This window comes from Amblyomma maculatum, chromosome 4 (genome assembly GCF_055883805.1).
Source record: "Amblyomma maculatum isolate TAMU_Amacu chromosome 4, ASM5588380v1, whole genome shotgun sequence".
Taxonomy (NCBI): domain Eukaryota; kingdom Metazoa; phylum Arthropoda; class Arachnida; order Ixodida; family Ixodidae; genus Amblyomma; species Amblyomma maculatum.
In genome coordinates, this window is record NC_139347.1 from 19,502,978 (window position 1) to 19,575,066 (window position 72,089).

The 72,089-nt window shown below is 44.8% G+C and overlaps 4 protein-coding genes across 4 annotated transcripts in view; 1 reads left to right on the plus strand and 3 right to left on the minus strand.

Annotated features, from left to right (window-relative positions):
- Positions 1–2,149: 2,149 nt before the first annotated feature.
- LOC146190382 (acid-sensing ion channel 3-like) lies at positions 2,150–55,999 on the minus strand. The gene is made up of 12 exons (XM_084600158.1): positions 55,902–55,999; positions 44,102–44,447; positions 39,794–39,948; positions 20,657–20,775; positions 19,040–19,200; positions 16,352–16,456; positions 13,673–13,781; positions 12,532–12,619; positions 7,594–7,639; positions 7,320–7,354; positions 6,526–6,598; positions 2,150–2,335 (listed from the first exon to the last, which is right to left on the minus strand). Exons 1-12 carry the CDS (start codon positions 55,997–55,999, stop codon positions 2,150–2,152), a joined length of 1,521 nt encoding a protein of 506 aa, XP_084456284.1.
- LOC146190383 (sulfotransferase 1C2-like) lies at positions 29,914–36,484 on the plus strand. The gene is made up of 3 exons (XM_084599793.1): positions 29,914–30,287; positions 33,985–34,306; positions 36,092–36,484. Exons 1-3 carry the CDS (start codon positions 29,959–29,961, stop codon positions 36,371–36,373), a joined length of 933 nt encoding a protein of 310 aa, XP_084455919.1. The 5' UTR covers positions 29,914–29,958; the 3' UTR covers positions 36,374–36,484.
- A 2,282-nt stretch (positions 56,000–58,281) lies between the features above and the next one.
- Positions 58,282–60,963, minus strand: LOC146190384 (uncharacterized). Its single transcript, XM_084600159.1, has one exon. The coding sequence runs from the start codon at positions 60,961–60,963 to the stop codon at positions 58,282–58,284; it is 2,682 nt and encodes an 893-aa protein (XP_084456285.1).
- A 9,186-nt stretch (positions 60,964–70,149) lies between these two features.
- Positions 70,150–72,089, minus strand: part of LOC146190385 (uncharacterized) — a 2,652-nt gene continuing 712 nt past the window's right edge. Inside the window, exon 1 of the mRNA XM_084600161.1 lies at positions 70,150–72,089. This exon is cut by the window's right edge and continues 712 nt beyond it. Coding sequence (XP_084456287.1) covers positions 70,150–72,089 — 1,940 coding nt within the window.

Consider the following 72,089-nt stretch of genomic DNA (forward strand, 5'->3'; position numbering starts at 1 on the left):
ATCACATATGCCTACAACACGGCCATCCAAGAGACGACGCGTTTTACACCATTTCGCCTAGTCTACGGACGTGACGTTCAGACGATGTTGGATGCCATGCTTCCGAGCTGCACAGATGATCATCCACTCACGCCAGACGCCGAGCAGTTTGCTCAGCGCGCTGAGGAAGCACGTCAACTTGCCCGCATTCACATTCAACAACAGCAGGGCACGGATGCACGCCGCTACAACCTCCGTCACCGACACGTCGCATACCATCCTGGAGAGAAAGTTTGGGTGTGGACCCCGGTGCGTCGGCCCGGCTTGTGTGATAAACTGATTTCTCGTTACTTCGGACCTTACGAAGTTCTGCGCCGAGTCACGGAAGTGACTTACGAAGTTCGTCCAGTGGGTACTGTGCAGCCCTCGCGTCGGTAACCACGCTCCGAGGTCGTGCACGTTGTCCGCATGAAGCCCTATTTCACGCGGTAGTGCGCTATGCGCTTGTTTCGTTGTCGCGTAGGGCACCTTACCCCGCCTCCGTTATCTATGCTGTCCATGTGCTGGTCTTTCGTTTCGCTTACATTGGCCATCGCTCGCGCTCCGTCCCTTATTTCGTTTTTTAAGAGGGGGAGTAATGCCACCTGGTGTCCCCATGTTCTCGCTGCGCCTGGAAGAAGAGGACACTGAAGTTGACTCTCGCGTGCTGTGTGCCGAACTTCGCCTGCTGGTACAGCTTCGTCCCGGCGTTTTAGTCAAGTCTAGCCCTGTTGTCCGTGACAATACACATCCGGCTCATCAACTGTTTGCTGCCAAATGCGGACAATGCGTAACTTAGTGGAAATCATTTAAACTTGTAATTTTGATAAATATATACAGAACCTCGATACATTTTGAGAGATCGTGACGATCACCAGGACCGACACTTTCTTACCGCTGCAAAATGTCACCTACAAAATGCTTCCCGCGTCCTCACCGGCTATATCCGAAGGCCATAGAAGATCTGTTGAAAGTAGCGAACGTTGGCAACTCCCGCATTTATTTTAGGTGTTGAACGCCACGTGTCGCGTGCTACAGCCGCGTTAAATAAACAACTATCTGCTTTTCCCCAGGCTTGGCCATAGATTGGCAAATAATGACGTTGTAACATAATTCAGTCGCTACATAAAACACTCCCTGTATACAGATGTCGTGTTCTATTACTAATTGTATTTTTATATATTTCCAGTACGCTTCTACACTGAAGCACAGCTGTGATGCTGAGCCGTTCTTTCCTGACGTTGAATTTCCACTTCATGTTTGGACAATGTTTTGCCATATGTCGCCTGCTGGTGCGCTCAATCTTTGACGCACTACATCTTTGCTGCGGTGTTTTGTAATTGCGGTGGTTTGCCGCACTGTGTATTTCCACTGCCAGAACTTACCGCTAGCGGCCAATGCGAGTGCGCAGATGGCGTCCTCGGACCAAGGTCAGGCGCATGGCAAGATATGCGCATGTGCCTTGGCGGCTGGCAGCCGCTGAAAGCGGTGACAGCAGGTATACACTACGTTAAATGTCTCTATTTTGTTGCTTCGTTTATTTACGCTGGCGCAATTAGACTTAGGCCTCAAGCACTTGGTCATCGTCATCATCAGCCTGACTATACCCACTGCAGGGCGAAGGCCTCTCCCATATTTCTCCAATTAACCCGGTTCTGTGCTAGCTGCATCCACTTGACCCCTGCGAACTTCTTAACCTCATCCGCCCACCTAACTTTCTGCCGCCCCCAGCTACGCTTTCCTTCCCTTGGAATCCAGTTTGTTACCATAAGCGACCATCGGTTGTCCTCTCTTCGCACTACATGTCCTGCCCATGCCCATTTCTTCTTCTTAATTTCCACTAGAATGTCGGTAACGTGAGTTATTTCTCTGGCCCACTCTGCACGTTTCCTATCTCTTGACGTTACCCCTACCATTTTTCGTTCCATACCCCTCTGAGTTGTCGTCAACTTAAGTAGAACCCTCTTGGTTAGCCTCCACGTCTCAGCCCCGTAGGTGAGTACAGGAATATAGTAAAACTCTCTAGATGTTGGCACATAGCACCACATAGCATAACTCCACGTGTTGAGAGCAAGAGAAGTAATCATGCTCACTGGGAGGCATTACCTCAACCGAGACACCAGCGTTTCATTTATTTCCAGTAAAAAGCATAACTGCTGGTCGCCGAGGACAACTGGTGGTGTCGTCGTTGGCGCCTTTCTCTGCAGTAGGACCACAGGGCTCGAGCGCACGCATCGAGCATGGAGAACAGCATTAAGAAGGAGACGCCCAGGCTCATGCCATTGATGCCGCAAAAACTGCTGTGCACGCGGTCCAGCTGCAGAAAAAAAATTCATGGGTGAACCTAAGTCTGCTTAGGCGCACTGTGAGCTCTGTCTTGGCAAGGCGTACACCGAAAACACGACAGCATTTTAGTTCTGCGTGCCCCGTCTTGCACAGTTGTTGTAGCCACGATTTGTTAACTGATTGAATGCTGCACTCGTTATAATGATCGAGGCCTGTGTTTGGTTACCTAGAGAGATGAATACGGCCCCTTCATTTTATGGTTTGTTGTTTTTCTCAAGCGAATATAAAAATATAAAGGTAGTAATGCCATGTACGCAGTAATTTTTATTTCTTGTTTATAGTAACCAACTGAATTTACTGCAAGCACTTGCTCATTTAAGAGAATTAGTCGCAATGTATTATTGCCACCACCGCAAAATTTTCTAGTTTTTGAAACTTTATTTATGCCCTGTTTTGTTTGCAAAAATATATGCACAACCCAAGATCGAACCTGCTTCACTGGGTTCAGCAGTCGTGCCGTAACCACTGAGCAATGGCGGCAGGGCCGTGCTTGAATTATGTGAATATGACACTTTAACGTTTTTCTGTACAGCCCAATACATTAAAGGGGAATGGACGACCCGCTTGTATCGACATTTAAATGATACGTCCACAACCGCAGACATCTTTCAGTAGCGGTCTCAAAATATTCATTTTTCGTCTGCTGCTGGCTTCTGATTGTGTCAATAACAAATTAACCAGTTTGCACGGTGCGAACACAAAACAATACACTTTCTCGTTTTCAGCAAGCCTGTTCTCAGCACAAGAACGGACGTTTAATTTTGATGGGCTCGGAAGAACACCCACTGCTTAAATTTAGTTCTGGACATAAAAAACACAGTGAATATGTTTCACATAGTTCTAGCGGACCCTTTGCTGATCCTTACATGTGGACCCCGGAGAGAATGGGCGGCATGTGACAAACAATCATAAAATATCAATGAAATATAGCAATATATTCGTCCTATTGTGGAAGCAGGGTTCCTATGGGATCGTAGAAACTCTGCATGTCCAGTGTACCACGACTTCGAGAAAGTTCTCTAATGAAGGCAGCTATTTGTCGTGGCTAACTATTTTATCTCGAACAAAGAAATAACTACAAACGTGCATCGCTATACAAGTTGCGCAAGAATTTGCTTCCTGAAGAATTTGCTTCCTATTCCCGTCCTGGAAAAGCGGTGTAAGTGAATTCGCAGACACCGCGCACGAAATTTGCAACACTAGAACACTGGATTTTTTAATGAAAACATTCAAAAATTGCATGAAATACTTTTCAAGGAAGAAGGAAAATCGGCCGTAGCTGTCTTCTCCTTCGGCGCTCGGCGCGTGAAAGAACGATATATATAGCCACTGCCAGCTGCACGGCTGCCCATTTTGAGAGCCCTGATAAGCGCTGGCCAGGCACTCTACCTTTCCAGTTACCCAAAAAGAAGCTTTTAGAGAAACGCTTTACTACACTATGTCTCCCAGGGTCATGTTTGACGAACGCTTGACTTTGACCACAGATACGGCGCTCGGTTCTTCGCACACCTGCCGAAATTGCTACGGAGGGGCGCAGCCACGCTCGCAATTGCCCGGCTCTGCCACTGTGATACCACGTGACCAAGAAGGAGTATCACCGTAGATTTATTTCACATTCAATGGCTCCTTCGCTGTAATACCACATGACTTATAGAGGGTATAATGACAGTTGCTTCGCAGGTAGTTTCTCCTCCAGTTTCGCCTCGGATGAGGTACGCGCGGGTAGGAGTGCGTTGACTTCTCGATGGCGTCGTCGGTCCATATTCGATCGTATAGGACGGCCTTTCACTTTGTTTATCCAGGTTTAGAAATGTTAAACTTCACACTTTTTATATTTATATTTTCGGTACTACCTTCGTGAAAGAACTAACGCCACACTACGCACCGCGACAGTGGGTAAATTCCAGTTTTTAGGTGTCAGTATCGTGACTTGCATCGCATAATTTCTACCATTTCTTTATTTTTTCCCCTCTTTTATTGGCTTGGCAGCTAAAATGAACGAGAATGTTCACAGTTAAGAAGATGAAAACAGTGCCATTCTAACGTGATGATGCTTCCTACCAGCAGCCTTGATACAGTCAACATGTACTACAACAAACACGTCTTGTGTTGTAAGTGGGAGCCTTTGATTAGGAAGCCCTTACTTCTGGTGGTTAGCGTTTTCGAGTTATAAATAGAAAAATGAACAAAAAGTTTTATGTTTAAATGATTCGGTTGGTTGGCGTCCCACTTGGACACTCCAAAAAAATAGGTATTACTTTCGATGATAAGAAACAATCTTCACATGATGAGCTACAGCTATTAGAGATTGGCACTGATTATGGACGGGGACTACGACCTCATTTGCCCCAATAGCGACTGTGCAGTAACGGCCACATTGGCACACACCCTTTGGGGATGTAGGGGAAGACCACCCCTTCGTACTTTACTGCCAGCTCCCTCCGAGGAGAGCTGGACCAACTTCTTACGCGCTCAGACAAGAAGACGCAGCTGGCGCTTGTCTCGTGGGCCCAGAGCGTCGCCCCCATTTGGGGGTACGCCAGGGCCACATGCCTTAATGATTACTCTTTTGGCATTAAAAGTTGTTTCCCTCTCTCTCTCTCTCTCTCTTCACTTGATGAGCTCAAGTTACTTTCCGTTCATTGTGATGCACTGAAGAATGCGATCGTTAACGAACTTCAAATCAGATATCATCTCTCGGGAAGTATTTTCAGCTGATATCCTTACAAGCTGCTTCCGGTATTCGAGGTTGGATGAAAGTGGCTACAAAACTGCATGGAGCCGGACTTCCTGCATACGCGCTGGCAATTTTCTAATGATTTGCTTTCGAACTGACAAGAAATAACGTGAGCACATCAATTTCAAAGCTATCAGCTGAACTCTCTTGTCTTGTCTTTTTTTTTTTTTTTTTTTTTTTGAGCATGGATTGATTCAGCGGTCCTAGTTCTATTAAATATCGACACTAACGTCAGACGATTCAGCACAGGATGATCAGGATGTCGTGCAGCATACAGACTGGCTACGACCTCCACGCCCAGTGGAGCGCTGACATAAGCAACACACTGTACACATTCTCGACAGTGGAGTACTGGAATTGAGCTGGCGCGGCCATCCCCACGATTCACAGGTTGGGGCGCGAAGTTTTAATCCTAGGTGGTGATTCTAGGAATTCAAGTGATTCGAAGCACTAGCATTACAATGACTTTGTCATGCGCGCACCTCCATCAAGCACCTCAAAGACTAACGTCAGCTTTTTGAGAAACTGGAGCGGACACTTGCGAACATAACAGCAAAGCTAACTGCCTGATGACATATAGCCACTACCGCACAAGCCCTTCTTGACACGCAGATAAAGGCTTTCTTTTCTGAATGCCTTTTGTTACAAGGAGCGGTTATAGGAAGGGTTACAAGCGCATGACACCTCATAGCAAACCTGGCTAGTAGCCATATCGTAAGCGGCGCGGACAAAGGAAAAACAAAACTACAATTGCACTTGTCAGCGCTCTGATAATTGACGTTCATGTAGCTGACGATCCTCTTCACTTCCCGTACGCCGAGCGACGAAGCAGGGCCGCGAACCAGGCTAAGCGCCCAGGCTTCCTCGCAAGGTAAAATTACAACAGATGGTCCGAATTGTCAGTCGAATCCATTACGACACGTCTCTAACAATGCTGCATTTGCTCCATATGTTTCTGACGCTCCTTGTGAGCTGAGTTTGCGTTTCTTCCGTAACAAAACGCCAGATTTACTCCGCTGCATTGCTTTGTCGAAAAAGTTTTTATTTGTTTTAAAAACTTACATGACATCGTATTCTTCGTGCCTACAAATCCGTCATAGTCAATAACCGCAAAAATGTATTACTTAATAAATTTTAGTTTATAAACTGCGAATTAACAAGTTCTTTACAATTACTGACGTCCGCTGCACTCAACCCGACAGTTTCCTTCTGAAAATATTTTCTTTCCTTCTTGAAAAGCATATATTTAGGAGTTTTCGAAAGTACTTGCTGCGAAGATCACATGCGCGTTTCACAAAACAGACTTTAAGAGCTGCACATCTTGAACTGGAGTCATAAAAGATCGGTGCTGATGATGTAATGGTGAAAGCCATCGTTTAGGCGAAGCAGAGAGACGGCGTTCGTTGCAGGGGAAAGAAACTCACGTCATACTTGGGTACCGAGGCTACGCTCTCGAAAGTGAGCGTCTTGAAGTACACCACCACTTGTGCCAACAAGCTATACAGGCAGCCAAAAAGAGAAAAAAAAAACGCGAATCATTAACAAATAAGCATACTATGTTCATGTATTCAGCGCTGCACGCAATACAAATAAGACTTCGCGAACAGCGCGAGGCAGAGTTAAAGTTCAGATATTTTTCAGCTCCTCAGCGCCTTATATAGTACTACGAATAAGGCATACGTACTTGCACGCAGAAGACGGGACACAGCGAAGAAACGCATATGACTTGTGCAGAACGCAAACTTCCAACCGTTTAAATTCGTAAAAGGCAGCTAAGTTTATACCAATGGGGCAAAAAAAGTTGCGCTCTGTACATATATTTTTCGTTGTGTACCGTATACTTCGTACAAGTACGTATGCTGTATTAGAAATGCATCAACTTACCCAAACCAAGGTGTTATTAGTTCTACGAACTATTAAAAAAGCATGCTTGCAGAAGCTAAAGTTTTCTGCTGCTGAACCCATTGCAGTAAATAATTTTTCTACATGTGCTCTCTTTTTTTTTTTTTTTTTTTTTTTTTGAGCCGGGGGAGTTTTGGATGAGTTGTCATTTCCTTCTCTTAATTAATCACACGTGCGATCTTGCCTCCCGAAAGTCGGTGTCCATTAGAAAATTAGATATCTTTTCAATACGTTTGTGCGTGCAAAGCCTGCTGATTTTCCAGTTCAGAATTTGAGTGAACAAACTCGACTCGGCATATTCTGAGACTTTACTCACCGTCTCTGTGGCCCTGTGTCGTTGTTGTGGATATTCTGGAGAGGGATAAAATTAGACAATGTAAGCTGGCCTCATGGCAAAACTGTCAGGGCAGCCAATTAATCGCGGATACTGATAGCGGTAGGCGCAGATCTAATAACTTGTAAGTGTTCGGCACGCTGCAGAGTTTAAACGATACACACAAAGCAATCAATCCGGCAGAGTACCGGAAAAATCAACACAGAAATAGTTTTGAATGCCGCAGTAGTCGGTCCATGAGTTCATCGACGCTTACCTCGGGCAAGGCGGAGAAGGACACCTCTTTCTGGTAGTCGATGTCCCTGCAAAGAAAGCGAAAAAAGAGTAACCGGTTGTGTCGCTGGGAAAATCGAAATCGTTTAGATATACACGAGTTTTTGTGTCAGCTCTATATGTAGAGGGGAACGTCGAAGAGCGACTCAGACTATGAGAAATGCATGGTGGAGGTCTCTGGAGAATTTTGACCTGCTGGGGTTCTTGAAGGTTGGTGAAATGTATTTCGCGTAGTCGACTTCTTGGGCTGCTTTACCACAACGTATTTGCAAATCAGGTTCAACCATAGTATTGCAACTTATTGCGAAAACTATTGCGACCTATTAATAATCAAAAAGGTGACACTTCATACCACAAGCTGACAATTGGCCTGATTGGTTTTACATACTTAACGCAACAAGGGCCGAAAAAGAAATCCACACATACAGACAGAGATAGAATTGCCATCTGATTATTGCTGCGTCCCCTTCATGGATCACTGCCTTGTCGTGGCGAAGGGGCTTGCGAAACTCGATGAAGTCGTGAGCTCTGCTGTGTAGGGCCACCCAAGATAGACAGGTCACGGCAGAGAGTTCTGACAAAATGTGATTCACTGGAGAAGGTAATGGCAACCCACGCCAGTATTTCCTGCCAAGAAAACCCTATGGCCAGTCACAATACCATTATCGATATGGCGCCGGAAGATGAGCCCCCCAGGTTGGAAGGCGTCCCACATGTTACTGGGGATGAACAAAGGGCGATTCCTAGTAGCTCCAGGACGAATGAAGCGGCTGGGCTAAAGCCAAAAGGACACTCAGTTGTGGATGTGTCCGGAAGCGACCGGAAAGTCCGATGTTGCAAGGAGATATATCACATAGCAACATGGAATGTAAGATCTATGACGCAAGGTAAACTGGATATCGTCAAGCGAGAAATGGACAGATTGAACATTGATATCTTAGGTATCAGCGAGCTCAAGTGGACCGGAATGGGAGAATTTAACTCCGGCGACCATTATGTCTTTTATTGTGGGCACGAATCCAAGAGAAGGAATGGGGTCGCTCTCATAGTAAACAGAAGAATGGGCAAAGCAGTGCTAGGGTACAACCCCAAAAACGACCGAATTATTTCACTTCGGATCCAAGGTCACCCTTTCAACATAACAGTTATCCAAGTCTATGCACCGACCACTGCTGCTGAAGAAGCTGACGTTGAGAGATTTTATGCGGACCTACAATGCCTTTTAGACCGCACCCCATCATCAGACGTCGTTTTTCTCATAGGAGACTGGAATGCTAAGGTCGGGAGTGAAGAAATATCCGGAATTACAGGCAAGTTCGGTCTTGGTGAGCCAAATGAAGCTGGGCAGAGGCTAGTAGAGTTCTGTCAAGAAAACATCCTGACCATAGCGATTACTCATTTTCAACAGCACAAGAGGCGCCTGTACACATGGATTTCACCGGACGGTCTGCACAGGAATCAGATCGATTATATTATTTGCCGGCAGAGATGGAGAAGCGCTATACAAGCAGTAAAAACAAGGCCTGGGGCCGATTGTGGCACCGATCATCAGCTTCTTGTTGCCAAAATTAAGCTTCGATTGAGGAAAATGCAGAAAACTAGAAGGCCTTTCAGGTATGATCTGGATCAGATTCCATTAGAATATGCTGTGGAAGTGAGGAATCGATTTCAAGAATTAGATCTAGAAGACAAAGAGCCCGAAGAGATGTGGACTGATGTTCGTGATATAATACAAGAAGTTGCTACTAAGGTAGTTCCAAAGCAAAAGAAATGCAAAAAAGCAAACTGGTTATCTGGAGAGGCTTTGCAAATAGCTGAGGAAAGGAGGATGGCAAAAGGTATGGGGGAAAGAGAAAGATGCAAGGTTCTCAATGCGGATTTTCAGAAAATAGCAAGGAGAGATAAGAATGCCTTCCTGAACATACAGTGTCAAGCAGTTGAGGACAACAGCCAATTAAGGAACACAAGAGCTCTGTATAAGACAACCAAAGATATCAAAGGAAGCTTCTGTGCTAAGCTGGGCGTGATAAAGGACAAACGAGGCAAGGACCTCACTGAAGCCTCAGAGATAAAGAAGAGGTGGCAGGAATACACAGAAGAACTGTACAAGAAGGACCCGGATGTGCAAACCCAACATAGGACGGTTGTGATTACTGATCTCAAGCCGGGCATCCTGAAGAGTGAAGTTGAATGGGCCTTAGCCAGCCTTGCTAAGAACAAAGCTAGCGGAATTGATGGTATTCCAGCTGAGTTGCTTCAAAACCTCAACCACGACGCTGTTAACACACTGCATGCATTATGTCAAAAGATTTGGACAACCCTGCAGTGGGCACAGGATTGGAGGAGGTCAGTTTACATCCCCATTCCAAAGAAAGGCAGTGCCAAAGATTGTTCCAACTACCGCACGATCGCGCTTATTTCGCATGCTAGCAAGGTGATGTTAAAAATCCTGCAAGGTAGGCTGCAGCAGTATGTGGATCGGGAGCTTCCGGACGTGCAAGCTGGGTTTCGCAAGGGCAGAGGAACTAGAGACCAAATTGCCAATCTTCGCTGGATCATGGAAAAAGCAAGAGAGTTCCAGAAACCCATTTACTTCTGCTTTATTGATTATGCGAAAGCGTTTGACTGCGTAGATCACAGCAGATGTGGCAAGCTCTCCAAGAGATGGGAGTTCCAATTCACATCATCTGTCTCCTCAGGAACCTGTATGAAGGGCAAGAGGCCACAGTCAGAACTGGGCATGGTCTTACTGATTTGTTTCCGATTGAGAAAGGGGTGAGGCAAGGCTGCATACTGTCGCCCTGCCTATTTAACCTATATGCAGAGTGCATCATGAGGAAGGCCGGTCTGGACGAGTCTTCAGCTGGAGTGAAGATTGCTGGAAAACGTATCAACAACCTTAGATATGCGGATGATACCACTTTAATGGCAGAAAGTGAAGTGGAACTCAAGAGACTTCTGATGCGCGTACAAGAAGAGAGTGAGAAGTTTGGGGCTTAAACTGAACATTAAAAAGACGAAGATCATGGCGTCTTGCCCTATCAAGTCCTGGAGCATCAATGGACAAGAAGTGGAAGCTGTGACAGATTTTCTGTTCTTGGGCTCCAAGATTACCTCGGAAGGAGACTGCAGCCATGAAATTAGGAGACGCCTGCTTCTGGGAAAGAGAGCAATGGTTAGCCTTGACCGCCTAGTAAAGAGCAGAGACATTAGTCTGCCAACCAAGATCCGTATAACTCGTGCTATGGTCTTTCCAGTTGTGATGTATGGATGCGAGAGTTGGACTGTGAAAAAGGCTGACCGCCGAAGAATTGACGCGTTTGAATTGTGGTGCTGGCGAAGACTCTTGAGAGTTCCTTGGACTGCCAGAAGATCAAATCAGTCGATATTGTCGACCATAAACCCTGACTGCTCATTGGAGGGTCAAATTCTAAAGTTAAAGCTCAGCTACTTTGGTCATCTAATGAGAAGAGAGGAGTCGCTGGAGAAAGATTTGATGTTGGGAAAGGTTGAGGGTCGCCGGAGAAGGGGTAGGCAGCGAACACGATGGTTAGATGGCATCCTCGAGGCATTGAAGATGAAGCTATGTGATGTTAAGAAGATAGTGAGAGACCGGAAAGCGTGGCGTGACATGGTCCATAGGGTCACGAAGAGTCGGACACGACTGAACGCCTGAACTGAACTGAATTGCTGCGTAATAAAGATCTGTTTATAATATGCCCTCGCCTCTGGGAACGGTTTTTTTTTTCTTCGTCGTTGCTTTATGCGCAACCAGAGTAGCTTATTAAAAAAGTAAAAGTGTCGCCTAATCCAATATTGTGGCCAGTGTGTGACATGATTACAGGTAATTGACACAACGGCAAAACACGTTGCGCGACTTGACATTGCCATAGGACGACGACACTTCAGGCGGATGACGAGCGCGGGATCTGGGGAAGAGCAGACGCTAAGCACATAGCAGCTAATCATAGAAGAATGACCATGCAAGTCAACAGCCTCTGGCACCAAGGAAAAAGTAAGGGATTTTTTTTACTTTTGGTGTTTTTCAGTGTAATATAATAATGGAATCATGGATAGCATCCAATAGGAGATAAAGGAAAAAACAACCACATACCAGCTGTCGGACCCAATGCCCCTCCCCCCTGCGAAATTCGCGTCAGGTTCTCTAGCGACTGAATTATGGTGATTGCTGTTCAGTGCTTTATTTTCATAGACATTTATGCGGAATTTACTGAACTGTGCTGCACACAGCAACAGGTGACCTGCGGGCTGTGATTGTCACTTTATAGGTTTTTTTTTATTTTCAACATCGGTGGCCTAGAAGGTTGACAAGTTTGTCTCGTATATGCGGAAGATATGAGGATCGGTCGACAATGCTGAGTTCATGACAGAATGACACTTCTGGAGGATGGAGTAGTACGGAGAAGCTACGAAACCGCACTGCCTGCTGCTAAAGATCAGGACACCTTTGTAAACATAACCTCCCCTTATCCACATGCCATTCGTTGCCGCCGCGACTGCAGAGAAAGGATGCCACGAGGTCTGTGCCACTTACTCGAGGCCCTTCTTTCTCTTCTCCCGAGAAATTTTCGTTGTCTCGTGAGCTGCGCATACACACATGCCTCTCTCATTCTTTGCTTCAATATACCCAAGAACGCCTAAATATCTGAGCTCAATTTCTGCATCACCGTGCATCGTAGTCGTCCTTAGAATTTTTACCTCTCATTTCAATTTCTTCAGATTAGTTATTGGTTTAGTCTTTGCTACGCTGTTGGCCTAGAGGTGTCCGTACATAGTCCGTGAAGAACTGCCGAGCCTCACTGGCGGCGCTACAGTCGCGTACGTAAGTGATTCACCAGGCGGCAGCACTTCAAGTTGCGTGCATTTCGGTGGGTGATGGAGACGAAGAAAAAGGACTCACACACAGGATCGATAGCAGCGGCAAAATCGTTCCACCGTTTTGAGGTCCATGATGGCCCGCACATTTCGCACACACTCCCAGCTTTGCTCTGCATTTGACAGTACGGTTCAAGGTAATTAGGTGGAGGGAGAGAAAGGGGGCCTTTAAGGTAAAAACAACGATTAACGAAGATCCAAATAAGTAACGTAATGTTTTCCCAATGTATCTAAAAGAAGTCCGCCTCTTGTTCAATGATTAACTTGAGACGAATGCTCTATTGGGCAGTCCATATTGCTTTTGTCACAAATCATGCGGAAATGTAATGAAGAAAAGTGAGGATCCACGAAACGTATTTCCGAACTGTAATCGGTTAAACAGTGATCGTCTTTAATACAATTCAGAGTGGAACCTTAAAGTGGCAAACTCCCAAGGAAAAATTGTGCATTATTCGCTAGGCGCTAATTGTGTTATTAAGGAATAAAAATGTGAAAAACGAAATATGGTGTTAAATATACGCATTCAAAACCAGACCACCAACCAGATCGCAATTTGTATTATCTGGATTGTTGTTTTTATTAGTATTTATTACATGCGCAATATTTGTTCATTACGATCTGAATTACCCGCATTGTTATTGCTTAACAACGTGTGTACATGTTTAAACTTTCTTTATGTTATTTTTTGCAATGCTATCTATGCTGTATGATTATTGTCTTGCATATATAAGCAAAAGTTTCCGCCTACTGTCAGGTAAATGGTTCCTGGACCTATGTCAAATCAGATACGTAGTTTATAACCTAGGAACCCATGATTTTAACCTTTGAAAAAATATGCTAACCAGCATCGCTTTTGGAACCTCATAGAAGCAGCGATGTTTTGGGTCTGTTAATCGTGCTCTGCCCAATTTTTTTTACATATCTTCATTTTTCCGCTTGGTGACGCAGCTGCATTCTTTGCTTAAATGTGTTTAGAGGCTCGTTTTAAGGAATTGTATATATATTATTTTGCGATGATAATGTTTCCGCAGCTAGTACAGGACCAAAATAAATGGAAAAAATATGGCAGAGGCCTTTATCCTGCAATGGGCGCGTAGTCAGGCTGAACATGGTGATGACATGGCGATTATGTTGAAATTTGTACTAATTTGTGTAGCCTTGCATACCTCCACAAAGGGGCATCTTGCGGTCTACGCTTGAAGAGAAGGGCAGGCTTTGTGACTCGCACTTGCACATGTACCGGATTATCTCCTGGTGGCATATCTTGAGACAGTCCTATTGGAGATAATAAGACACATTTGCGCTTATATTTGGACCTTCAGGGCTATACCACAAAATACTTACGCACTTTATCAGCTTCAACTTCCATGAGAAAACACAAGAAAATTCCCCGTCTAATATATCGCAAATACTTCCACGGCATTATTTTAAAAACTATGAAAAATGCACCTGTCCTGTCCTCACAGATAGGATGTACAGCATGGTCACTTAATATGTATGTCGGGTGGTGTTGGAAATACAGTGGTAGCTTACGAATCCATGGTACAGTTTATGTGTGAGATAATAACAACGGAAAATAAGAGATTGTTGATTTAGCAAATGGCAAAAAAAAACAAAACATCATCTATGCGCGCGAGGATCACTAAGGTAGGGGATCAGGCAAATTGAAACCTTTTTTGCTGCCGCGTCATAACCTCAGAGGTGGAACTTAAGTGCGCCCGAAATCTTTTCATAGTGCGTCCCCACTTTGTGTTGAGCTCTTTTCACTACCCTCCTTGTTTCTGCCCCATAAAGAAGCACTGGAAATTAATAGTTTTTGCTATATGCTTTTCTTTTGAGAGGTACTACCAGTAAACTGCCATTCATAACCTGAGAACACCTGTCCGATAGCATTCTCCGTATTTGAAAACATTTAATTATTTCGTCCTTGTGGTCTGGATCTGCGGTCAGTACTTGTTATCTCACTTTATCCTCCAATTCTTAATCTTCAGTCGCATCGTAACGTGTCGTAAACTTCTGTTGTATTCCGCGGCTGTTACTATTTTTTGTTTGTTTAACAGCTAAATAATCACTCCAGCATTTTTAATTTCTACTTTCCGCATTAAGGAATGCTCCTGATTCTGTTAGCATTGCTCATAGGGGTGGTGGGCCTGAGTCCAGTTCTTTTATCAGAACAAATTCTTTTCAAGAGATTGTATTCATCTGTAGGAGGGGTTGGATTTAGGAAGATGAAATTAACCATTATTTTTTGTTCAATTTACTTGAAATGGCGCAAAACAAAAAGGTCTCTAAAGACAAATGCGGTTCCCAAGGAGGAGGAGGAAGATGAGGAAGAAAGGCAGGGAGGTTAACCGGTTCCCAAGCTCTGTAGCCAATCTTCGGATTTTTCACTTCAAAATAGCTTATCACCAGCGCTCGAACCAAGCGAAGTCAATGTTATTGATTTTATGGCTTTACGGGATATAAATGTCCAAAAACTGCAGAGGGTATGAGAAATATTATAGTAGAGTTTTCAGGACAATTTAGACCATGTGGGGCGGTATCGCGTGTACTGACGTCGCACAGTACACGGTCGTCATGAGTTTCGCCTCCATCGAAAAGTGCCCTTCGCTGCTGTGATCGATCCCGGATTACAGGATCAGTAGGCGAACGCTCTAATCACTGAGCTACCTCGTCGGGATGAATGTACGAATAAAGTTCTTAATACGTGGCAGGGATGGCTTTTGGCCGCTATTCGGGGATTAAAAAGGCTGGGTTGAAGGCGAATAAGCAACTTCTTCACGTTCTGCTCACATTTTTGAGAATCACACGCTGTAAATATTCGACCCTTCATGCACTACTGGAACAATGGTGTTGTAGTGTTGTGGTAGTAGATGGTACCTGGTGTACTAGGGCTGACATCTTATCCTGTGGTATGTGCAGTACTTTGTGTCTTCCTCGTGAAAAAGATGGCAACTTCGCCCTTAACGAGCTGCAAGATGTTCACAAGGAAACGAAAATATTAGTTTTAGAAATATCTGCAGCTCCGATGGAGCTGAAACATTGAGGTTTATTTAATTGAAACATTGAGGTTTATAAAATAAGATGCAAAAAAAAACAGTTTTTATTCTAAAATTGGTGCTCTGACCCCTTTAAACCGGTGCATTTTATTTAGTAGGGTTAAAAGCTATCTATCAAAACATTTCCAAAAAGGGGGTTCTAAGTGGCCTAGTTACTAGTATGAAAGTAGAGTATCTCTCCGGGGTTTATGCTTGCTCATAATCCGCCTCCCTGCGCCTCGATTAAAACAAAACAAAACAAAAAAGCGCTTCCGCTATGTAGGAAATGTAAAAACCTTCTAACGTTGTGGACGATTTTCATCTTGCAGAGCGCTCACATTCATGTAGAGTCTTTTCGAAAGTTGAAGTCACAAAAGGCTTGTATCAACGCCGAACAGTGCGGTTCTTGTAACATGCTGTCTTGTCCTAACCCTCAGATGTGGCTCACGAGTGCACCAGTTACCTTCAAGAGAGGTGTAGCGCGGGGGATGCCACAAAACCAAACCTCGAGGGTTCTAATCTTTTGAAGATTATGAATATGTTGCTTTATATTGGTTGCTTCGATTTTGGCGAATATTGAGGCAAGCCTTTTCAAAAAATGATGGTTAGACGACAAGAAGCGAAAGAAATCTCAACACCACGCAATACATGATCGTTCATTCACAAAACATAATCTGCGTTCCTCGCGATGCCAAAAAGCAATTCATTTTTCAAGTGTGCTGATATAACCCCATGGTTGCGCGTATGTAGAGACTTCGAGAAAGAAAAATAAAGAAAAATAGCGACGGTGTACGCGCGCAAAAATACCTCGCGTGTGTAGCGCGTGCTGTTCTGCAGATAATGCTTAAGCTTCCTGGGCCAGGTGTCCCTGCACGAGGGTTGGTACGGCTCAGGCAGAGCTGTGCGCCTCTCCTGCACAAAAGGAGGACAAGCAACATGGTAGTCATACTGTTGGGAGAGAAAACACCACCTCACTACTGCTAACGTAAATGGGGTTCGCTGCTGGGCGGCTTGTCATCGTTGAAGCAAAGTACCGACCTGAAAAACGCTACCGCTTAAAATTTGTCTAAGCCAAGTTTAAGTCCAGAAGATTAATGAGCATCTTCCAGCCGGGATGTCTTGAATGTCTGACGTCATTGGTATAGGAAACTTGCAAATAACGGCATGTTCGAGGCCATACGCAACATTTCAATGGCCTGTACGAACGCGCGGCCTCACGATCCACCTAACTCCGCAGCGAACCGGGAAAAAACACGCTTTATATAATACTAGGTCAAACAGCTGCCGATATCGCAGCTTTTCTCTACACCTTTTAAGAGCCTGAATATTATGGCCATAAATGTTCACTCACAATAACGGCTTGAGGGGCTAGTTGGTGCTGCATTATTATTATTATTGTTCACTCACCATAAGCTAACGTTTTTTTTTTGTTTTTTTTTTTTTTTGCTCGCTTGTAACGACATGGGCTGCATTAAGCTATTGTCGTATAACTATAGAGAGTTCACTCTTTTTCCCGGATGATGACGTCATGCTTTCTGGAAAACTCTGGTGTATCACGACAAACATTTCATGCACTGACCTTGCACTTAGGTTTTATTGCGCACGTAAGTGTAAAACTTAATCCAGGCCAATCTAAAGGAAAGAAAAAGAGCATATAAAATATATGAGATAGAGCACTTTTGATGTCGGCGTTAAGCGCGTAAGATTCTGCATTTCTTCGCTGTGCAGTGTTGTCAGACGTCGCTGCAGGACTGGGAGGTCGTTTCGCAAACATCGCGGAGCTCTATTCTGGGCACCGACGTAGCGCGCCGGGCAGGCACCTTTTTTACAGGCAAAGGCTTCCAGCGCTGCAGTCGTTCTGAGGCAGGAAGTACGGGCACTCTTTCACTCGCAATTTTTATATGTTAGGGTTATTCTTTGTTTTGAAAAGGAGACAACTTCAGAACATCATACTAACTGAAGCCCGTTTGCTAATTCGTGAAAACATTATTTAGGTAAAGGTATAACGCTGAACTAATTTCAAAGAATGACGCTTCGTAAATTTTTTTTATATACCAGCATGATCAACGTCACTTATCCGCTGCGGTACCGTTGTCCTGAAAATTTCATTTCAATGAAATTCGTTATTTTATACGCCAGCGGGATCAGCCACTTGGCCGCTGCGATATTCGTCTTCACAAACGAGCAGCTTGCAAACGAGTTACACTGTTGTTCCTGTTTTCTTAAGCTAAATGAGCAGCAGGAAAGAGACCAATGCGCTGGCCAGATATGCTAGCAAGCCGCCCAGTTGCACTTCCAGTGAAGCTTCTCGGCATCTTCAGGCTCACTGTGGTGATGTCATTAGTTCAGTTCAGTTCAGTTCAGTCGTTCAGTCGTGTCCGACTCTTCGTGACCCTATGGACCATATCACGCCATGCTTTCCGGTCTCTCACTATCTTCCTAACATCACATAACTTCATCTGCAGCGCCTCGAGGATGCCATCTAACCATCGCGTTCGCTGCTTACCCCTTCTTCGGTGACCCTCAACCTTTCCTAACCTCAAATCTTTCTCCAGCGACTCCTCTCTGCGTGTTTAAAAGAAACAATGGAAGGAGGCAAGAATAGTTGCTTTTTGTTTGGCGCACTAAGGAGACGAAAACAGGACATTAATACATAAAAAGGGACTATAGAAAGTGAATTGAAATATGAACGATCTTGCCTTCTTTTATCGCAGACAGCATGTCTTAAAAAAACAGAACGCTTAAAGAAAGCTGTCAGAATCATAGTGGACACCGGACATACACCATTGTCAAAGGGATGAAAAGCGGATACAGTAACAAAGATAAAAAGGAGAGAAAGAAATAGGAGCCACAATCAAAATCCCCTGATTTATTTGGGCTATTCGACGTATGTAAACGCACTAGCATCGCACAGCACATGATGATTTTTGAGCCCGGCCTCCATCGGATGACGGCCAGCGAGGGCCCGCGACACGTCGCTCAGACTCGCAGTCATGGACCCTCACACTAGTTTGCTTTGCTCCGCCAGTGTGAATTTCAGAACACATTTTCATTTCGGTCAAATCATAAGATGTAAGCTTCGATCCCGTTTTTCCCTAATCTGCAGTGCAGCGGTGCAGCGTATTCAGCGATCGCAAGTGCATACAGAAATCAGCTGCTATAGACCAAACGGTGGTTGCGTGGTCTCTGGCCATTGTAAGGAACACTTACTGGCTGATCAGAAACGAATCACCATCAGGTATCCTCAGGCCACGATGTCAAGCAGCCGACAATAATTTGATGAACAGGAACTAATTTTCATTATCAAGAGACTGTTTTGTTTAATCTTCTGATAAAACATGTCAAACGCGATTGTCTAATAAAGAACGCAGTGTCGTCGCTCGGAAGGTGCAAACCAATACCACATAACCCACAGAAGGTTCCTTCATTAATACATGTCGGGCATGCATCGATACAATTTCGATTGCAATTAGCTGCTTTTGTGCAGTACAGTACCTGGCGCAGGCCTATATAGGTGACGTAGCCGGGCTGGGCGAACACTGAATCCTGGCACGCGTCTGCCCGGAAGCCATGCCCGTGCACCATGATCAAAAAGCCCATGGAGGTGCTTGTTGGCAAATAGTCGAAAGGCTGCACGTCCAACGTGAGCGTCAGGCCTGCAGCGACGTCACAAAGACGCGGAAAGTTGCAGTACACAAGGTAGTCTATTCAGAACTGTACGTGGCTCCTGCAAAGGCAAGTTAGTAGTTACAAAGTCATTCATCACATTTATTTGCATGTTCACACACCCTGTCGTCCAGCGCTGCCATTTAGTACCCTTCATAGCATTTCCATCGAGGAGTGCGTGCCTTTTGTTGGCTCAGCTCACCTTGCTCAAAGCGGATTAGGTCTACAGAGTGACTGGTTGCTGCGCTCATATAACATCATTCTTCCTGCTCCACTTTCTACTCCAAGCATAGGCATGATGCATATTTGTGGAATCGCTCAACGTGGTTCATCGCAGTTTTGAGAGTAGCTGAGCATGTCATATGCAATTTACGCTTATGCTTATTGCAGTTGGAAACTGTTCAGCGCTTCTGTATTTAAATAATGATGAAGACAAAGTAATATTAATGTATATGGGTCACTGCTGATGTTTATCATAGCTTTGCATAATGCGTTGCAAGTAACTGAATATTTGTAAATAATCACAATTTCTCGAAAAAAAAAATTTATGCTGTCTTTAGTTTTTGCGCAGAGTAACGTTCAAGGTGATCAATTTTTTTTTATTAGTAATCCGTTACCCACAATCAACTATCTGCTGTTAGAAACAAATTGTAAGCAGTGTTAAAATTTTTAGAACCTGAACTTGATGGCTAATGTTACAGAGCTAGCGCGGAATATTCCAAGTGTCATCTGCGTCATGTAGTACAAGCTACCTTGAGGTTCTTTCCTGTGAAGAAATGTACTAGGCTCATATGGCAAGCCCATTATCATTCAGCTACTCGGACGTCTTCGCACCAATACAATTGTAGGTTGTTTGGTCCTCCGTCTTATGTCCGTGACGAATTTTGGCATTACAGTTAGGTAGTGCCACTTCCTGAGCCCCGCCATTCAGTTAGGATCAAACAGACACAAGCTATACAAGATATATGTGAACAACACATCAAGGCATCACTCGACGATTTCGGGTGTCTACTCATGGTCACACTGTTAAGGTTTGCGTATTCAGTTTCGCATATACCCTAAGAGATGCTGCTAAATTTAGTTCTAACTGTAGGCTCAAACGCCTCAATTATCAGTAGCATCACAGGGAGGTATTGCTAGCCGTACAAGCAGCTCCTAGTTTTCCAACGTCTCTAATGGCTCCTTGTAGTTATTTTTATGTTAAAAAGAAAAGATCACAAGCCTTGAAGCATGGCACAGTGCTTCTGCACATTTCTGGGCTTCTAAAATTACACGGGGCTGCATTCCCTTTGAAGTGTGCTGCATGTTCTTTTGCTCATCATACTTCAAACTAAAGCTTTGTTGTTCAAGGCTTTGCCTTGAACAAAGTGGTGGCACCTGTGTCCTTCGGCAGAACACCTTGAAAACAGGATGTCATTACTGCTCTTCGCCAACTGTCGTCCTCACCGTCAGTAGGCGCAGACACGGCCTCGTAGTGGACGTGTGAGTTGTTCTTGCCTCTGTGGCTGTGGCAGTTGAGACAGAAACAGTTGCCGTACCGGGAGTCCAGTTTCCTCCGGAAGAACCTGCGTACAGCGCTTCAACCAGTGTAGAGAGCGCTGCTGACTCCCTTTCTCTCTTTTAGAACCTGGCTTCCATTCTCCATTATCAGTGCCTTGCGGAGTGGGACGCCGTTTACATTCGAAACTATCAAAAAGAAATGTAGACAATTGCATTGTCGAGAGTAAGTATAGCAATCAATGCAGGCAGGAAAAGCTAAGCGCCTAATAACACTTCAACCACTTCAACCACAGGAGTTGCTCTACGATATGCGTTCTGGCAGCTCGGTGAGCCGCCGGTTTCACACGTTTGTATTCTAATACGTGGGTAACTTACATATGGGTCTTGCGGCAGATTTCAAGGCTTGATGATCAGCTGTCATCAGACGCGTCACCTCCTCAGAGTGCTGTTAACATTTGTTACCGCGCTCAATAACATTGCCTATAGTTGCGATGAAGGCAAATCGTTCATTAAATAAAACTTTTAGTGTGATGTACATGTGCAACCACCCAAGTCTTTAACTGACGTGAGTGACGGTTACATTTTCTGTGCTCGTGGACCTTAAGGCAGATAATATTTGCCGGAAAGTCAATGTTAAACAAGGGCTTGTTGAGCCTTTGCTTATACTTAGACTTTTAGCAGGTTGACTCCTCTATACCGCTCAGAACCAGAGAAAATGCAGCCGTCACGCAAGTCAATTATGATTTGGGTGGTTGTACATCTGCCCCAATTGTTTGTGAAACTGGGCGAACGACGTGGCAATGGTTCCAAAGTACACGTGGAGCGAAGGCCGAAGATCTAGACCTTGAGAACTTGCGCATCATGCAGCTATTTGCTCAGTGCTGGTTCGGTGCCGTGCGTGGAAAAATAAAGGATATGCGCTGGAGAACAGAGCCGCAACTTTCAGCCGACTCTAAAAGGAAGATCGAATATGTACTTTTGTAGTTACTAAGGAAAAGGGAACGCTGTCTTGTCTCGAACGGGGCCTCCCATTCGGCGTCAACGAAAACTAACGCTTCACCTGCTCATCATGACAAAAGCCCATGAGTTGGACGCACACCACAAAAGTGATTGTGATGAGAGGGAAAGGGAAAGGAAACGAATGTGGTACATGTGTGGTACTGGAGGTTTTTTTTTTTTAATTTCGAAAGAACTGATCCGACGGTTTAGGGCCTAGCAAAATGGTCTAACGTCCGAATGTCCCCTTCGTGTAAGCGTCCACCGAGGATTGAGGAATATTCCAAATCAATTCAGGCGATAAGAGGCGCTCTGTTGGTGGACTCCGTAAATTTCGGTCACTTGGGTAACATCACACAGTACAAGGGCGCCTTCAAAACTGCGGCTACATTGCAAATTAGTGTATAGTAAGAAAGGCGCAGTATGTTCCGCACTTCTCGCAGGACACCTGAACCACGTTGTATGAGGCGAGTGTCACATGACCAAATATGGCTTGCAAAGTTGTTTAGTATGTCGTAATTGGAAATCAACGCTATATGACAAAGTATGACTGACTTAGTCGTATGACTAAGTATGACTGACAAAATGCTGTAGTGTGTCGTAGCTAAAATTTGATGACGTCATTAATTCATTTTATATTATACAGATACTGCTAACCCCTTTGGCGGCTGTGGCAGGATTGGGTAACAATAGATAACTATAAAAGTGCTTGTATGCAACAACCAAAAAAGAAAAGCTATTTAAACACAGCAGATACATGAACAAGCGGCATAATGGGCTACGCTAGAAAAATACATGCTCATACAAACAAAGGACAAGCACTTTGCCAAAATCAAACAAAACGTGCATTGAGCTGTGGACAGTAATCATAAACACGTCTTACGATAATTTATCACATTTATCAGCATCTCTTAATGTTTGTATTTATGTTTGGAATACAAACATTAAGAGATGCTGATAAATGTGGTGACCGATGGGGAATTCACAAGCCCATGGGGCAAAGAGTTCTATTTCCGTACTGCATACGAAAAAAAAAAAAAAGATTAACGGAATGTTTCTATTTAGAGCATTTGGAGTCTCTATTCCTTCAGGTTCTCTTATGTTGTGCCTGGTAGCTCTCTTGCTAGAAAGAAACGAGTACTTGCTGCTGTCAATTTTGAGGGAATTGTTGTTGGAGAGCTGATAAAGAAGTTTTAAACGCAGGAACTTGGCTCGCTGGCTAATTGTGGGTAATCCAGTCATTGCTAGGACTTCACTGGGTGAAGTGTACCGATCGTATTTGTTGAAAATGAGTCTGGCTGCTTTGCGCTGAATGCTTTACAACTCATTTATACTTGTATCAGTACGTGAAAACAAACGTTCTATGCAATACTCGAGCACGGGCCGGACTAGCGAGCAGTACGCAAGAAATTTTGTATCGGGTGAGGAGCCTTTTAACGTCCGTTGCAAAGCATGGAAAGCACACAGTGCTTTTGCTGATAGCGTATGAGACATGTTTCTTCTATTTAAGGCCTTCAGTGATAAGTATACCAATATATTTAAAATCCGTAACCTTTTTTATTTTCGTTCTCCTGCTATAACGCAGCTGCTGGGCATCCACTGAAGCAATGTATGGTCACGCTGGAACGCTTCAGCTAGTAGAAGTACAATTTTCCTGATCAGCTGCTCGTATCTACTTGGTTTCATGTAAGTTTTTATAATTTAAAGTGCAGGTATTGAGTGGCGGAATTTTGTCCAGTGACTAGCTGACTGCTGACAAATGTAGTTGATGGCCTCTGGTATGCCTGTTAATTCGGTTGCCGTGGATGATGTTTCATGTATAAGCCCGACGGGTTGGCTGTCGGAGCTTTCAAGCACTTTAAAGACCTCTATGAAAAGGTATTCGTCACTAAGCCATCGACAAAAACCTGTATTGATTCACAATGTGTAGACGAGCTCTATGATAGTACCAATTGCTTAAGTCGAGCTGTTGCAATGCGCGACTTTGAAAGTGTCCATTTGGTGCCTACGTACTTTTTGAAGGTTTGATGTCTCAAATGCCACCGTAGTAGTTTCTGTTGGACATAAATGCGGGCTGGGCACGCGCGAGTCTCAAGAAATGTGCCCTGTGTCTAAGCCTTACATGGAATACCCAAGAATGTTAAGCCCGAAAGAACTCGCGCATTGGATCCTAGATAACTGGTCACCAGCGCCTGGCACAGGTGAAGTAGCAATCGCTCCGGAGGATCCCAGGATTTACTAGCATTAAAACTTAGAACGCAGATAGAGAAACTGTGTTTGGAAGTTCTTTGACGCGGGACTTAACACTCCTCTCTGGGGGACACCAAGTGTGACAGGATTATCTATCTGTCTTGTGTCCTTTGTCATTCAGCATGTAGTCTGCCCTGCCCCCTACAAAAAAAAATTACAATCCATTGATGCAAACGTCCGCCAATTCCACATTTCTCGAGGGCGCCTAATATAGCATCGTATGGTGTACATTAACAAATGCTTCCTTAATGTCCAGTGCTCAGCCTGGGGCGGCGTTTCTCATATTTAGCCGTCGATACCAGATTAGTTACACTGCCTATAGCAGAGCGGCCTTTGTGACATCCTGTCGCAGTGGAGAGCCGCCGTGTGCACGATCGCTCGGTGCCCCGAGTAGTGCTACGGACGAAGAAGACGAAGAAGCAGCTGCTGGCGTGTTAGAACCGCTAGGCCCGTTTCGCGGCAGCTCAAGCTCAACCACGAAAGTGAATGTCCCTAGAACTGCAGTGCGAAGAGTAGAGCTATAAACTAAAACTGATGTTTTCTTCCGCATAATCCACAAGACATTTAGAATTCCTTAAAAGATTTACAGGACAAGGAAAGGTTGCAAGCCACCATGTGTCCCAGCACTATTCAAATATCATGTAAGGCTGATTACCATACGCAATTAGTATTTCAAATGTATTTTAACGCTATATATTGTAACAATATTTTTCGAGGGTACGTTGCGAGGTAACACAGATATTCCACGAACCTGTTTTTCTGTTTTCTGCCTTTATTATAATGTTTCACGAGTGCGCCGACGCCGTTCCTGAACGTATCCTGCATGAGCAGCGGGGCCGGAAACGGCCGCAGCTGCGCGTATGTTACTGTGGAAATGGAGCAATGACGTTTTTGGTTGCTTCCTTTTAGTGCCCGCAATGAAAAAAGAAAGTGATAAAAGTTAACTTTCATGGAAAGGAACTCATACAGTGCTAGAATAGGTATCCTTCTTTCCACTTCACATAATTGAGGCTTTGTCGAACTGCGCACGACCCCGTGGGCTGGTTTCCGTTGCTCATGTGCTAGAATAAGCTACATAGTCGTCGGCAACTTTTATAGAATGCTACCGGCGTAAAACAACTATAGCTAACCAGAAGATTGCGTAGGACAGAGGTGGCACAACCTTTCGTCGTATTGTCCGTGAGTTAAAACATCAGGCACGCTGCGATAATCAGCAGCAATACTTTGCGTACCTTATTCATTTGCATGTACTACGTGTCCCTTTCACCGACGGAATAGCAGGTGAAATGGTATTGCGTCAACGGCATTTATATGGATGGGATTCGTTCACACTCAAGAAAGCGTGATCGGCATGCGGCTGGGCATTGGGTAGAACCACGAGCAACAAAGGTTAAAGTTCGTGGTGGTGGCAGCATTTTTGTTTAAAACAGCTTTTATATTAGGCTTTTTAAAAAGTCCCCGGCCATGGTGACGAGGGTGGTTTTCTGGGTGGATAGGCGGGCGACTAATGGGCTGCGTGGCATTGTATGATGTTGATGCATATATTCTCGTATATGTGTGAACAGTGTGGATGTGGAAGTGTATACCGATGTAAGTAAAAGTTTGCTGGTGCATGAAGAAGGGGAATTGCATTAGTGAAGGATGTGCGCTTCACGGATGGATCCAATTGAATGCCGTGGGAGTAAATCAGCTAACTCCAATTTCTGGTTTGTGTAGTACTCTAAGACTGTGTGTTTGTTAGCCCCGACTTCGTGGACCGTTGCCGGGATCGTTTATGAGATGCCCGGCCCCAGTTATACAGCGGTGCAAGCAAGTTGAGAGGCCGGAATATTGCCGTCAATGCCCTTATATGATACGACATCGACTGTGCTCGTTACATCGACGGCCGACTGAGAAGGGGAGGGGAGGGCTGTATTGTGAAATTCCCGTAGAGCGAGTTTGCGAGTTTGTGAAGGTTTAGTGCGCGGGGGCGAGGGGCAGTGTGCCTAAATGTTTGATGACATCGACGACTCCGCGGATTTCTATGGCAAGTGTGGTAAGTGGGCAAGTACACAGCCCGAGTGAGTTGTGTGAATGTCTGTAAGGAGACAAGGGTGTGGAGGATGACAGCAGATGTGGAGCCAGTGGTTTCATGAGGAGGAGGTCTTGTGTAGGCTACTCTTGCGGTGTGTAAGCATGGTTTCTGGTGGTATGCATAGTGTTGATGGCGGCCTGTGTGTGCATGTGTGGTGACGTGTTGCGTGGGATGGAAGTGAGACGGAGTTTATTGGCGTAGAACGGAGACTACGATACGCCCGAGAAGGAAATGGATGCTCAGCAGATGTGGGAGATTGTCCACTTGCCATCCTGCGAGTTGGACAGGTTGGTGATTTATCTTTCGCGGTGGAGGTGAATAGCTCTTGGAGTGTTAAAGTCTTAGTGTTTCTTTGTATAAGGTGTTGAGGACTCGGTTAAGTTTAATTGCTTGCCTCTCAGGGGCCAGTGACAGAGCCAGTGCGGGAACTTGTTCAGGGCCAGTGGTTGCAGGCCTGTGCCTCGCAGAATACCGTGCAAAGGAAGTGCTTGATTGAGGGATAAATGCGTATAGCATGCATATTAGTAAATATGAAAGTTTTGCAGATAAGCGGCATTCTCCGGAAGCAACAGAAGTGCACGGGAGGGATGCGCTATTAGATCAGGGCGAAACCACTTTCAGATTCCAGATTACTCTCCAGTTGTTAGTGGACGGCGTTTACGAGATCAATGAGGCACAAGTTGCTGATGACATCTGTATTCAGGCTTAATTAGCTTCGATTCATTTGATCTTCAATAGAAATGACCAGAGAGGGAGATAAAGGCTCCTAAAGGCGTTAGCCAGATTCCGCAGATAAGGGCTTAACACAATACGAATTCGTGCATCCAGCGACTTGCATGGGCTGGCCATAGTTCTGTTCTGGTCTTGTGGGCTGCCTTGGTTCTATACAGGTGCGAGTCGAAATTCATTTAAGAGGGAGTTGAAGGAGTATTCGCAGAATGGAAGTGAAGGAATTCTGCCCCACTTCATAACTTCATAAGCAGACAGCCGACAGAGGACGACAGCAGTTTCCTCCAATGCTAGGCTTCTTCCAAGCAAAGAAGTAAGAGAGTGCGAAACACGCGTTTCAGTGATGCTCGCATAGTGAAATTTTTAAAGTGAAGCATTTTATTAAGTGCCTTAGAGGTAGAAAAAAAAGTGAATCGGCTGATAACGACCTACAAGAATATTTTTTCATTTTTTATTTCAAGCGAACTCATAAGAATGATAAATAATAGGTCCTACTGCCATTATTCAAGCGTACAGCCACTTAACCATAAACGTAGCCGAAGTATGAAGGCATAAAAATATGGGAAAACCTTAAGATCCGCCTTTAAGGCTACATGACACGATAGCGTAGGGTATCAGCCAACATATAAAGCCCCACTTTAACCAATCCGTATGAACGTGCCTGCGCGGGTAACGTGAATGAAAAGGTTCTGGCAGGCCAATTCTTATTCACTCTCCCGTTTGAAAAGAGCGCCCCTACCTGGCTGCTCCTGCCAAGCGTAATGTCAGGCAATCCTTCCTACATTCAGTTAGTGCGGGGCCATGTCATATGCCAGCACCATGCTCGCTATTTTTCGCTCACAACGCGAGCGTCGGCCGCTGACGCCTGATTTTCGATGAACAGGGCCTTGAACGCTATCGTGTTAAAATGTCAGTACTGCCGTACACTTTTTCTGAAAAAAGAAATTGGGTGCGAAGTTTTCATTACGCTGGAAAAAAAATAGGACCTGTAGTTGGAAACGCAGTAAATTTTTTCATGAGAAACTTGCAGAATTCTCGTTACGCTACAAGATCCCTGATGTTGCGTTTTGCAGTTCATAACCATCAGATTTGATCTACGGCCGTGATGAACCGTATTTGAGACAATATTTTTCTACAACGTTCTTTTTTTTGTTGTTGTTGCGATGTTATAGTTGGTAGCAGCGATGCAGCGCTAGCTGCCAGCCGCGAAGACAAAGAATGATTCACGCGTTTCAAATCAAATTAGCTGAGAGAAAACGATGGACTCAGATAACAGTCAATTCAAGAAGCATAACAAAAGAAAGCTGACAGCGGTAACGTAGTACTTCCAAAGGTAAAACTGCAGGAAAAAGGGAAAGAGTGGGTGGAAGGAAATGGCTCATTTTATATATATCTGACATATGTCGTGCGTCATACGCCATATCTTCTTTTTACCATTTCTTCACAGTGCATGTTTTCTTCGGAAATGCAAATATTGTTTCCTAGGAAACGAAACCGTGTTTTACAGAAATGACAAGCTTCTGAACAGCACCAGGGAAATAATTCCTCTGCACAATGCGCCTGCCTTTAAATAGCAATGATAATCAAAATATGAATAATTAAATTGAGTGTATTATTCGTTAAGCACTGAAGTTCGGTGTAGGTGGTCCAGAGGTATGTGGGAACAGCTATAGCTTTTGCTCCCTTAGTACCAAAACCTTAAAATATGATGCTGCTCGCAGCTGCACATCTGTAAAGAAAGTGCGCAGTTTATAAAACATGAATCTAGGACAACGTGAAGCTTCCTGTTCCCGAGCCGGGTTTCCTCTCATAGCATTAATGGGAGCAAATGACAGGGAAATAATGGTTGCGCATATTAGGAAATACTATGTTATTAAAAAAAAAGGAACGAAACGGTACGCACCTGTTTGTCAAGCACGTAGGCCGGGATTCATGATCGTCTTTGTTTCCTGGCTTTTAACTAACGTCACTCTGTTAAGATGAGGATGGGAGGGACTGTACACAGCGGTAACTCCCTGCAGAGCTGTGAGTGATGCATCGGTGTATATCATGCACCCTGGAGGCAAATGCGCGGTTAATATCGGCGGCGAGGCAGTGGAGCGATTGTTTGTGAGTTGACAGTACTACCTAGGAGGAAGAGTGTGTAAGCGATAGAGCTGAAGCGACATTTTCCGTGCTCTGCTTGTCTCACGCTGATCGATGAGTTCAGCTAATGTATTAAGTTGAGCCTACTCTTGCAGAACGGGTATGGGGGTAAGACGAGGGAGATAGGTTATGGCGCGCATAGCTTCGCGATTGATAGCTTCAAGGGAGTCCCATTGACGACGGTTGAGGCGCTGAAATTGTGCCTGGTACACTATACGCGGCTGAAGGATGGAGCGCACGAACCGACCAGCAGTATCAGAACGCGCTCAGCCTGAGCGCATAGCTACGCGACGAATCAGACCAAGTGTAGCATGAGCAGATTTACGGGTAGCGTTTAGCCAAGGTGTTCCAGTCCCAGATGCATGAAGGAGAAGACCTAGCACACGAAGACTTTCTACTTGACGAATTTGAGAATACCACGCCGAAGCCCTTAGACTCTTTGATCTTGATAATACCTGTACAAAAAGTAGAATCGTGAGGTGGGTTTCGGCGTGAAGTAAGTAAAAACCGCATTAGTCGTTCATCAGCTTAATATACAGTGCCAAATGCGAGCCAACCGTACCAAGGAAAAAGGAGCAATAAATGTAAACACAAATGCAGGCTAACGGCTGTCTCGAACGTCACGGTTAAACTCGACTCCAGCTGAACCAGAATGTAAATCTTGCTAACTCGAGAGTACGGAAAATTGACGCTACCGAATAAACGAAAAAACACACAAACATATCATTGCTCGCCCCCTAAACTTCATTACATCGGTCAACCTTTTTTCGCGCCTTTAATACCCAATTGCCTCCTCAAAACAATCATTTACGCCCTGAGCAATAAACAAAGTTGTAAAAAAAAACACACACACACTTTCCTATCATGAAATATGCCATCCATCACAAACTGTGCAAAACGTGCATGGAAAAGTTTTACACCAGCGGCTGATGTAGATTACACCTGCTGCATCTAGTGCAGAGAGACTTTATTTCTTTACAGGCTTAAGCCGATAAGTCCAGTTCAGATGGCTGCCACCAGCGGGGACCTCTCAACAGCATCGAGCACTGGTAAAATGCTGACTCTTCGCCCTTTCGAGGGCATCCTTATCAGCGACCTGTTCGACGAGTCCCGCCTTCGCTCCGCACTGCGTTACGAGCCTCGTGACGACGACGTGTTCGTCGTTGGATTCCCCAAAACAGGCACCACGTGGATACACTTCGCGGTGCGCTGCCTGCTGAACCGCGGCAGGGAGAAGCCCCTGCAGAGTGCGGCAGCCTGCCTGCCCTTCGTGTCTTTCCTAGAAATGGCCGGCGCAGAGCAGATCATGTCGCTACCGAGGCCCGGCGCGGTCATCAAGACCCACCTGCCATTCGAGAGTGTGCATTTCTCAGAGAAAGCCAGGTACGCGACTCGTTCGCTTGCACTAACAAAGCTGTCGGCTTTTGTGACGATCTGGCCACAATGATGCTAAAATATAGAATATCATTGGTCGCCTTTTTCCTTTGTAAGGCTACTCGATACGCTCTTACGTCCGCGCACCTGAGAAAAAAGAACACAATACAAATGTCATCCACCACGTGCTTAGAAAAATATTCGTCACATTTAAAAGACACTCGCTAGGACTCAATTCACTTTTTGTTCTCAGCAAAAGTGTGCGACTTTTTCGGCAGGGGTCGGCGTTTACACAGCGCAAAATAATCTCATTTTCCGAGAAAACTGTCACTAAAAATTCAATATTGTTCCAGTCACACGAATAAAACATGCCATAAGGACCGCTGCAGACTTCGTGATGAACGCTTACAAGCGAACGGGAAACTGACCTAGCCTCAAAAACTCATGCCTTAAAAATAGTCGTTGCATCGAAGAAGTTTGGAAAAACTGGTGAGGATGCATGCCGACGCCTGTACACCATTTTTTTACCTTTCCTGGCTCACGTACATGCATAGCCTCTGCTTTCAGCGAGTAAATTCTCTATCATAAGAGTGCGGTGATTTGTCATAGAGGCTGACTTCTGCCTTCAGTGCCTGTTAGGTCGGCCTACACTCTTCAGCAAACAATCCGGAAAAAAAATTAAAAGAAAAAAAAGTCAGGGTCCGAAGTAAAAAAAAAAAAAACTGAACCATAATAAAGCTGACATTTCGGCCAGTTAGTTTGGAATTAGTTGCCCGAAACTGCGCGAAGTGATAAAAAGAGAAAAATGCAAAGAAGTGCCCGAGGACAAAGCATAATTCCTGTCACGGATAGCCTATATTCCGCGGATAAAGAATAAAAAGAAACTCAGTCGGAAAGCAAGAAATTTGACCTTTTGTGCGTTGTACTTTCCTTTGGGGGAAAATTAACGGGTAGAATGTATTTGCCTGCTTTTGCGTCAACACAACGAAATGTTAGTGTGAAGGGTGCCTCAAAAGATTACAGGCCAAAACGTTTTCATTCCAGCCGCGTAGTAGAAACTTTAAAATCAACCCTAATATCAAGATGTTTCTCGAGGGGGAGGAGAAGTATCACACTCACCCCTAAAAACCGTGGCAGCTTCGCAGGCGTACAACCGGTACAAAAAGCTTAACGTTGGCTGTAACTGCCGGGTAACCGGTACTGTGTAAACCTGTGTACTGTGTACCAGGTTTACACAGTACTGTGTAGAGGCACGGCCGAAACTTGGCAGTCGCCCGCACAATGGAATAACTCCGCAATGGCAAGACATTCCTTTCTGGAGGCCGAGTAATTCGCGTCTGTGTTTTAAAGGGAACGACTGGTTTAGGCTATGGCGTGTTGACGCTTTTCTCTCGTTTGAAAAAGGACAGCCCACATTACTCGAGCCCGAGAGGATTTGAATATCTGAGCTGCCTCGAAACCGGCAAGAACAGGTAGTGACTCATTTGTGCTGACGGACGGTCAGAAAACACATAAGCTTGAGGAGCTTCCAATGTGAAAGGAACGTCTCTCTTCGTTAAACGCGTTAACGGTTCGGTGATGCGCGAAGAGTTTTTGGCGCAACACCGATAACAAGCGCATACTCCAAAGAATTGGCGGTGTTTTCCCAGATCTTTAGGAAGTGGAAAGTTAACGATGGCCGATATTTCCTTGGTATCAGAAATAACGCCGACCTGGATCCTAATGTGGCCCAGGAATTTCAGTTCTGTGTGAGCAAAATGAATCTTTTCCGCTTTCAGTGTCAGCCCAGATGTACTAACAACGCTTAAGACAGTGTCAAGAGATAGACATGACATGTCTGCGCATTCAAATCTGCAAGCAAGCATCCATAAACCTCTGAAATGGTGCCGGACCGGATCATAGACTGAAGGGCCTGACGTTAGTGCTTGACATTGCAGAGGCGACCAAGAGCGTCATCGATTCGTGGTAGCGGATAAACGTCCTGTTATGTTGTGTCGACTGGCACTGCCCACGAACCGCGAGACGATTGAGTGACGTCGTTTTGAGCATGCCTAGCACTTGTCGTCGAATGGCGACTCTTTCGTGGCTCTCAATTCAATCTTCTAGATCTTCGCTAGGAAAACCACAAAGCGTAGGAGGCTCCCGTGGTTCGTGCAGCGTTACTGGAGTGGCTACTGGAACATCCTGCATGATTGGTGTGTTTGGTAGGCTTTAAGCGTTGTCCGGCAGGAGACAGAACTCAGGATTGAGGCCCAGGAGCCGACGACTGGCACGGTGAACTGGCGTGATGTCCGCTGAAGCGGCAAAAGCGATTTCTGCACTCACGGTTGTCCGTAGGCGTTCGGTGCATGGTCCGCATCCCGCACCTAGCTCCACCAGTTGTCGTGACGTCAGGAGCGCCTTGGTGTAAAGGGCGTTGACACCGGTCTGTAGAAATCCACTAGGCTAGGGTAGCAACTCAAGCGACGGAGCACTCGAACTGAGAGCGAAGCTCGGGCGAGAGCGAGCGACATCGTTTTTGGTCCCAGGCTGCTTGTTGACACATATGCCCTCTGAAAATGACACTCACATATACACGCGAATTCAAAGAATAAGACTGTACTAGCGCCACTCAAATAATTTTAGTGTTTTTGAGAGGATCAATCTTCCCGCTATACCACCAAAATAAAAATATTTTGTCATTTTAAAATATTTCATGAGCAGGTGTATGTGCCTGCTCGGAAATAACGTGAAAAAAATCTACGACGTCGTTTTTTTCTTTTCAGCAAGCACACGAGTGAAGAAGGGTAGATGCTTGGGCTTGTTCGTACATGATTCAAACATGAGTGAAGTCTTCGTGCGAATAAAAAAAGAAAACAATAATAGCGAACCCCTCCTGTCCTGTGCGCATCTCTCGCTTGTCCTCAAAAAGAAAATTATTCGGTAAAAGACTTGAAATTTGATACATTCCCATCTAAAATTTTCACAGTAGAATGCGCTTTGTTCAGAAAAGCCGCCAGTGAGTATGATTATGAATTTTGGATTGGGGGTAATGAAGACATACTCCGGGTGACGCAGAAAAGAGATTGCGATGTTTATGGACACTGGAGATCACTACGGTAGGTAAGGCACTGTAAAACGGCTCTATGCATTCTCTCATTCACCATTTGGTTAATTCTCCTGTTAAAGTAGCGATGGGCAAACTTCAACTTACTAATTGAAGGAATGAATAGATATATGCCTACCTCCAGGTTGATTTCTACTGTTTGTTACGAGGGCGCACTGTTTTAGATATTTTCGCTGAAATGCTGTGAAAATTTTAAGGAACTAAAGATCTTAATTGCACTCTGAATAAGCTGCTCATACGACGCAGGTTAATTCCTTAATGAAAACACTGCTATCTGGTTCAAACTTCTAAAACTTCTCGATCCCATTTCGTAAGTTACACAAGAAATACTAAGAAACAAAGCCACTCTGTACCCCTACTTTTATTGGTACAAAACAGCTATTCTATATGCAACAGCAATATGAACCGAATATAACCACGTTCTCTAACTTGCCGCTAATGTCGTCTCATAGAATTTCTTTGTATGCTGTGGGAATAAAATCACTACAAGGTCAACCAGTGAGATTGCAACTCGAGGTTTTCCACTCAATTGCAAAAGTGAAGCTATAGAGCCCCCGCAGTTTCTGCGCAGTCTGTCACCTTAGAACTTTTCTTATACAGGTACATCTACGTGCTGAGGAACCCGTACGACACCTGCGTGTCATACTACCACCAGATAAAACAGACGGTACCAGGATGCAGTGACACCAGCTTCGAAGAGTTCTTCGAGCATTTTATCAACGGTCACGTTCACCCCAACGACTACTTCGACCACCTGGCGTCCTGGTTCGCGCAGAGGTCTAAGCCCAACTTCCTCTGCGTAGCGTACGAGGATGTGAAGAAAGATCCGCGCTCTGGAATCCTGAGGATTGCGGCATTTCTGAACAAGGACCTCGAAAAAGAGTTACAGGAGGACCCTACAGCACTCGACTCGGTTATACTGGTAGGAGGGAACGAGGTATTTTGTACTTGAAAGAAAAGAAAAAAAGATTATACGAATATCGACAACCATTATTCTGCACCGACAGTCGAAGTTGCGGTCTTGATGGGGAAAGTTGCCCTTCTTCGAACGATACGGTGCTGTTGCTCGAGCTCCATGTTCCCTAACAGCATGGTGAGAACCCGAATAAAGGTGCGATTGAGAGAATGGAGAGACCTTGAAACATCTTTAAAATCGTAACCTCTGGCTGGCAGGACTTGATGCCACGTGGCTAGCGAAAATTTATTGCAGTGTAGTTGTCTACAGCAACCGATAATAGGAAGAGCAGCTAAAGTTTATTGACCCCTCCCCCCCCCCCCCCCCTCCTTCTCATTTTTGTTCAAGGAGTACGCCAAATGTGTTTTCTTGCGTGCTTTTTTCTTCCAAACGCTGTGCTAGAAATTGTTTGCAAGGATAATTTTGTGCCATCGCCTGCGGTGACTACACGTTACACAATCAAGTTTCTTATTGACGCCCTTCTGTGTATTCAGCTTCAACAATCGAGCGATGGCTGTGACATGCAAGGAGCGTTTTGGTCACGTGAGGTCGTGTTTTCGGTCATTCATAACTTTAATTCATCGCAATGATCAAGCTAGCCTATTTCAAGCTGTAGTGAGAACTAACGATGTGTCAGTGCTTATATTTCATTTGTTTCCACGCCACGCGCGACCTAAATACACCTTAGGCGCCACAGCTTTTATTCGGTTGATGCAAGCTTGAAAACGGGAAATGTTTTTCTTCCGTATGTCCCGAAGTCAGACCGCCGAAATTTAGCAGTCATGCCTCGTTAATATGGACACTTTGGTTTTCCGAGAAAAGACGGTCTATAAAGCAAGTCGTTCGTAATAACACATCGCGAATAAAAATGTTAAGCAAGAACACGTCATGACTGAAACGTTATTTTTTTTTTTCATCACAGTGGCTAGTGAACTGGAAATTATACAATTTCTTGATCTTCAATCACTTCACATCTTCACCTCGCGCACCATTATGATTAAAATAATGAGTGAAACTGAGCGCGTCTAGTCATCTATATGACAGCTTAATGATGTAACGAGGATAAAGGGGTCAATATCTTCAACAGCACCTCATATACATTAAGTCAGCACTCAGCTGAAAGCGGCTAATTTAGCTTTCTGCTTTGCACAAGCAGCAGAGTTTTCTTCATAGCCATTTCTGAAATATAAAATATGGTAACGCGCATTGGTTCACAAAGTTCTCACTGTAAAGCACGGAACTCCACAAGAAAAGGGTCATCACTCAAGTCATTTATTCGTTTTAATTATTTCCTCAACAAGCCTGCAATCAAGGTGCAGAAAATGAAACATGTGGGTGGGACAATTAAACTTTTCCTTTCATCTCTGTTTATAATAGCGCGAAAAAATAGATGGGCCTCAGTGAGATCTGTGCATTGCCCCCTCGTCCACTGCCCGGTCAGCGAGTTTCCACATTAACGGGGCCTAAATATATTGAGAAGATATTGTCTTTAAAGAAATTGTACATAATTTGAGTCATCCCTATTATTAATGGTGCTCATATTAACGAGACGTGGCTTCCTATAGGTATCGCGACATTTTGCTCGTTGCCATAATGCTAAAGCACGTACCGTAGCTGGTACCACTTAATAAAATGGGTCAAATACCATGAGGCATGTCGTCGATGTTGATAGTGCATGAAGCGAGTTGAGAGCGCCGAGTTCGACTCCACACCTTTTCACTGCTGCTATTTGTTTTGTTTTTCGCAATTTAGGCGATCTCCGCCGAAGCGATGAAAAAGGCTTTCGCTGATGCCAGGCCTCGAAACAAGCCGAGTGGCCCTTCAACAGCCGCGGCGCAGAACAAACCGGAGAAACACGCGGGGGCCACGACCAGAGTTCCAGGGAGCAACCTGGTGAGAAAGGCGACTGTCGGCGACTGGAAGAACCACTTCTCGGCAGAGCAAATAGAACGCATGCGTGCAAAGATGGCCTCCAAGACAGCGGACTTTCGAGCAGATCTGGACGCCTTTTGGAAGGACGCTGGTATCCCGTAGGCAGTACGCGTAGGGATTTCGCGTGGTTGGTTTAAATGCACAAGTTCCAGATACAGGTAGCGGTGCGAGAATTCTGTTCGAAACCGGACGGAACCTACAAATAAACCTACATTCAGTAGTCTTGCCATTTCTGTGCGTGTTTTTGTAAAGATGGGCGTAACTCTGCCCGAAACTCCAGAACCCGTAAGAATTGAAGTTTGTGCATGCACAACGACGACAGTGGCGCAGTGCAAGTATATATATTAAAACCTCAGTCGCGCTGTAGTCGCATTCTCATAAATATTATGTTTCAAGTTCATGGCCAACCATTTTGCACTTTGGGTTTCATGCACTTCGGTGTTATCAAAGACCAGCCTGTGGACCGATCGCCCAATGTCAAAAACAAAAGAAGAAAGATACCCACATACGGTTATCTCCAGCCGTACGCAGCAGGCGTCAGATTAAACGCTTAGGGCTTAGATGACAGAGAAAGAGTCTGCGTGATAGTTTTCTTTTTCTTCGTGTGCAATTTCTTCCTCCAGCCAGCAAGACCTATATATATATATATATATATATATATATATATATATATATATATATATATATATATATATATATATATATATATATATATATTCTTTCTCGTGTGACACGCACGACACTGCAACTAACAACCTGTGCCGCTCTTTGAAAGTGGCGCGAAGTTCGTCCATATGAGGCGGCAATGATTCAGAATACAGCGGAATGTTATTAAATGATGTCATCCTTTCCTTAGAAGCATTACTTTCTTTTTGAAATAATTGTTTAAAGCAGACAGTGAGTTTTTTCTTTTCTTTTTCTACGGCGTAGGGTAAGTATAGCGCACGCGTCTGATGTGCACCTGAATTGCACTTTGCCACCGTAGTAGTTTTCTATTACATATTATATTGCCGCTTATACGGAATTGCGCTCCTCCGTGATAAAGATGTGGACCATGTTAGCAATGTGTTGCTTTGCCAGTGGCTGGTTGGTTGGTTTGTGGGGTTTAACGTCCCAAAGCGACTCAGGCTATGAGAGACGCCGTAGTGGAGGACTCCGGAAATTTCGACCACCTGGGATTCTTTAACGTGCACTAACATCGCACAGCACACGGGCGCCTTGCTTTTCGCCTCCATTGAAAAGCAGCCGCCGAGGCCGGGATTCGATCCCGCGTACTTAGGAACAGTAGTCCAGTGGGTTTGAGGACTGTGCCCTGTAGCAAGTACCGTTTTTCTCTTTGGAATATACTCCCGGAATTCCCTAAGCGAACACCAGGCAAACATCAGAAATGTGTCTCTACGATCAAGAGATACTTCATGAAATATACATCTGGCCCCATGTATATTGTCGGGGATTCTGTGGACCCAGTGCCTACTGCGCTATTCGGCGGTACTTTTCAATAGGGACTATTTAGCTTTCCTCTGAGATTACACGCGGCGAAAAAATAACCAGCCTCTCTTAAACTAACCGGTACTTGATGAACGGTAAATCAATCGCAAACTATAAGCTTCAAAGCAGTGGGAAAACAGTGCAAATGTAGCCATCGCACCGTACTGTATTGGATGTATGGTAATTCTTATTTGCAGCCATTTCGGCGGGTTCGAGAGTGCGTGTTATGAACATAAACATGGAAAGTGTAAGTTTCTTCGTGCTGTCAGCTCACTCGGGGACGTATGTAGATTGAATGACGCACTCAGTATTTAGATTTTAGATAGATTAACTAAAACACACCGGTATACAATCGCCGCTGTGGGCCCGTAGGTGAAAAACATTCTTGCTTAAAGCATCATATCTTAGCTCCAATAGCAGCTTAAGGCTCAAAACTCTCTCCAAATCGAAACTTTCAATAGAAAATATTTGCCAGGTTGGCACCACCAGGGATCAACTCCGCGACTTGCTATCAAAGCATCAAGGGCCAAACTTACTAGCCCACACTTTACTTCTATTGCTACTACATTTATGGACAGGCACAAATAATTTTATAAACATCTAAAAGGGCCTAAACATCTTCCTCTGTTTTTTCTTGCGCAACATAAAACGTTCGCATAAGGAAAACTTCTCCTGACAAATGTTTGTTTTCGCCCCGCTCTTGCACACTTTGTGAAGAGTAGGAGGCCATTTTGTCCTGCAAGGGGTAACCAAAATTACAGACGTTCGTGCCGTAGCACTTTCGTAGTCAAAAACAACACCATCGAGGCTTGCCTGTTAAAATTAGTTTGTTTTTTTCTGTGCAGTAATAATGAGGGCGCGTTTCAGCTGATTCTGCCGAAGTTTGGTTTATATATTCAACGTCGCAATATGACTGGGGAGATTATCGATACGCCGTGATTGATGACTCTGAAAATTTCGACTGGCAGTGGTCCTTTAGCGTGCTCTGACATCGCACAGTTCACAGATGCTTTGTTTTCCACCTTCATCGAAAAAAAAAAAGACAAGGGTGGCCGGGCTCGAACCTGCGTCCTTACGAATAGCGCTCTAGCGCCTTAAGCACTCAGCCATTTTCTTTCTTTATTGCCAAATTTATTATCAGATTTTACGCATACACATTTTACACACAAAGAACATTACTCCGCGAACACACAACACTCAGCAATAGCGAAGGGGCAATTTATGGGGATGGTGCAAGGCAGTGGCTTAAACCCAGTGGCAAGATTATTGTGTACAAGAGCTTACGGTGTGTGCAACATATTTGCTTAGTATTATGTAGCAATTGGCAAAATGCGCACGCTGTACATGTATCAAACCTGGTGGTCAGAGTGGGCCAAAAAACGACATTAAAGTAAACCGCGTCCAAGTTAAAAACATTGACATTGAAATTAAACTAATAAACTCACGACTTCCCGGCAAGAGGATCAGTTAAACCTATGGAGTATCCGAAATTCTCAAATACAACAGTTTAAAAAGAAAGGGAAGACATGCTTTTGTGATGATAATGACAAAATTGGCAATAGATTTAGTAGTTGCTTCTATATGATGCCACCATACGCAAGCAACCGAAAAGGGGCTACTAAAACACGAAGCTGAGGTAGGCGTATCCGCAGTTATTTTTTAAAAACGCCGCTTTAAAACGGTATTTGTGTCTCATTTATTAGCCTTTCGTGACTTCTAGAAGCTTTTGCTTTTAAAAAGTTGTTTTTTCCACTCGGGCGAGCTGATTTATTTGTATAGGTGAACTTTTGTTTGTTAAAAGTGTACCTATAATGAGAAGGGTCGCTATCATTAACCGTGACCAGATACGAAAGAAGGGACCGCGCACATAAAGACAACGACGAGAAGGAAACACAACACGTGCAGTGTTGTATTCCTTTCGGGTCATTGTCTCTATGTGCGCAGTGCCCTTTTATTGACCAACTTGCGCCCTCTTAAATGGTGACGAGGGTTGCCGTTTGTGCGCATACGCGGCATGGTGACACCTGTACGCACCTTGTGTGCATGCAGCTCTTCTGTCCCAGCCGACATCCGACCAGCATGTGTTTCAGCTGGTGTCCCAGGACTCGCACCAGGCCCCTGTTGTGGCGCTTCTTGTGGGCGATCCACAGCGAAAGTTTCGAGTGCAGCACGGCGTCTTCCGTATTGGGCTGCAAGTGGCAGTGCAAGCTTGTACCAGAGAGTAATGTGCGAGGGGGAACGAGTGCTTTTGGCGCTTAGACTCGACCTAGTTGCAGCACTATTGTTCCTAAAGTCGGACAGAGCTCAAGAAGCCACCATCAGATACTAGTTTAAGAAGGCCCGTCAGCCAATGGCGGCGACCTTTAGTCATGACTACGTGTGGTAGTGGCTATCATGACATGACATGCTGACTGGAAATTGCAAGGCGGTTTACTGCGATGTCATTAGAATCAATCGATGACGCTGATTGCAGTCCTCTTTCGAAAAGCATTATTCGCAGCGTTCGTGAATGCGTTGACGTACTCTGTTCCACCAAACTGGTAATAAAAGTACCTGGAATTCTGCGAGCCGGAAATGCTCGCGAAAAGGGAAAAACGTCGTAAATGTGTGGATATCTCTTAAATCTGCAGATATCTCACAGTTCAAGGCACATTTGCACATCGCTTCTGCAAAGCTTCGGCCGTCACCACAGGTCCGGGCATATGGTCCGGGCCCCTGAATATGTTATTAATACACGAATGGCGTAGCATTTGAGCCGCCATAAGGGCCTTGCCATATTATGCTACGCTTTATTATATTTTTCTTTATTCACACTGTACCCTGCAACAACAGCATGTCAGATACTATGCTAGAATACACTATTGTGTACTTTCAGCACCCGAAATACATTTCCGCTGGCGAAGCCACACAAAAAAACGGCAGGCTTAAACGCATGCAACTCCGAGGAAATGAGCATGCTACATCTGTTGATACCACTACCAAAAACGTGGGTCGCGAGGCGGCACCACAGTAAAGGTCGCTGACAACACACACACACACACACACACACACACACACACACACACACACACACACACACACACACACACACACACACACACACACACACACACACACACACACACACACACACACACACACACACACACACACACACACACACACACACACACACACACACACACACACACACACACACACACACACACACACACACACACACACACACACACACACACACACACACACACACACACACACACACACACACACACACACACACACACACACACACACACACACACACACACACACACACACACACACACACACACACACACACACACACACACACACACACACACACACACACACACACACACACACACACACACACACACACACACACACACACACACACACACACACACACACACACACACACACACACACACACACACACACACACACACACACACACACACACACACACACACACACACACACACACACACACACACACACACACACACACACACACACACACACACACACACACACACACACACACACACACACACACACACACACACACACACACACACACACACACACACACACACACACACACACACACACACACACACACACACACACACACACACACACACACACACACACACACACACACACACACACACACACACACACACACACACACACACACACACACACACACACACACACACACACACACACACACACACACACACACACACACACACACACACACACACACACACACACACACACACACACACACACACACACACACACACACACACACACACACACACACACACACACACACACACACACACACACACACACACACACACACACACACACACACACACACACACACACACACACACACACACACACACACACACACACACACACACACACACACACACACACACACACACACACACACGCGCGCGCGCGCGCACGCACGCACGCACGCACCCACACACACACACACGCGCACGCACGCACACACGCACGCACACACACACACACACACACACACACGCACGCACGCACGAACGCACGCACACACACACACACACGCACGCGCACGCACGCACGCAGCGCAACCTTAAGCCGCCAACAACACAGTAAAATACTATACAGACATCTTCCGGTGACGACAGGGAGACACGCATTCGAGTAAGTATATTCAAAACGAACAGGATGTCGGAGCAATTATGAACGCAAAAATAAGCGCCAATGGGGGCGATAGTGGCACGTGCTTTGCTGAGTGGTCGCGACGATAACAATGTATGCAAGGATGATGCAAAACTTGCCCGTTAAGATACATGTATCGTTTAGAACAGTTGCCAACACTGTGCCCGGGATCATCGTTATGGTATCATCGTGAACTTATGACTTGGTCTGTCGAAACTTGAGGCTGAGAACTCACATGGCTGCCATGTAATATAAAGTAAAAGTTGCAATGCTGAATCATGGAAGTTAAGGGAACTAACGTACTCGTTATATCCAGAGACCGTAGTCTTGTGCCGTACACATATCTGCGTAGTTCACTGTATACGAGAGGTTCTCTGTAGTTTATGTAGCACAGGAAATTCTATAATATACAATACTGCACTATGCTATGCTGGTATTTAGTGCAGTGTACAGCAGTATTCTAAATGAAATGCTGTGTAGAATATAAAACAGCAACCTTTATGCTGATGTAAATGACTGTAGGGCCTGAATCTCAGTAGTTGAAGTACGAAAACATTGTTCCCTTACTTTGCTGGTGTTATTGCTTCGGTTTAATCGCTAGCTCATGATACTATAGATTCTCGTGGTACTTTTGTAGTTTTACACAGTTTCTTAATTACATTTACCGAAATATAAGTTTTTACCATGTCCATTCAGACGATGATCGACAAAAGCTACCACAACCGCGACCCTAACTCTAATGGTAGGACTATGAATAAACCATGAGCGCCTCTTTTTCAACGCAGTAGAGATGGCGGCAGCGACTATATGAATGCAGTAGTTATATCCGGAGTGAGCGGTGCTATAGCAGAAGTTAGCGTTCCACTCGTAATGTACAGCAGCAGATGGCGAGTTCATAGCAAAGCGCGATGTCATCGCTCAGAAAGGCTGATAGCCGATAATGATATTAAGTTCTACACGAAGCAGTTATTTAACTGTCAAAGCGTCGATATAGCGTAGCAGTCGTAATAGAACAGTCGTGCATCGAGTGTCTGTGAAGCGAACATAACGTAGGGCCAAGTACCAAGGACCACCTTTTGATTTCCTTCAAAATGGGCAGGATCAGTTTGTTATATGTATCTGCATGACTTGGCTACAGGGGAAGGGTGGATCCTTTTTATTGACATCAGATTATATTTGAATGACGTGATTGCCGAATCCCAAAGCTGAATGGCGAAAGCACAGCGCGAAACAAATGAGGACAAAGACACGCGAACGCACGACCTGTATTAGCGTGTTCCTTTGTCCTTGTTTGTTTCGAGATGTTCTTTCGCCATTTAGCCATGAACCAACCAACCCAAGCAAAAGTATTGATTCATTCAAAGCCGAAGAATAGAAAATCGAACGTACTGCCACGCTTTTGAGCAAATGATTGATACAGGACTATAAATTCACCCTTGATCGGTTATACTCAAGAACTGTGGCGGCCAACCAGCAGCCTCATTCCAGCAAACTTTTCTCGGGTCCAACATTCTTTTTCGTTCACATTAACCATCTCGATTTTTCCCAGGAGGAAAAAATAACTAGAGGCCGCTGGATAAAAAATGCTTCGAACTATCCAGTGGCAATGAGATGCACGATGCCATGCAGTAACTGTTGTGTATCTTTTCGCTTATTTAACGATTTCTTATTGTAAATTAATGTGGACCCTCAAATTTTCGATGAGCAAAATAAAATAAATAAAAGCAGAGTGTCGCCAGTCATGCGGAGTGATTTTGTTTGCCTTTTTGTTTTGTTTGCCTCAGAGGCTCCTTCACAAAGCGGCTGCTTTTAAATTCGGATCTCTGCTTGGCCGCACCCCGCGCACGCAGTCAATATGACGGCTAACCTTGGTCTTCCATAAGCGAGCAAGCTGTGGCTGGATACCAGTATCACGAAGAACCAGACTGGCTTTCTCTCTCACAATCAATGCCGTTCGCATAATTAGGGTATCGGTGCGGAGAGAACATCTATATTACTGACGAGGTCCAACATTGCGGGCGAATACCGATAGGAGGTATCACTTGCCGCCGATAGCCACGATTCTTATTGAAACCCTGCTCAGAAACAAACCTCGTAATAGACAGCTGGCTCATTGCACTCCCTCCTCCAGACGTCCTCGGCCAGTCCTTCTAGGCGGACGAGTTTGCGAGCGCCGCACAGCGCAGACCTCCGGAGCGGGTTGATGTTGCACACTGTCACGTCGGGGAATGGTAGCGACGCCTTGGTGCCGTAGGTGACGCTTGTGAAAACGCGGTACTGGGCGTGCTCGCCGAACACACTGGCGCACTCGCGCAGCATGAGGCCGCCCAGCAGCGAGACCACCACGACCCAGCAGAAGCGCCGGAAGGTACCGCCGCGGAGGCCCAGCAGCACGTAGCAGCCCGGACCTCCAGTGGAAGCCACCAGGTCGCGGTACCTGGATCGAAGGGCAATTTGGGTGTTACGTCGCATACATTACTACTGCTGCGTGCGCACGCATTAAGTAAATAATCGTAGACATGTTACGAATTCCGGGAGCTGACAGTGTTGTGCATGTGCGAGAGGTTGTGCATTAGAAGCACGCACCTGCTTGATTTCGTCACTGCTGTCCTGCTTCCCTTCGCACACCATTTATTTCTCTCAGTGGAAGGTGTAGCCTTCTAGAAAGCTCTTATGGTCGATGCCCTTTCCTTTCATCTGCCCCTCTTGCTCTCACACTTTCTTTTGGCACAGTGATTGGCAGATAAGGAATGTCTGAAAGAGTGCAATGAATACGATAACAGCACTTTTGCTCGGCTGAGCATAGCGATGCCCGAAATGCATCATTCGAATGGTTGTGAACTTTGCACCGTACTCTTTACTCATTTACGATGCTTGAAGCCAAAGTTCATGGCATCGAAGACAGACAACCCGAGGCAATGAACCATTTCTGGAGCAATGGCTAAAGTAGTCTGCGAGAAAATTTGCAGCTGTACGCATTTTAGCTGATGCTAAGAAGGAGAGCCGCTTGTGCTCGCAATCTATTATTTCGACAAGGCAAAACGTCTCTAGCGCTTTCGTGACCTGTCAAGGGTAGTGAAGACATATATTCATGTAAGCGATACCAGGATCTGCCTGTGCCATTCGGCCTAGAATATGCTACTCTTTTCATTCTTTATTTATTGAATACCGCACTTATACCGAGGGCGCTATTGGCTGGCAGGGTACAGAGTTAAAAACCCATATTAAATTACGCAGCAGACTTAATGACCCGAAAGCCGCATTTATCTGCTGATGAAACAAACAAAAGGGAACTGGTATACGTCTCTAATGCTCAGGCACAGAATTTTCTATCTGCAAGACAATGATTATTGTGAGCAGGGACATAATGTTTTCTGTGTAATTTCTTTCGAATTCTTGCCTTCTCATAGATCCATATCTATTTTTCCACTTTTTTCAAAAAATCACAACAAATTTCTTCACTTCGTTCAGTTTTCTCTATCGCAGCTAGTTACACAACGCAGTCGACTAGTAGCAATGACAGCAAGCAAGCTGGATGTTGTGCCAACTAACCCATCCGATTCTGCATCTTCTATATCTTACTACAGTAGCAAGTGATCACTCGATCCCAATCGAAAAAAGTACAGAAAATATTCTGTTTCCACAACAAAATTCACAATATTTTGTGACTGCAGACATTTCTGTAGTAACTTCAGAATTTTGTGTGGCTACAGCAGAAACGCTCTACAGAACTACATGTAGTTGCAACAGAAAGGTACTGCAAAACTACATGCAGTTAAAACATAAATGTGCTACCGAAGTGCAGGCTGTAGAAGCGTTCAGTTCAGTCGTTCAGTCGTGTCCGACTCTTCGCGACCCTATGGACCAGTACGCCACGCTTTCCGGTCTCTCACTATCTTCCTAACATCACATAACTTCATCTGCAGCGCCTCGAAGATGCCATCTAATGTAGAAGCGTACAACCGACAAAAGTACGGAACTACAAAAAGTACTACAGACAGAAAAGTCTGACGTTACGAAAGAACAACAAAATAATTTGTGGTATTTTTGACAGAGTTATGTAGCTGTTTTCGATTGAAATTTTGACTTTTTTTATTCACATACCTTCTCTAAAAGCTAGCAGTGACTTGAAAAATACTTATGCCTGTAACAGAGTTGACTTTTAAGCTACAAATAACAACCTTTCGTGTTTTTGTTAAATTCTTTGTCATAGAAATCGACCGTCAAAGTGTGTAAGTTAAACGGGATAATTTTTTTTTTTTTTTGATGAGGTCTGCGAACTGATTCGCACCATCGCCGCGGACGTACCTGTTTCCTGGTGTAACTACATCAACCGCCTTTTCACACACAAAAAAAAAACGTCTTTGCCTTTCGGCGATTTTTGCTCGAACTGATTGCCTTGGTGATGCTGATGGCACACAATATAAAACTGCGTCTAGTGCAGGCGTGACCGCCCTCAAAAATAAAAAAAAAAATTATTTTCTGTCAAATACGTTTCCTAATTTTTTAAAAACTAGCGTTAAGCAATTCTGTCTGTCTCTGCAGTAGACGATGATTACAGTACCCTTTTAGAATGCGCTCGTTATATGTTCCTCAGAAATTCATGTGCTAGAATACTGAGCGACGCATTTACGCATATATTTTCTAGAACTACTGGTCTTCTGCCCCATCCACGCTTCCTTAAACCTTACCATTATGTCTTCCATAATAGTTGAAAGTCTTAACCTTCATTTTTCGCATGGGCTTGACTGCATTAACTCGCATTAACTCGCAAAAACGCTAGCAGTTTTAGGTACACAATTCTAACCAACATATTTCAGAAATCAATTGACCCGCCCACTCTCATCATTGAGAAGTTGGGTGGTGGTTCCGGTGTTCAAACCTGGCATTAAAACATCTCCTCCCAATTAATTATCGCCCCATTTCGCTTACGAGCGCTTGCTGGAAAAGAATCGAACCGGCCATATCCTGTAAACTTGTTAATTTACTAGGGTGAAAATCATATTGACGTTAAAGCGATTTATAATATTCACACGCGCATTACGCGGTATTCTCGATCACTCATGCTATATTAACTGCATTTCTTAGATTGATCAAAAGCATTTGATAAGGTGCGCCATAATTTACTACTTCTTGTGTTGAATAAGTTAAGCTGAGAAAATAATTTACTCAAATGGATTGAATGTTTTCTTGCTAACCACTCCCAATTAGTTCTTGCTAATTGTTGTAACTTTTTTTTTACTGTTGTGAGCTCTGGCTGATCACATGGTATACTTCTTGGGCCGCTTCTTTTTTCTTTCTCTTCTATTTCTTCTCTCTTGTTTTTCTTATTTTTTTTTTTTGCATGGGCTCCCCTGGTTCATTAAAGCTGATAATTATGTTTTCGCAAATGATTGCGTCAATGCTCGAGTAATGAATATTAACGAAAAAATTTACCTGTCCTGGGCATTGTAGCTATTTTTTGTATTACGCATCTAAGGAAGATACATTAACAAATGTAACTTTACCTGAGCGTCAAAAATAACTAATACTAATACTTCCTATATTACGTGGAAACAACCCCTTGTAATCAGTACACTCCTACAGATATCTCGTAGTTCATATAACTGCTAATATAGCTCGGTTTCTTTATATTTACGATACACTGATAGGATCAGAATTGGAATACCTGACGCCTGGTTGAGATCCCTATTCCGGAAACCTAGCCAACTGACTTAAAATTGTACAAAAGGAGTAGTGTTGAATATGCATAAGGGCACTGAGTGCGATTTTCGAACAATTTTCATTTATATCTGCCAATACAGAATCTATGCGTCATGAGCAAGAAATACCTAATCGCTGTAATGCATTGCCCGCCTGATCATATGCATATATATAGCATTGATAACTTTTTCACATGTATAGAAAGAATGTTAGGATATGTAAACAAATGAGGTCCAACATTACTTTTAGCGGGAGATTCCAATATCTTTATGCTACACTCATCTCTTAGACAATAACGCTTGAAAACAATTTTGTCATCGCATAATTTCACTACGGAAATTAGGACCGCTACACTTGTCGCAGCAAACACACAGACTTCAATAGACCTTACAAAAACGTACCTGTTTATGAAATCATTATTTGTGTGATTGAGTCGGACATAAGTGATCATTTTCTTATTTTTCTATTTAAAAAAATTTAAACAGAAATAAATTTGACCCACAATTAAGCAGGAAAGCTCAAAACATTGAACGAGAAAACAGACGGTTTTCTATTAAATAGTTTAAGTAAGCTGGTACAGCCTTTATCAAGAGCTAGTACCTGACGACATGCATGAACAATTTGCCCGATTGTTCTCACAAGTGTACTTTGATTCTATTTCTTCGGTTACTCCTACAAAGCATACGGAAGTACGTAAGCCGTGCACGTGTATTTCTAGAAAATGTCTTCAAATTATAACAAAGAAAAGTTATTCAGCAGATTCGTTAAGACGCGCGACCCAGCTGATTGGGAGGTTCTTAGAAGATGCTTAAATAAAATTAACGCGTTTCTACGACGGGCAAAAAAATAAAAAAATAAAAACAGCCTATTTCAATTCTTTGAACTCGGCTGTCGTAATAGCCAGTTTCATATGGAGGAAAAGTAACGACCTGCTGATCCGTGTGCCTGGTAACAAAATATAAAAGAACTCATAATTTTTAAAGAAAGAGCGCATGAAAAGGAGCTTGCTGAAATTCCCAATCATTACTTTCTAAACCATGTTACCAGTGCACATTGTTCTGAAGCTGCATATGGCGTAAGCAGGAATGAACCAACTCGTAGCTTGTTTCTGGCCCCCGCCGATTAAAGTTAAGTCCGTCATGAATTTAGTTGATTTAGTAGCAGCGCATCATGGGATATGTATTACGTGCAAGTAAGACCAGTTGAGTATACTCTCGAATTGATCGTATCTCCGCTGATGTTTATGTACAATATTTTCCTATCGACAGGCTAATTTCCCACAAAATTCTGATATCGCTAGTTACAGTATAAAGAGGAAGATTATTTGTCGAGCTACCGCCCCATATTTTTCCTACCCGTCTTTTCAAAACGATTAGAGAAGATTATATACAGTGGAATAACACCATTTTGCTAAAAAAATTTAATCTCATTAGTCTAGTTAAGTCCGGATTCCGAAAACATAGGTCAAAAGAGCTTGCAGCGCTTGCCCAAAGAAAAAATATTGTTTAAGCTTCTGAAGCAAAACAATCAGTGAGATGCCTATATGTACATAGGTTTCTCGAAAACTTTCGACAGATTAGAAGCCTTGCTTGAAATATTGCAATTATATTATTAAAAATGCACTGCAGTAGCTTAAATAACTGCATACCTAGAGAACGAATGCAAGTTGGTCACTGTGAAAGAAAATTTGTCCACCTTTCTATCGGTACACACAGGTTTTCCGCAAGGAAGCATTTTGGATCTAGTTTTCAATTTCTACATTAATAACATAATCAAGATCAGTTCTCATCCAGAATACATAACATATGCAAATTACTCTACAGCCTTTTTCAGTGGTTCGAACTGCCAAAATATTGTACTAAATCTGTCGCGGAAGATATATAATTGTTATCTATGTGTTCGTGTGAAATTGGTAATGCGCTCTATTTTTTCATAAGCTCAACAAATGATTCAGCACTACCTTCCGGTTTTACTGAGCTGTCTTAGTGATTGCAATATTTCTCTCATAGACGTGAGCAACAAAGTATTGAAATACTTTCTTTTGTAACGCGATAGCGATGTTCGCATCAATATGGTTTAATTTGTGTATTCCTGAGTCAAAGATGACCTGTTTTTTAGGCACTCGCTGTATGCTTTTGTCCAAAGGGGGCTCGAACTCCGTGAAGTAGAAGGTATTCAACTTTTTTTCGAGTCCGCTATAACTTGATCGAAATAAACTCATCCGTTCATTCCAGAACAGAAGTATAGGTAGGAGCGAGCGTTTGTAGCAAGAATTGCGTGGAAAACATATCGAAAGCATATTATTAGTGCATCCAAATCTTCGGTGTGATACGATGCGTGCCTATTAACGTGCAGACAGTCGTTATCTTCGTCCAAAATAAACATTTCAGTTTGTGATTTTAGAAATTATTGACTGTCGTTACTGGTGGTCATTTATATCAATGTATAGTTACCAACAGTTCGATCCTCACTGATGCAGTGCCGTGTCATAGCGAGCCTGAGGAGCTAGCAAGTGGTGAAGGAGTGTAGAACCTCCAGAAATTTTGAAGCAGTAACATTAGCGGATTTGTGCTCACAAGGTGGAATGTGTAGAGGTACACTATCACTAAATAGCATGTATACAGTATGTGAATAGAAGCTGAAGTATACTCGCACATATTACCAGCTGGTACATATAGCATGCAATAACTTACATTATCGCTCCAAATACAGCAATGCCCAACTGCTTCTGAAACGAGAGGAGCGCCGAATATTTCTTCCCTGGGAATGTGTTTTTCACTGGGAATGTGGCCACTCCTAAAGAAAGAAAAAATGTTCGACAAAGGCCTCTTGTTCCTTAAAAAAATGTCTACGTTTTTCAGCATGGCCGATTAATCGATATATTTACCACGATTCGAATTTTTTAATTGTTTATTACAGGGCCTTGTATTTTGTTTCTTTTGCTATCTTAAGCTGCTTTTTTTTTTATTTCATTTCATATTCTAGAATGCATCCGTGAGAAATCAATAACCTCTTTTTCGATCGTTCCTGGTACAATTCTTGCCGCTGCCGCGTCAGATATTACTGTTACATGCGCTAGGCATGCCTAGGTCTGTTGTAGCAAATGCGCCCTTATCCGCATCTGCAAAGGCCACTGTTAATGGATGTTCGACCCAAGCGCAGCAAGTATTCGAAAGCAAGTCAGGTTTTATGTTTCTTTTTTTTTTTTTTAGTTTTTCGCGCACTCATGTCTACTTCCTAGTCACACGCAGGCATGAGGCTGAGGCTGATCTAACTTCATTGAGAATAAGGGTGGATGATTGAGGCAAGTTAGCTAACGTGCCGCAGGCCGTGGAGACGTTGGACGACGCCGACCCAATCGATGGCCTTGGACTGAATTCCCATGTCTTCTCTGGACATTGCCTTCTCCTAAGCTTCCCTAAGAGGGATCAGGCAAGGGTTCGATTAGAGGGAAAGGCATAACATGAACCAGGTCTGAGAGCCGGTTATCATGCCATCGTTGCTCCTGCAATGATTGTTTATATAAAAAAAAAACCATTTAGGTGTTTCGCAGGATTTATTGCAATAGGACATGTAATAAGACATTTCAACAGTAAACACTTATTCTACATAAGCGGCTGGTAGGAAGAAGTCTAAAAACGTTCAGGGCTGATGGCTGTCCTCTCCGAGCGTCGGATCGGATAGGGTAACATAGGGTGCAGAAAACTCGACTTGAAGACAAGAACAGGAAATCCCGGCTGAGAATGACGTCATGAAACCAAGTAGGAAGGACGACGAAGTCGATGGAGTATAAGGCACCGCCAATAACGACGCTGGCTGTGCATAGAAAAGGAGTAGTGACATGCAACGATAGACTGGAAGGATGAATGATCACTTTGCGAAGGAATAGAAAGAGTATTCGACTGATCACAGATAGGCTGGCGCCGGTGTAGACGAGCGTGACAGTGTAAAAATACCAACCATTGTGGCGATAATCTGAGAGAAAGAGAATGGCCGAAATTGCGGTCAAGAACGCAGTGCATGCCTTGTGAACTGGCGTGGTTAGTTTCCGGCTCAGGAGCCAGTTACTGGCACTGCATAGACGAGATAAAGCTAAGATGTGAAGGCGAGCGAGGAGACAGAAGCGGCGAGCCTTGCTTGAAGCTCTGAGACGATGTACGTCACCACGCCGGTGCCAAACCAGTCTAAATTCTATTGGGGTGGTGTTTTGCCCACTAATTCAGATACAATAGTAGCCGAGCTTGCCAATCATTACACCTCCCTTTTTCTCTGCAACTGCAAGCACCGCTGATGAACTTCATGTTGAATGCCTTGCGTTCGCTTTCTGAAGAGTAGTGCAAGGCGATAAGGTCCCGTTTAACCTATACCTGAACTGGAGGGCGCAATTGATCATTTGCCGTTTTCCTAAACGCCGGGACTTGATAGACTTTAGGCGAATTCTACAAGAAATTTAAATGTTTTATTTCCTCTCCTGCTTCAAATGTTTGAGATCAGTATTGATCTGGGATTTCTGCCACAATCCTTTACAGTAATCTATATCGTGTTAATACCAAGAACTGCTGATAAGGAAAAACTAAGATTTGTAGGCGGTTACAGACGTATCTCGTTTTCGAGTGTTGATTATAATATTTTCGCTACAGCTCTCTCAAGTAGGCTCCAGTTTGCAGTGTCTACTTTCATTGGAATTCGTCAGACATATGGCTTGAGAGGCCGGTCAATACAGTCGAATCCACACGTGGTGCGTGTGGCTTTGCAGTACTGATGTCATTCTCACGAGCAGTTGACACTGCTGCAAATTTACCTGGATAGATCATTTGATTGGATGTCTCATCATTTCCTTCTTTCTCTCTTAGATCGCGCAAATATTGGTTCAGTTATTTCTGCTGAGATCAGCCTTTGCTAAAAGTATGTCCTGCTCGCTTGATTGTAAATTGTTGTTTTTCGTCTCTATCGAGTCCTTTGTAAAACAGGGGTGTCCGCTGTCTCCACTTTTATTCACTCTATACTTGAAGCACTTTGCATCAGTGTTATAAATATTAGAGCGGTCAGCGGTTTTTGTGTAATGTGTAAAATGGTTGTTAGGTTACGCTGATGACCTCACGTTTCTGCTCTGGCAAGCCAAGCATCGATGTCATTATTTGTTCAAGGGAGGACTTTGCATGGTTCGCTGTCAGGTGCTTAATTAATCATTCCGAGAGTTGCGGTCTCTGATTTGGTATGTGGCGATCGACACCTTCTGATTATGCTGGTATGGCAGGGACCTTTATAGACCACCCAAGCACCCTTGGAGTCCCTTTGAGCGCCTATAGACACTATGTTCATAGGCACTCAAAGGGACTCCAAGTCGCATAGGTGGTCTCATTACTGGAAGGATTATGTGCCAACTCCAGCTCTACGTTCAGACATTTGTCCCTCATGGTATCCCTGTTTTTGGCTGGGCGACCGCCTGTAATCTGTTTCTGGCCGCTAAAATGTTTTACATTCGCTAGATAATTCACTGCGCAAAACTTTGCATCTACTATTTCCGCAGAGTGCTGGCTACTTTCGTGTGGGATTTTTTCTTTTGAATCTTTGAAGCAGGATAACGTTTTTCACCCTGCGGGGTGGCGCAGTGGTTTGGACGCTCGACTTCTGTGCCCAAGGAAGCGGGATCGAATCCCGGCGGCCTCGGCGGCCGCTTTTCGGTGGAGGCGAAAAGCCAGGCGCCCATGTGCTGTGCGATGTCAGTGCACGTTAAAAACCCCAGGTGTTCAGAATTTTCGGAGTCCTTCACTACGGCGTCTCTCATAGCCTGAGTCGCTTTGGGACGTTAAACTCCAAAACAATCAAGGATAAGGTTTTTCGGCCTGTAGGCGCTGGTGGCCTTCACCTAGTCCACCAGTATGTTCATCAAATATTTTCGCTTTTTATATTTTTGTGAACCCTCTCATCCGATAGTACGTGCATTTTTGCAAGAAACTTTGTTTTACCGCATCTCATTGGGTCTTCTAATGTATCTGGCCGTCCTTGTTAATGGAGCGCAAAGTATGAGGTTCGTTAACCACTTGATCGTTTTTCCCCTAAAGTCAGATAGGTCCTTTGTGCCGCCCCTCTCGCATTACCCGACGAAGCCCGACCACACTTGAAAATTCCAGGTTACAATGAATTTATTTGCACGATTGCGCACACTTCATTTCAGTCAGAGTGCGGCCTCTCTGCTCAACACTCGTGTCCAGTCTCTTTCGTCGTTGTTTTCGCATTCACCGTGCACTCTCTGACCTGATGTCAGTGCACGTTAAAGAACCCCAGGTGGTCGAAATTTCCGGAGTCCTCCACTACGGCGTCTCTCATAGCCTGAGTTGCTTTGGGACGTTAAACCCCACAAAGCACAAACCACAACCACAAACCTCTCTCTCTTAGAGAGTCCTCCTTGCCGGGCTCTTGGCTGTTTTGCGTAGTTCTTCCTAACTCATCCGCCATCCGAATGGCTTCTGGAAACCGGAAACCGTTGCAGGCGTACACCGCCGCTCCGAGTCACGGACCGTGGCCAGGTCGGATGACACAAGCAGTGTGCTCACGGGCAGTGTGCCTCACTTTTTTCCGCTTTCCTGGCGTAGGTTCTCCCGTCCCCACTATAGCTTCGCTGTCCTCGTTCTGAGAATGTCTTTAGTCCGGTAACGCTTGGCGGGATGCACGACACACACACAAACGCACCAAAAGCCGACCGTTCGTTCTGCCGGTACTCGTATCAAAACAGCGCGCGCGGCACCCAAGTTCCCATTTTCAGGCTCAGGGAAGGGTTCGTACAAGGATTTCATTTCTCCAACCATGCACCGCTCTTTGTACTTTGGTTTGCCGTGGCACAATATACTCAAAAGAGTAAGGAAACTGCCTGTCTCGCCGTGTACGAATACTTTCTTTTATAAGCTGCATAGTAAGGCTGACCGTTAAGAAGTGGTGAGGAAAAAGGGCATTTTATGCCAAGCATATTGCTAGAGGTAAACCACAGCCTTTCGTGACGGTTACACGCCGTGCAAAGAATGTGGAATGCTACGTCACACCACGTGATACGCTGACGTCACGACAGAGGAGAAACGGAGGTCCAGCTCGCGCCGTCGGCTGCGGTTGCACGCCGTGCGGACCACGTGGTATGGTGACGTCACACCACGTGATACGCTGACGTCACGACAGAGGAGATGTAACCAAGGAAAGAAAAGTTTAACCAAGTGTAACCATGGAAAGCCGAGTTTAGCAATCAATATGCTTCGCATCTGACCAGGCTTAACCAAGCTAGGCCTCAGCCATTTTTTTTATTGCTACGGTACATTGCCGCTTGTGTGATTCGGCAGACACCACTAAGCATTGTTTTATTGATTGCAAAGATGCAATACTGTTCTGGAATGTAGTGCAAATAACCCTGAAAAAAACAACTAATTTGACACCGCACTTCAACAACAGCACTGTCATTTGCTGATGAGCTTTTATATATGTTATTTCTAACTGGAATACACAGCCTCTGGAAAGCGTGTAATATGAGCCGATTATGAATCTGTTGTTTCTACGAAGGGGGCAATTTCTGTAGAATATTGTTCATTGAAGGGAATTGTATGAAAGACCGGACCTCAACCCGAGTGGCACGCCCTCTTCATGGTGTGCACTAGATTGTCTTTATTATAGCGCTTTGATCACTTTGTATTTTCTATATCGCATCTTGTTGACCTGATGCTGTTTTGCTGATAATCTGTACATAGTTCATATAAATACACAATTTTTCGAATATCATAAATACTACGTAGAAGAAAAAAAATTGCAGTAACTCAAGTCTCCTAGGCCTAAACATTTGCAGCTCGTAGAAAAATCAGCCTTTCTGCAGCATCGCTAAGAGCTGGTAAGCCTGCCGGCAAGGCGGATATCGATATCCGTGGCTGTATATTAGGGCCCACTCCTTAGCTAGAGAAGCTTACACGTGACACAAACGATCGCTAAACTGAATGTTTCGGCAGACTATTCGTGGAAATCTAACTGCAGTGTTGCGTGCATGGTCGTGCTCACCATCCACCAGTCCTGATGCCACAGTATCACACACATTACACCCATAGCCTAACTGACTGCTCACAAATTCAGCCTCGAAGGTCCTAATTGCCGTAGCACTGACCGCCACCCGAATGGGATATCCGACGCTACTTCGTTGGTTCTACTCTTGCTGTACCGTTGGAAGGTCTTCTCCTTGTGCTTCGACAGCGATTCGGCGTCATGGCCGATCAGAAACTTGGCGAAGTCGCTTAGCGAGACGCTCTTTCCGCCCATCAGCGTCTAAGATGCTCGCTTAGCCTTCCTTGCTTCATTCACACGTTGTCTGGTGGCCTGGCACCATGCGATGGTTCCTAGATCTGTGACGCCTCTTCACGTAGCCTCCGCTGATGCAATTCACAGTATACGTGCACTCACCTTTCGCTCTTTCATCTTTTTCTTGCGGCTCGATGCAACTGGCTGCCATGGCAATGACGCATGCTTAGTTGTGGCTCCGGCTGGGCATCGCGGAATGAGCTTCTGCTATCCTAGTGTATAGCTTTCGCTACAAAAAGCGGCGATGGCATACTTCCATAGTATAAAGCTCGGTACAAGGGCACCGGGAACACCACTTCACAAACATCCTTGTATAATGTTCTCCTGTTAACATTACTTAAATACTCTTTCGAAAAACGTGCGCTTAAGAATTTCACGCTCAAAACAATTTCCCTAAAGAATCCAAACAGAGAACCAGGCATACATTGAGTATAAACTACGAAATCAGGCAACGCATTCCCATGGCATTAGGTATTTGCCATTGGATAATCACGATGATATGCCGTTAGACCAGGTTATGTTAATGTGCCTCCACAGTATATGGCGCGCACGAATGGCTGGTTATCACTGCGATCCAGATGCACGGCCAGACCGCATGTATTTCCGTGAAAGTGTGCAGCGATGGCTCGACGTGCTTAAATTGCAACCATGTGCTCCTGAGTGGCTGTCAAAGCTGGAACCTTTGACGGTGCTCAAGGAATTTTAACATGGCAATGCCTGCCCCTCAGTGGGTGTTAGGCAACGCTAGCTACCTTTGTGTACATATATTATTCCTTTTTTCCTGTTGTTTTGAGTTCCAGTGCGGTGTATTTGTGTCAAAGCCAGGCAATAAAGAAAAAAAAAAGCGGCGATGGCATACTTCTCTCGTGCCTGGCCAGGTATGCTTAGCTGTTCGTTCTGCCGCTGGTTCGAAACCCACCCACGGCAATTTTTTTTTGTTTTTTCACGTATTTGTTATATCCGAGATCATCTTTTATACGTGTGATGCACAGTTATATACCGGTTCTGCAGCTAGGAATAAAGCGAAATTCGAAAATTAGCGTGGTAGAGTAAAAGCTCTGAAAGGGAGTTATATGCTTATTGAAAGAAGGCTAGTTGTTACGTTTTATTAAGTAAGGTCATCAACCCCTTTCCCAGCACCTTGTTTCAATTCGAGTGCACCCGGGGCCAGCTTACTCCCCTTGTGGAGCCTTCCATCAGCAGCCTAGATTTCTCCTCGGCTCACTAGACACCTGAAAGCCATGCACACTCTGTGTTGTCACTCTTTCCCTCAATGCGCAGTCCTTATTCTTTCCTTTCTCTTCTCAGGCTTAATTATTTAATATCTGGGTACTGCACGCGAGTAGCTAAAGCCGGTACATCTACTAGCAGCGCTGGTCCGAACAATGACCCCCTTGCGATGATACCAATACATGTAGTGCTTGCAGCGTATTTAAAATAGCATGTGCTACCTAAAGCCGTCCGCGTGTTCCGTTGCCGTAAAGCATAGAAACATCAGCTGAGGTACAATGTTTAGGATAATCGCGAAAGGTGGAACACATTTGTGGTAGGGAATTGCTGATTACCTTTTATTCAAGTTCAGATATACGGCCGCAAAGGGAGGCTGTACAGCTTTCTAACAGATTACGTAATTGAAGAATATTTCACCCTTGTTTGGTATTTAAACCAGGGAGCGCCGCCTGTTCAGGGCAGTCGTCCTACTGACTGAGCTAACCAGGGAGGCTAGCACAGCAGATGGTAGGGCGAGCGCGAATTGATCACTTACACGATGCGAGGCCGATTTTCGTACAATGTCAAAAGAATTCCCTAAGAAGGGCTGCATCTGTAATGAGCAATTAATTACTCATTAACAACTACCAAAATGCAGTCATATGGCTGCAAACGAAAGCTATGCAATTTTCTCAGGAGCTTCGTGGTTGTCGAAATTTTTTTCGTGGTTCTAGCTAGTAGAAATAGTAGAAATCTGTCACGCGAATCGGAAGTTTTCTTTTTTTTGCTTAACAAATAAGTTGCTATGAAAGTTCTATAGCTCTGCTTCGCATTCGTACACTTGCGCTTGGCTGTATTGTAGTGAATAATAACTATTTTATTAAATGTATGAGTCGACAGTGTGAGAAAGACACTGGTCTATGTAAGGCGATAGGCTGGGGGCGATCGAGGCGCAGATTTCAGTAGGGCTTTATTAGTACTAATTAGCGCGCATCACACGCAAGTGACTGAAGACAGTACTTGAATCGGGGGCGTTATCTGACGCGAAAAGATTTCCCTTGAAAGGAGAATCTTGTGACAGGTCCTGCGTATCCGGCCACTTGCAATCCAGCAGAACGGAGAGCGTTGCGCACTGCCTTCCAGTTCCATTCACCCGTCGAAAGAGTTTTTGCCAAAGTGCCGAGTTCTCCCGGAACTCTGAACTTCTTGCCGGTCCGGTCAACTTTTACCATTATGCGGAACCTCTGCGGGAAAACTATGTGACATCCGTTAAATTGGTAAGCGTAAAAGTTGCTCCCTTCGTCTGAAAACAACGTCGCTCCTTTTTGCACGAGCTCAAAGAATACTTCGGCGTATTTGAAGTTTCTAAGCCTCTTGGGCAAATCCGCCATATCACGAGGCAACTGGAAGAATTGCCCTCGTATCCTGACGTCCATATTACATCTTTCGCCAGAAGATACGCCGCTGGAGCTCCGTGAGAAACTATCACCAGTCCCACTACTTACGCTTTCAGTGCCTCCACGTCCTCTAGCCCTACTACTACTTCCGCCACCTCTTCCATTATTCCGAGTAGAGACTTCTTTGCCTGCGCCCTTTCCGTTACTTTCTCTACTTTTACCGCCGTCACCGACTTTGTACGACTTTCCATCCATTTCGATAGAGGCGATATCGCCATCGGATGAGCGATCGACCTTTATTCCGTGTGACTGAAGAAGGTCCATCACTAACTCAACAGCAGTGCGTCCTCTCTTCTTCGCGTGAGATACAAATTTGTCTATGTCCTTTGGAATCCTGAACAGCTTGTCATCGACAAAAATTTCTACTCCGACTGTTGGTTTGCTCGGTCTACCGGACTTCACATGCACTTCATATTTGATGCCATTAAACATGAGAAATATTCTGTCACCTCTCCTAGAAACAAGTACCCCGTATTGCCTCAGTTGCTTCATGATCATTTCTACTTCCTCCGGCGTGAGACCGCGAACAACATCCAAAAGCCGAGGAAGGTCGCTCGGCATTCTATACTTGACATCGCGCAGTTTCGCGAAGAGTCGGATGTCCAAATGGAGGTCTATTCGGTCGGCGCCCTTCTGTATAAAACGCAAAATACCGTCTGGATCTGGAATGAAGATGTAGCCTGCTAGCTGAAGCACCTGCAGCAATCGAAGAGGAGTGACGTTTTTGTTCGCCACGGCGGTGGACATCTTGTCGGCGTCCGTTGGAAGAAGGTACTTGTAGCCACCCAAGACCACAACAGTCTTTGGCTGGGCTTTGATTGGGAATTCTTTCCCGTTGAAGGCGAGCGCTGTGACGACGCTCTCGGAGTCGCGTACAGGGACGATGCCATACCGATTGTATAAGATGGATACGATGATACTGGGCATATTCCTCTTCTCGAGCTCGGCGATCAGCTTGCTCAAATCATACGGTATTATGTAGGTCTTGCCACCCATTCTGAAGCGCAGGTCGAGGACGACGGGAAGCCGGAACATCACGTTGCTCGCGGTGACACCACGAACAAGTCCAGTGCCTTCCACAACCTCCAACTTCATGTTCGCGCGTTGTAAGGCTGAGAGTATTTCGCCCACTTGCAAGATTAGCGGGCTCCTGAAAATTGAATCCAGGTCAATGGGAATGATGTACTCTTGCTCACGGATTGTGATGTGCCTTACCGGAGTATCGGCGATGTCATAATGTTCACCACGATACGTGGCTCGAGGAAGGTTTCCCTCTGGAGACTTACTGAAACGAACACCGAACGCTTCCAGGGCCATCTGTACCTTAAAAAGTTCGGCTGGCTTCTTCCTGTAGGTGCTGAGAAATTTCTTGATGTCCGCGGGAACGTTATAATCTCTTCCTTCGACAGTCATTGGCTTCGACTGCAGCGTTTGTGGGAAACGTTGCGATCGGCCAAATAATGTAAACCCTCTTATGTTGCCTGAGTCGTCCAATGAGAACTCTGCCCCAAGCTGGCGGAGCACGGTGAGTACCCGAACAAGTAGTCTTTTACTATTGGATATATGGGCAGGGAGTTTAGAAGCCTGCCTCGGAATAATAAAGTTTTGTCCTAGGCTGTGAAACCTGAATCTCACAGCAAGCGCCTTAGGAAGTCGGATGGTGTTGCCTCCAACTGAGACGCTGGTAAAAGATTTGCCCAGGTCCGGAAATACAACGCCCATTTCCACAAGCATTCGATGAATGGCAGCAAAATTATTGGGAAAGTTGAGCAGGACTTCGATCGTGGTGCGGATGGTGTCATTGATGCCCCTGGAGAGCGGAGGGATCAGGACGGGCTTAAATACGTCGATAATTTCGGTTTCTGGGTAAAGCTTGAACCATGACCCTTTGGCAGTAGGTTTCGGCTTGGGCTTGGGTGGGGGAGTTCTAGATTCCGGCACGATTGTGCTTGTTTCTGGAATCTCGGCTACTGCCTTCGGCTTTGGCTTGGGCTTGGGTGTGGTGATTGCTTCAGGCACGATGGTGCTTGTTTCTGGAATCTCGGCTGCTGCCTTCGGCTTTGGCTTGGGCTTGGGTGTGGTGATTGCTTCAGGCACGATGGTGCTTGTTTCTGGAATCTCGGCTACTGCCTTCGGCTTTGGCTTGGGCTTGGGTGTGGTAGTTAGTTCCGGGAAAATAGTGCTTGTTTCTGGAATCTCGGCTGCTGCCTTCAGCACAAGCAACAGGCCGATCACAGGTAACATGGCGTGCAGTCGCATCGCACGTCACCTACAGTTTCTTGCGTACGCAGGAGGTTTCTGGCGTTCCTTCCCACAGGTCCTCTCAATCACAGCGTTTCCTACGAGAAAGCACAAGCTTCTGTTTATATTATTGCATTGTTATCCTTTCTCTTAAGAGACCACCGAATGGAACTCTAATAAATTATTATTCTAAGTAAAAATATTTTATCTGATTCTCTCCTTCTATGATGACGTTTGTCCTGCGGCAAAACATGCGCTCAAATAAAGGGAAAGTTGAATTGAAAAGCTGCATTTTGTGGCGACGTTACCAACGGGGCGGGCTGCCACAATTTTGATTTTTATGGCAGCGGAGCGCAACGTCTGTGATCCGCCTCCAAAAATCTGCACCGACACGTACATCTTGCTTGCAAATTGTGCCGATGATGGCAACACGTTTATTTATATTAAGGGGAGTAGTAGTGAGCAAAATATTCGTTTTCTCCGAAAAAAGGTCTTTTTATGGGTATGGTACTTTGCTGATGCAAGCCAACTTCCACATGGCCTTAGGGCACTTTCAAGTCTCAGTGCTCCGATTGACCTGCTTTTCACGTTTCAGCACTTTTGGTGAATGTAGAAATAACGATTATTATAAACTAATAAAGGCAAGGCACCCGGACGGCTGCTCCCACCGGGGCCCTCCATTGCAGTTGCTCCGATGTACAAAATCTAAAGCCGGATTATAAAAGATTAACGAGTAAGTATAAAGGCGGATTATAATAGAGAATGGGGTATTTATCAATTGGCATCCGCCGTACGACAAGAGTGTAAAGCTATACAGTTAAAGAATAATCCGTCTTTGTCCAGTCTTCCAACTCTGCACGGCCGCCTTTTCGGCGTAGTCGTTTTACCGACTTAGCTCACCATGGACGGCAGCAGATGCTATGACGCGGGTGAAATATTGATCAACATATTGAAATCAACCCGGTGTTCGTTCGTTCTAAGGATTATTAATAATAGTTGTCGAAGTGGAGTCAATAAGAGACATCTGAGGTTGTAGACGTCGTTATAATGGCAGAGTTAGGAAAAGTGGACATTCAAATTTTCTCGAAAGCCGTCCAGATCTCAGAGACACCCAAAACAACTAATAGAAAAGCGAAAAAAAAAATGTCTACATTGTCGTGGAGAGCAGGGATAAGCCCTAAACACATTGAAGGCTCTTAATAGAATAAATGGCAGCCATACTGGGAGTTACTGGCAAAGTCGTTTAGTTTTCGACGGGTCTTCTCATTCACTAGTTTTAGAGGCTGAGAGAGCTGCTGCCATCAGCCATTTCTCTGCCAGCCAAACATTGTGCCGTTTTCTTTTACCCTTAGACTCCACAACTAAGTAATTAAGGATCCCGAAAGGGGCAGATTGGAGTCATTGCACGAGATATAACTTGCCAGAATATACACCAGATTTGTAGCCGTTCTCGGGCGCGACCATTCCCGGCCGACTGGCGCGCTGGGGTCTCCGCGTCTGCGCCTGCGCTTAGCTGCGCCTGCGGTAACCGCGGTTAGCTCGCCTTCAGGCGCTAGAGATTATTGCCAGAGAGATTTTTTCCCGCCCGGTTGTGCAAGAGCAAGCTTATTTGCATTATCATAAAGTTAAAATCGAGGTTTATTTATGGGATTTTGTTTTACATTGACGTTCATTGTGCTGGTACTCAGTATGCAGCCACGTTAATGATGCGTTTTCGTTGCCCTATACAGCCGAAAGAAAAAACACAAATTTAAACAACTGCAAGCATTACTCGTATGTGCATGGCTCATATATAATTCTGGCCAGTTCCAAAGCACTCTTCATGCTTCCTGCCAGCCATAGCGAACCTCACTAATTAGTCTGTGTTGTCGCCTGCGGGTTGTGCGCCAGTCACATAAAAATCGCTTTGTATTCCTCTATGGTGCCAAGCTAACAGTGAGCTAGTTTTCTTTTTTTTTATTCTTTATAATTGCCACCGCATTAGGACCGTTTTTGTGCCTACATATCACGCATGACACGCCTTTTTAAATCCTGCACGTACGTAGTTGTACATGTCGAAGAAAGAAGGAGCTAAATAATGCTAGATGGAGCATAACTCAGTTTTCATATGGTATATGAAGTTTAGCATCCCAAAGTGGCATCGGCTATGATGCACGTCACCGGGGAGTGCTTCGGAAATTTCGACCCGCCGGGGCTCTTAATTACCGAGCTCTGACAATACAAACTACACGGGCGTCTTCGGCTTCACCTAAATCGAAGCGCGGCGGTCGCTGCCGTGGTCCCATTATACGTCTCTGGACTCGGTAATCAAGATTCCTAGCCACTGAGCCACTGCTGTGGGGCACAAAATTGATTCCCGATTCTTAATAAATCTCGAATAAATACTAACAGAGTGGAGAGATCTCGCGACTTCTACAGTCAGAAGACGAGTAAAGGTTATTTAGAGGGTAATGGTATGTGTGAAAGCACTGCGCAGCCGTTTGGACCAGCGTCACAGCCTGTAATGAAATCGTGTAGTGTTTATTTGGTGCGTCTCAGGCAGATACTAACTGCGCTCAACCGTTTTCCAAGTCGATCTCTCTTTGAAACACGCAAACAACAACTTGCATTGCTGGTGGTCGTGCTCATATTTCTGTAAAGAAACAGTAAAAGTAGGCCAAAGACGAACAACTGACGACCGAGAACGTAAATGTTTTGCCCAAGCAGCCTGCAACGCGAAGCTCACTGATCCAGTTAAAATTAAAAAAGAAAGATGAAAAATATGCATCCTCATGCACAAAATCAAAAAGTAAAAAGAAAAAACATGTGCATTTATCACATATGAAGGGCAGCCACAAAAATTAAACAAAAAATGCCAGTGCATTACTGCTAATAAACTGTGATTTCCGGTTCGTAACCTGCTGGTAGACTACCCTCGGATATCACGTAAACGAGGGAACAGTCCGCTTCCAATAGCTACAGTACTCTCTAGAAGAGGGAAAACTATGCACAGCACGCACCTATATGCATAGATGGTAAAGCGCGTTAACGACATAATTGAAGAACACTTGCTCACGAACACGTATTATACGCGAGGCGCCCACGCGACCCGCAGTCCCCATGCCACGCGCGTCCTACAGGTGGCGCCTGGTGTCGAGAGTAGGAGCACGCTAATGGCCTGCGTACGAGGGTAAAAAAATCTGTTGCCGATTTAGCGTGGTTAGGTGAAATGCAATTTAGGTGCAATAACACTTTTGTTTCCATTTCGGTTTCCTGTAGCGCTCACTAATGAGCGTACAGTCGTAGTTTACCACATTATGTGAAAGACCAGTCGACATGAGCCTCATGACGTCACACTCAAGCATCGTTCGAGCATGACAGTCACAAATTCTACACCCAAGTACATCAAGAGATTGCGGTACATCAAGTACATCAAGAGAGAAAAGAGAGAGAAACACATACACAGGACGAGACATTCATTTTTTCTCGTCCTCTGTGTTCAGACACAGACAGACGCAGATACACATATGAGGCAGATGAGGACACCTGGTAATCCTCGATCATTATATAAAACGTCTCTGAAAGCGGCCCTGATAATAAAACTCTAGAACCTGACAAGAAAGTCAGTTCAGTAAGCGAGCACCAACTCGCCTAGCCTAATGCGTTTACGACTCCACGTACAACAAAGGGGAGCGGGCCCTCTGAGCGGCAACAATCATATCCTCGTTCTCGCACCAATGCCAGCTGTTTCTTTAAGAAAAAAAAAAAAAAAGAAGAAGCCTTATTCTGCAAAGATAGGGCTCTGAAGGCGTGACCATGGAGTGTGATCGCAGCATTGATAGCTTGGTACTCTTCTTGGTAACTTTAACAGCTGGTGCAAGACTGCTTGGATAGTGTACTAGTACACTATCCAAGCAGCTGGTATCACAGGAGTTTCAAACGTATTCTAGAGTGCTAATTTTATTAAACTGTTCCCATAAACGATTGCTTAGTTCACTTAGGTGCGCACAGTGCGCTTGCGCTGTCGTTCCACTGCGAGAGCCAACAATCTCGCTTTTGCATTTAGTGCGCGTGTGCAAATTTGTCTTTCTTGTGAGGTAAAGTTTATTATTATTATTATTATTATTATTATTATTATTATTATTATTATTATTATTATTATTATTATTATTATTATTATTATTATTATTATTATTATTATTATTATTATTATTATTATTATTATTATTATTATTATTATGCAAGTATTATAATTTACATTTTGGTGTTGCTTTACGTGTGTTCTGCCTATTCTGTTCTATTTCGGTTCCTTTTCTGTGGGTTTCTCCCGTATTTCTGTTTTCGCCTTTGGATTCTGTCGTCGTGGGTCCCATGGACAAAGCTGTGTCTAATATATAGTCTCCGCTTCATCAATAAAGGGGGGTTTTTCGACATGAACTCCTGACGTGCAACTCCTGGCTCCCCTCCTTAACGGCCACCTCGGACGACGCAAGACTAGCTTACGAGTATGGGAGATGCTTAGCGGAATGGTGGCATCCCCAGTTACATAAATTATCCGAAGGTATTCGCCATTGCATAAGGTATTCCTCCCCAAAGCTTCTTTCGTAAGCAATTACAGCATAATTTCCATCGACCTCGACACATTATTTTTCAGTTCCCGCCAATTATCTGCAAGGGTTTTTTTCTTCGTTTTTCTTCGTTCTTTTATTTATTTATTTATTATTATTATTATTATTATTATTATTTTTTCAGGTCTTCCAGCGAGGTCGTTGCCTGATGAGTCACACCTGCTCAACTACCGCGCCGGGTGAAGTTCGCCGCTCAAAGTCAGTGAGTGTAAAATTTTCATTTCGTGAACTTTTCTACAAGCATCTTCAAGTGTTTGAGGTACAGAAGGGTCAAGTTGCCATGTTTGCGTCTCTTGCGGGGGAGCGTACGTTGCTGACCACGTACGAACGCCGTCCTTGTTCTTGCTATCACCATCCTTAACAAAAGTTCACAGAGGAGGGAATTCTTTTTCTGCGTCTTTCAAGTCTGCCATCGTAAAAAATATACGTCACCCACTGCATCAATTTTCATTATGTGCAAGAATTTGCATAACAAGAGGAGTAAATTTTTCAAGTCATGATTCGCGTCCGTTCGCTTCGTATCGAAACTGCTCGCCATTTATACTTCTTCCCCGAGACGACATTGTGCGGCTCGATAATGCAGTAATCCGACGACATCGGTTGTAATTTGCGCTATCCATCTTTCAAATTGATGAGAAATGATTCTTCTACGACCACAGCTAGCATCTACATCAAGCATTTGTTTTTTTTTGTTGTTGTTGCTGTTGTTGTTGTTGTTGTTGTTTTTTGCGCGGGGAGGATTTCTCAAATTTCAGTTTGGCCAGGCCGGCCGCCCGATAAGCCGCTACCTGCTACGTGTGCTGTCAACCAAACTTATGCAGTTCATATCTTCCGATCCGGTTCATCGATTGAGAGGAGTCATGCCCCGCTAAGCCGATATTTCTCATAAAGAGACAATGTATTGAGATGGCTTTTGCAACTTGTTTTGCGGGCGTTCGCCCACCCTACCCTTCTCTCCAGCCTCCGGGTCGTCCGGAAACTCTATTCCAACAATAGATACAAACCTTCGAACTTTACTTGTAAGGCTGGTCTGCAACGACCGCCGAGAGCAAAACACACACACACACACACACACACACACACACACACACACACACACACACACACACACACACACACACACACACACACACACACACACACACACACACACACACACACACACACACACACACACACACACACACACACACACACACACACACACACACACACACACACACACACACACACACACACACACACACACACACACACACACACACACACACACACACACACACACACACACACGCACGCACGCACGCACGCACGCACGCACGCACGCACACACACACACACACACACACACACACACACACACACACACACACACACACACACACACACACACATATATATTTCTCTCTACATTGTGGGAGATGAAGCTCTAAGAATTTATTTCGTTCGTGCTGCGTCCCAAAGTAAGGGTACCGCTACTTCGTCAGTTGAGATTAACGCCACTATGCCAGATGTTTACAAGGCAGCTGTTGCATGATTGCAACAAGAAATGAAAGCACCAACCAACTTACTCGTGAAACGAAGACAGCGAAACAGACGGCTACAATCAGGCGAGTCCATTTGAGAATATATCGGTGCTGTACGTGACATCGTGCTACTATGTGACTACGCCTGTCCGGAAGAAATGATCAGAGATAGTTTTGTGACAGGAGTGTCTTCTGTGGGAATTTGAGGAAGTTTTTTATGGGAAGAGTCGAACTTCACATTTGTGACTCCGCGTGGTACTGTGTTGCAATAAGGCGTGGTGCTCAACAATTGCTAGAACCTGGTCAACCTATCAGGCAAGTTACGTCATCCCGATCAGTACCGTTACAATGGTCAGCTCCAAGGCAATTTCACCGTTCTTTTTCTCCGCAACAACCCATTTACCAACCACAACCGGCTTCGCAAGAACCAGAATTTCAAGAAAACGCGTTAAGGTTGCATAACTCGCAACAAGCCTCTCCGAGGTATTCTCCGCACCAAAATGTATCGCCTATACTTCAAAAACTGCTTTCAATACCCCTTTACTATCAGCTCCGAATGCAACACCTGTCCACTTCCATGGACTCAGGCCCAAAAAATGCAGGCCAACCAGACACACCGCCGTTGCATCAACTTGCCCTGCACAAGGCAAGACGTGCTTTTTTTTTTTCTGTGGAAAGACGGGACATTTCGTCTCCATCTGCAGACAACGCCAAGCAAAACGTAGCCAAAAACGACAGCCCCTTGTTGAGGTGTTTCAAGTCAAGGAGAGCAAGAGAGAGAGAGAAAAAAAAAACTTTATATAATGAAAAAAAAATCAATGTAGAGCTCCCGTGGTTGGGTCCTCATTCCAGGACTTCCGCGGCCTTTGCGGCCCGGCTGGCCCGTTCAATCAGCCAAAGCTGGTCTATCGATTCCGAACTAGATAGCGCAGCCTCCCACTGCTCCGGCGTGGCATTGTGAATTATAGGCACTGCATCTATTCTCTGGCAGGCCCATGTAATATGATAAATTGTCAGTTTTTGTCCCCACCAGGGACATGTGTCCCTGTATACGGTCGGATGTATCTTGCTGTATAAAGAAAGGCATGGATAAGAATTTGTTTGTAGCTGCCACCAAGACACCGACTGCTCCCTGTTTAACAACTTGTGGGGCGGAGGATACCGTCTTCTGGTCCCTCGATAGTGCACCAAAATATCTGCGTAGGTACTAGTCACTGCCTCGGTCTCTTCGGCCTCTGACCTCCCTCGGTTTGCATAACCTCGAGCTATGAGATAGGCCTGAATGTTCCCGGTAATGTCGCCGTGCCCTGCAGCCCAAAGTACGAATTGTTTTGTGTCGCTTATCCTGCCAGCTTTCAAGATGGCGGCCGCCTTTTTGCCAATCCTGCCATTGGTGAATCCTCGGCAAGCGGCTTGCGAATCGGTCATTACTACCAGCGAACTCCCGGACCTATTGCCCTCTGCGACCGCTAGAGCAATAACGGCCTCCTCGGCGTCAGACACGGTGCAGTTCCGTAGCGAGGCGCTCATTTTCTCATTTAGCTGGACATCTATTACCGTCACCACCGCATCTCTTTCGTTTGAGTACATCGCCGCATCTACATAGACGGTATTCTTGTTCTGATAGGTCTGGGCTAAGGCTTCCGCCCTGGAATATGGAGGAAGTGGTAACAGATGAAGTTCATGACAGAAAAACCTTGACGCTCATGGAGGAAACCCGCAACCAGCTACTACATCAGTCCGAAATGCATGGGATAAAACCCCTGGCACCTACCCTGAACACAACAGACAAGTTGTTTGTGCGCCCTACGTTGACATCTTTTAAAAGAGACAACCAAGGAGACCAACAGGTATTGAACCAGCACTTCGGGAAAAGCAGCTCGATTCACTGGCAAGAATATCCATTCCCTTCTGATTCTAAGGATACAACTCAGGAGCAATGCTACTATCTACTCACGACACTACTGAGAACCTTCATTTTCGGTGATCCAACAAAATGTGCGACGCTCTCGCCAGAGCGTAGTGATATTGATACGGACGAGAAAGGAGAAAGAAGCGGGTAGAAAGGGTAAAAGAAGAGGAAGAAAAGAAGAAAAAGAGAAGTAAAAGAAGACGAAGAGTATGAGGAAGAATGAGCAGAAGAAGAGAAAGAAGACAGATAATTCGGTAGTTGGTAGAGGCGAATGACAGCAGCGAGTTGCTATAGGACAGAAGGTTCGTTCGAACATTGCGACGGCGGCACATTAAATCCAGGCGTCCGCAGAAAAATTCACTGCAACACTCACAGCTTTTGTTCTACCACTGCCATGCTTAAACCCCCGCAATTCTCTTCATGTGTTACTTGCTGCTACCAAATGTGTTTCTAAATTCGGAATTCCTCTGTTCTTGCGCTTGAGTAAAATGTCAATGCTTTTTTTTTTTTTTGCCTTTTGTTTCCCACACAAAGGGAGCATATGTTATATCGTATGTTTTGCCTGTTTTGTTGCAGTTTCGGTTTCGTCATGTTTCGGATTCTGTGCTGTGAATTGTGCTTGTACTTGCATATTAATTCATCTTTGGATTGTGTCGTCAACGGTCAAGTGGACCAGGCGGTATCTATATAGCCTGCGCTTTATCAATAAAGGGGGAGGGGGACTTTTTACTTATAACCGGCACAAAAACCGCCACAAACCCTGTTACATTACTTATAAATTCTGACTCATCCCAGACAGCCAAGCCACCCTCATCCAATTCCTCTCATCCTTACCTGCTGAAACTTTCACATTTCGGGGGTTCTGGCGAAACACTAGAAAACTCTGGTTGTGCCCATCACAGCTACCCTAGTGTCTCTTAACACAGGGCTTCTTCGCTGAAGGCTTTTGGTATGTCGACCTTTATTGCTGGCTTAATGTCGGCGTGGGCTTATTGGAATACTCCATAAAGTAGTGTCCTCTGCTCGAAGTTAGCTTCTTTGTTTTATATTGATTAAAATGAAGACGAGGGTCAATGTGATTTTTTTATTCAGTTCAAAACAGCGACGCGCAAGAGAGGCTTATTTGCTCGGGTTCCTTGGTCGAAAGCAAACGGGGGCTCTATCTGACGTTGAAATTTTTCCCTTGAAAAGAGAAGCTTCTCACGGGTCCACTTTTTCCGGCTACCTTGATTCCAGCTGCGCGGAGCTGAGCGCGCACTGAGGTCCAGCTCCACTTGCCCTTGGAAAGGGTCTTGGCCAAATCGCCGAGTTGTCCCGGCACTCGATATTCCTTTCCTGTCGTGTCTACCCTGACCATGATCCGAAATTTCCTCGGGAATCGCACTTCACGGCCCTTGAACAGGAAACCATAGAAATTGCTCTCACCGTCGACTTGTAATTTCGCTCCTTTCTTCATGAGGGCGATCACGACTTCTGCGAAGTTGAAGTTTTTAAACTTCTTCGGGAGACTGAGCAAATCCCTGGGTATCCAGAATTGTTTTCCTCGTATCTTCACCTGGATGCTGTCATCCACAGTACCGACAGTGTATAACTTCCCCTCGAAAACAATGGAAATGATGTTCCCTGAGGGCGAGAGGTTCACCTTGACACTGTGCGCCTTAAGCAATTCTATCAAAATCTTCATTGCGCCAGGTCCATTGCGATTAGCGTAGGAAACGGCGCCCTTTATATCTTTTGGAATGGAAAACTTAATGTTGTTAATATTAATAATAACCGCTTCGGTCGATGCGCCATCTCCTGCGAATTTCAGGTCCACCTCGTACTTCATACCGTTAAACATTATGATCAATTTACTGCCTTTTCTGGCGAATATCACGCCGAATTTTTCCAGCTGAGTCATTATTTGCTTAATTTGTGTCAAATGGAGACTGCGAACGACTGCTACCAGACGTGGAAGGTCATTAGGGATCCTGTATCTTTGTTTATTTAATCTCACAAACAGCTCCAGACCAACCCGAAGGTCTATCTTGTTTGCACCTTTCTGAATCGTGCGCAGTACGCCGTCAGCTTCGGGAACGAAAGTGTATCCAGCGAGCTGCAGGGCCCGCATCATCTGCGTGCCATTGAATTTCTTGTTCACCAAAGCGTCCACCATTTTTGAGGCATCCTTTGGCAGGAAAAACTTTAGTCCTGCGATAATCACGACGGTCTTTGCCTGTTGCTTTATAGGGAATTTCTCTTTATTAAAGGAGAGCGCAGTAACGTCATCGTCATTGTTGCGAACTGGGACGACTCCGTAGCGCCTGTATAGGATAGACACAATGTGGCTAGGCATGTTTCTTTTTTCGAGCTCCACGATGATCTTGGGTAGGTCATAAGGTACTATGTACACTTTGCCATCGAGCCGGAAGCGCAGGTCCAGCGTGACTGGGAACGGAATTTTAACTTTATTGATGACAATACCTAACACGACTCCCGTCTTCTTGTCTACATTCACAGGGACGTTCGCTCGCTGCAGAGCCGTAAGGATTTCTCCAACGTGCACACCTACCGGGCTCTTGAGCATTGAGTCCAGGTCGGAGGGAATGTCGTATTGCTTAACGCCGACAGTGATGCGGACGTTAGGCACAAGGCTGATATCGAACGACTTCTTTCGGTAAGTTGCGCGAAGATAACCTCCACCAGAAGCTTTGTCGAAACGCACACCAAATGCCCTTAAGATCATCTCTAATTTGAAGAACTCGGCTGGCTTGTCTTTAACAAACGTCAGAAGTACATTGAGGTCCTTTGGAAGGCTGAATTTTTTCGCCCTTATAACAACTTCGGCATTCAAGGCCCGAGGGAAGTTTTCCTTTTGTCCCATCACTTCGAAACCGGCCATTCTTCCCGTTTTGTCCAAATAGAACTTTGATCCAAGCTGATGAAGCACTGTAACCAAGATGGTAAGCTCTGCCGTATGCTTAGACACGTATTTCGCGACTTTGCTGGTGTCCTTGGGCAGATGGAATTCCTTGCCCTTGATTTTAATAGTGAAGTCCACAGTAACTGGCTTCGGGAGCGGGATAACTTGTGCACCAATGGTGACATTGTAAATCGGTT

Excerpts from the sequence above, each read along its gene's own strand:
- LOC146190383 (XM_084599793.1), top strand. The coding sequence starts at position 29,959 with ATGCTGACTCTTCGCCCTTTCGAGGGCATCCTTATCAGCGACCTGTTC. Across the intron at positions 30,288-33,984 it reads CATTTCTCAGAGAAAGCCAG|GTACATCTACGTGCTGAGGA; the intron begins GTACGCGACTCG and ends TTTCTTATACAG. Across the intron at positions 34,307-36,091 it reads CACTCGACTCGGTTATACTG|GCGATCTCCGCCGAAGCGAT; the intron begins GTAGGAGGGAAC and ends TTCGCAATTTAG.
- LOC146190382 (XM_084600158.1), bottom strand. The coding sequence starts at position 55,999 with ATGGGCGGAAAGAGCGTCTCGCTAAGCGACTTCGCCAAGTTTCTGATC. Across the intron at positions 20,776-39,793 it reads AAGAGCTGCATGCACACAAG|GTTCTTCCGGAGGAAACTGG; the intron begins GTGCGTACAGGT and ends CGCTGTACGCAG. Across the intron at positions 12,620-13,672 it reads CAAGATGCCCCTTTGTGGAG|AGCAAAGCTGGGAGTGTGTG; the intron begins GTATGCAAGGCT and ends TGTCAAATGCAG.
- LOC146190384 (XM_084600159.1), bottom strand. The coding sequence starts at position 60,963 with ATGCGACTGCACGCCATGTTACCTGTGATCGGCCTGTTGCTTGTGCTG.